Source organism: Sycon ciliatum, chromosome 9, assembly GCF_964019385.1.
Source record: "Sycon ciliatum chromosome 9, ocSycCili1.1, whole genome shotgun sequence".
Lineage (NCBI taxonomy): Eukaryota > Metazoa > Porifera > Calcarea > Leucosolenida > Sycettidae > Sycon > Sycon ciliatum.
In genome coordinates, this window is record NC_088651.1 from 4,734,303 (window position 1) to 4,806,391 (window position 72,089).

Sequence of the window (72,089 nt, forward strand, 5' to 3'; positions counted from 1 at the left end):
TGCATCCATGTTTTCCTCGTGCCAGGCCACGAGTTCCCAATTAACTGTGGGGCGCAGCACGGCTGGAAAAAATCCTTCCGCTTCCAAGCAGGACTTGAACCTGGTACCCTCTGTTTCGCAATCATGGTCTTAGACCATCCCACTATGCCTGCCTGCGTACAGTCAACATGCGTACACTCAAATTCGCCTGTGCGTATACGATACCGTAGCAGCTGGTTGGCGCTGTTAACCCGTGATTTTTGCGATCTAGGATCTAGTCTTGAAACAGTTGTGCATGCGAGGTCCGTTTTGCCCATTTCATAGCGAAATATGTCACTTCTCTGCGGTTGACGTAACAGTATAAGAATTAGCAGAGAAGTAGTGTTCTCTGTCCACCCGGGAACGGGTACGAGGGAGCACGGTGTGGGATAAAAGGAGGTGACGAGTGCAGGGTCGGCCTCTTTTGTCTTTGTGCGGAAAGTTGAGTGAGTCTTTGTGCTGTGGTGGCCCCCACTGGCAGTGTTCACGTGTTCAATAGTGGTGTACACGTATGAGTGAGTGTGCGGATGTGTGCGCAACGAGTGAGTGCAGGGTGGACAGAGAACCTCTTTTGTTCCCACGAAGGACGAGGCTAGCAATCCTCATTTTGTCAGCATAGAGGTAGACACGAGCCAAACCTGCTCGACTTAGTGGAGAATGGCAGCGGATGCCGAGTCCACGATTTCCGTCGGTGCCAATTTCCGCCAGGCCTCTTTCGATTGCATTACACGGGTGTTTGCAGTGCATGAACTCTGGCCAGTCGTCCCCGTACGCAAAATGCGTACGCATTTGTATTTACCGTACATTTCCTCGTGTTTGGGGCGAATCTGAGCGGTACGACGCTGTCGAATTGGGCCTGAATTTGCCCTGAACCAGCCGCTATTGAAGTAAAATTAGGTGTTTTGAAGGCCACACGGGAACACTGCGGCCATGTCTTCTTTCCTGCGTCGTTTGTTTGAAAATCGGCGTGTTTTTGAGCTCGTAGTTTCGTCTTCGTTGTGGAATGGCCGTGCGTACATTCTCCTTGGAATTACCAAAGTCACACCCCCGTTTATTACATTACTAAGAGTTTTGCCGACAGCCACGATAGTTTTTATCCCTGCTTCCATACGTCCTTTCATTGAACAGCCAAACGAAACTTTGTGGCGCGCCTTAGTTTTTTGTGGCGCGGGGGTCTCAAGTAACTTAGTTTGTCACTTCGAGTTGTACACAACAATCACATCAACACCTCAAAGGACCAAAAAACCAAGTGAGCAAGTATTTCAACCTTGCGATTCTGCCAGGCCTACTCTGAAGATGGAGACTTCTACTCGGTAGCACATACTCGTATCAATAAGCTGGGAGGGAGAGCGTGGCGAGTAAAATGTTGGGATGAAAAGAGCCACATTCTCTCTCGGAAAAGATCGTCGTTCCTGCACTGGCTACACACTTGCTCTACCCAGCTCTGCAGAAGGCTAGAGTTTGCATGCACGTGCGAGATTCGCATCCGCCGCGCACATAGGCAGAGTCGAAATTTTTGTACTCTCGGATTTGCCGCCATCTTGACGAGTGGCCACTGCGAAACACCCGTGATTACGCTCAAGATCGGCGAAGAAGTGAAGATCATTTCGGACATAGAGTCCGGCTTGTATGGCAGTGTGGCAAAGGGAAAGCATATTCCGACCGGTTGCCCATTAAGTCTGGTCTTGCAGTCTTTATTTGTTTATTTATTTACGGAATCTCCAGAGGTAAATGGATACCTATCATGGAAGTCTCCCCAAACCAATAAAATAATGAAAATAAAATTATGTTTGGAGCGCAAAAAAACTCAAAATCTGAGATTTTCTACCTTAAATGAGAGGAAGAACAATAGATTGAGAACCAGGGGTGCTAACAGAACACTGGAAAGGCACTAAAACAAAATAACTGCAGTAGCGGATTTCAGTCCGTGACGCGTTGTTTTCTAGAATAATCTTTATTAAAGGATCTCCCAAAGGCGATGGCCTGTCGAGGGCATCTCCTGATGCAAATCATGCAATAGAAATAAACAGTGAGGAAAACCACACGTGTTAAAGTATAATGCTTATGCTACATAATGAGCAATAAAAACAGGGCTGGGTTGTTCAAAATAAAACAATTAATTTAAATGTCCAGGGATATACCACTACAGTCAAGTTTATAACAATTCACGTGAAAGCGATATTGCTGCTGAAGTTTACAAAGTGAATCTTGGGATGTCAGCCTTGGTGGAAGGCAGTTCCACAGCCTTCCGATTTTATACATAAAGACGAGAGAGCAAGAGATGCGGCCATGAGAATTGAAAATTAGTTTGTTTGGTCGGCGGGTGCTAGAAGAGATATTGATGTCAAAGCGGGATAGATAATCTCGGTGCCAATGGATATACTTGAACGAAACAGTGATGGAAATGTAAGTGTGTAAAAAGTGAAGGGATGCCAAATTACACAGCCTATTTAAATTATTCTTTGATTCATAGCTATCAAAATCACTCTTCGCAGACCGCAGCAGGCATCTGCAGATATTTGCTTGTAAAATGTCAAGCGATTCTAGCTGGCTAGCGGTAAGTCTGAAGCACCAGACAGGGATAGCATACTCTACGGTGGGTCGTACATATGACTGGTAGAGTAGGGCAATATGTGCATGCGATAGATGACGGCCCATAAAGCATAACACATTTACACGTCGGCGAAACTTTTTGAAACATTTCGACCACAGGAGTGAAATGGTCTTGGAATTTAAGACTAGTGCTGATCTCTACGCCTAGATGGATTACAGTACGTTTAACATTGAGTGAGACGTTGTCCATTTGGAGACACGAAGAGGGTGGAAGAGCATAGTTGGAGAATATGGTGGTCTTTTCCGCTGGAAACACCGCATGAATGCCTCTAGCCCAGCGCTGGCAACTTGTTAAATCCATCTAGAAGTTGGCCAGATTCTCACCAACAGGTAAACCGATGTCATGGGTATTGAGCAGTGTAACATCATCAGCAAATAAATAAGGGGCGCTGTGGGTCAATGTGTCGGGAAGGGTATTGATGTAGGTTAAAAACAGCAGGGGTGCAAGATGTGAGCCTTGAGGAACACTACAATTCAAAAGATATTAGGGGGAGATCGTCTCCTTAATCTTGACAGCTATCGTTCTCTGATTGAGGTAGCATTCAAACCATTTCAGTGAGTGCGTTCGATTATGCACGCGAACCGATTCGCGAATCGATTCATGAATCGATTCGCGCTATTCACATTACCCCATATGAATAGAGTGAATCGATTCCGAAGAGATTCTAGGGCTCATGACATGAAAATCGAACGACTTGAATGCATGCGAATGGATTCATGAATCGATTCAAGTGTGTAATCGAACGCACTCACTGAGTTTCGAGTGATAAAAGTACTAATCCTCTCAATCAGTGTTGGATGATGGACCTTATCGAAGGTTTTCCTGAACTCCAGAAGTGCACAATCATATCTGTTGTGTGTTGTCAGAGAAACCAGCCATCTGGTGAGACAGCAGGATAAGTTGGTCCGTTCCTGATCGCTGTGGAACATAGGCAAATTGGGACGGTGATGCCAATTTGTTTCTGTAACACACATCTGCTAGTCGTACTGTCTTTCCTTTTACATGTCTGTTCACGTCAATCACAGCGTTTTCCTTTTCATATGGAGCTAGTGGATAATGTTTGCTGCGTTTAAAGGTGCTCAAATTAAGGTGGCTGGGGCGGCACAACCTTTTGGGGAAATGTTTGACTGCATTTTTGAGTTTATCGGCAAGGCAGAGATGAAATTTGAACATGTGTTCTGGTGAATATCTGGAAAATAGCCTTCTCTAGTTTCCTATAGTTTTAGTTTTACTTTTGGACAACATTTGAAAACGTTTTATGAAAGGTTTCACGGACCTTTCATAAACCTTTTTCAAATTTTGTCCAAAAGTAAAACTAAAACTATAGGAAGCTAGAGAAGGCTCTTCTCTAGCGATTCACCAGAAAACATTTTCAAATTTCATCTCCACCTTGCCGATAAACACAAAAATGCAGTCAAAATGTAATCATAATGACCCCGAAAACGTTGTACCGCCCTAGCCACCTTAAGCTGGAAATTTCAAGTAAAGCATGTTTTGTCATCGCAAAGCAATTTTGATCCATTTCGTTCTCACGGAATTATAACTCTCTCAAATAGAGCGGTGAATTTCCATGCTAGTGCTAATCGCCCCTATTCTCGCACCACAGTGCTGACAACTGAAATCCGACCCCTGATCGCAAAGATCCAACACGGGATGGTAAAACTGCGGACCAGAGACCACTAGAATTTGGACGCACCGCTAATGGTTGGATTTCAGTTGTCAGCACTGTAGGTTTGGCTTTTTGCAGACCTACACTGCGTTTGCCTTGTTCGCTTTCGTACACGATTATGTGGTGTTGTCACTGCTACAATGCCCCGGTAGTAGTTTGCCAGAAAAACAAAGATCAGCCTGCCAAGACCAAATCTATTAGGTGGAGTGGACCTTTGGTCTTCAAGTCCCAGGCAGATGACACATGGCTAGTTACTTCATCTTTAGCTGAATCGCCTGTCTGGTAGTTGATAACCTGAGGTGGGAAAAACCAGAAGAAATATCGGACGAATTCCGATATCTGTCTGGAATAGTCCTTGTATGTTTGAACTACAGACGAAAAACTCACGCTTTCGAGTGGAACTCAGCTAGCCGCCGAGCTTTTCACATCTGTAGGAGCGCCACCACACTCATGGATCAGGGCGCAGACGGCGGCTCCTCAAGTGGTGAAAGCAGAGGAAAAGGAGAAGTAAAATCCAGGATATTACATGCCATATAGTCTGATTTTGCCAATTTCAATGCTTTTTCATCAGATTATGCCAGATGTCCGAGAATTATCTGTAAAAGACTAGTTGTCGATGTGCATTCATGCTTTAGGTTGCAGTGAAGCGGGCAAATCCGTTAAAGTCGGCGGCGTTTGCTGAGATCAACAGAGAGCTGCAAGCGTTAAGCATACTAAGGCACCCTGGCATTCCACAGCTATTCGAAGCGTACCAAACTAATTTCGGCTATTTCCTGGTGATGGAGTTAATCGAAGGCGGTAAGATAACACTTGGTCAATGCTGTGTTCGGCATGTCAGTAACTACTATGAGTCATTATGTCATAAAATCGCTCAGAGCAATGTCAGTGAATCACAAAATCACCAAAGCCACTTAACGTTGTAAAATGTTTTCATGTGCGTCCTGGAATGTTCCAGAAACCTTATACAGCACGGCGAATAGCGTATGGCCCGGCAGCGAACCACTGGCCTCCAAGATTTTAATGCAGTTAGCCGATGTCCTGCACTATTTACACTCTTCTGGAGGAGTACACAGGTAAGAAAAAACGTGTGCTGACGTTTTCTTCTCTTGTTGAAACCTGCGCTAATGCACTAAATTCAGACCTAGGAGTCACATTAAAAAACTAACGAAATTATTAAAATGTAATACAACATACCATTGGAGAAGTATACAGGAAAATGCATGTATAATAATAATAAAGATTTTCAAACCCAAACCGAACAGAAACTTCAAATCATAAATGTTTTTAGAACGAGGTTTGTCTCGTGGTCCAGGAAACGACCAATCAGCGACATTCCCGCCAAGGGCCTTATCAGAGTTTAAAGCCCGCTCAATCGTTCTTTTACTACTCTTGATGACGCGTCGAGGGCCTTGGACTAGTTAAGCCCGCTGAATATACTCGAAACTGATGCGTACAACTCCCTGTATGCATTATAGTACGGTGCAGATAATGAACTCTGCACAAAATGTACGGTGTACTACTAAAATCTACGCATTTCAGAAGTGTGTACGGTTTTTGCCTCCCGTATTCTTTTATCTGTACGAATTTCCTTTGTCAACAGCTTGCGGAAACCTATAAAAACCGAAGATCAAAGTCATCAGAGGTATCGACAAGGGGCTCTCAAAGCCCTTAAATAGCTCCACAAGCTATGAATAAGAATGAAGCTCGCAATAAGAGCCCAGCTTTTCATTTGCTTCTATTCTACTTTTAGTAGTATTCTTTCATGCCACACCAAGTCTCTCTGTACACAAACCACAAAACTACCCAATACAATGGTACACAAGCATAATGGAAGTGGGATAATGCATGTAACCTCGTTCTAAAATAGTTAGTGCATGGCAGGGAGGGTCTTATGGCTTGTTTGTGCCCTTCAGGATAGCCCTCGGGCCTACGGCCCTCAGGCTAACCTGTCGGGCACTAACAAGCCATAAGGCCCTCCCTGCCATGCACTAACCTATAATTAATAACATTCAGGTACGCTCGGTCCTGGTTTAAATCAGGCTTTGGAAAAATAGTATTCGTTGCTATCAGGTTCGGCCTCATTTCCTCTGCACTGCTCTGATGAGTCCACAAAGGTGGAAACAGTTCTATGTGCAGATTGAGTAATTGCAAACTATTATCAGCGAACTCAATCAATGAACTCAATTCAAAGTAGGAAAGCAAAAACTAAACTAAAACAAAACTAACCACTGAGCCACAGAAGTCGTGTGGAATGTTGCTTTGCGCCCTTGAATCATAGTTTGACCGTATTGTCCAATAGTCTTGCCTGTATCGTCATCGACATGCATGGGCATCCGCCAAAGTCCTTCACATCTGAGACTTTTAGCTCCGCGCAGGGGATCAGCGCGCAAGCTTGCGATCTCTCAACTTCCGGCTCTTCCATGATCTACAAATTATATGTAGTCACAAGCGATCTACATGCTTGTTTGCTGTGTTCGTTTATCAATCCTGCGAGTTCGTTTGTTCATTTTCAAATTTTTCGAACAAATATTCGAACTTTCTTTCGTTCGTTTCACCCCTAGTAAAGTTTATTGGAAAGGGAAAACTATTCCCCTACTTCAATAGATAGAGTACGACTAGATTTCAGGGATGATCCAGAGGGGAGCCGTCTATCGAGGGGTTTTCCACTTCCACGATATTGAATGCGTAGCATAACTAGCGTAGCTGTAAGGGGGGGGGGGGGAGGGACTAAATGGATCAAGTGTATTGCATATCTAAGGGGAGGGGGTTACATCGATAACGTGAGCCATACACATAGAAGAAGACCATGAAAGAACAGTGCAGAATGGCTTATCGAGAACAAAAAAATTATACCGATGGAGGATATGACATCTGTAGGTGCCGTCCCTAAAATCTCACCCCACGGATTTTCTCTTTCGAAAACTTGACCCTGCTCTCTCCGGAAAAAACTGTTCAAGTCTTGGCGAACGAGCAGCAAGACTGTGCATAAATGTTAAGCCTCGTGTGGTTCATCTTTTGCTTCATGCCTCAGGGACCTGCATGCTCGCAACATCATGATCACGCCAAAAGAAGAGGTAAAGCTTATAGGTGAGTTCACGCAGCATGAACGTGAAGCAACTTGGAAGAATGAGTATTTATGCGAAGTGTATCGGGGGAATGCATGCATGGCAATAGTGCGGGTGCAAATACTAGGAGAAATGAATAATGTATAACATCCCTATGCTTTTAAAACACCAGCTAGAGATATTTTTTAGGATACCCGTAAGGAGACCATAGGTCTGCGGGGACTGCCCTAGAGAATTATGAATAAATACTATACTATACTACTGGTATGACTACGATACTCATCACGAGCTAAAATTCCATTTACTTGCAGGATGTCCTCTTTGCAGAGACAGCAGAACCAAATGACACACATCCTCCATGAAACAGATCTATTTGTTTGCAGTCGAGTGTCGTGACTACTCACCAATCTTTCGAACGGTAATGTTGATGTTAGGGGCACGACCCGTTAGCATATTTCCCTCAGCCCACCAACTAAATTATCGCTTCCGCTAAAGTGAGCGTTTTTCTCTGTTGCAGATTTTGGGCATTGCCTGAAAATCGATGATGTGCGTGTGAAAAGGATGGGTGGGTATAGCAGCAAGAAAGCTCCAGAGAGGATGTTTGAGGATCGTCCGATGGGAGCCTCCGGGGAGGTATTTAGTCTGTACGTTACGAGGCCCAATACCCGAGCCCGATACAAATCTCTCTCTCTGTCTCTCTCTCTCTCTTCCCACTTTCGTCCATTCATAAACCTATGTCTCTTCTGTGTCATATTATAGTGGAGTGGGACTTACATTGCTTTCAAAGACTTATCCGATTGCGCAGGTGCCGGTTTTGCGTCTTGGGAGAACGTTAGAAGTTTTTTTACTACTTGTATGTTCACATTCCCAACTCGTAAATAATAACGAAAGACAATAGTACTGAGACTAGGACAAACGTGACAACTACTGAGCAGGGGCTGGACTGACACGCAGCTGGAATAGTGCGGCATTGATGGCTCTGCCGACCTGAGGTCTCGGCTTCACGGCCAAAAACACGCACAATGATGATAAGGCCATCTCCCCATAACAAGGCAGTGGTTTTTCTCGACTCTCTTTCTCTCCCTCTCTCTTGCTGGTCATCTCTATTGCTTTTCTCGATTGTCTGAACGTTTCCACGTCGTGCTAAATGATGTGTAATATTGCAGAGGGAGGTTGATGTACAAATACATGTGTGATGGCACCGAACCATTCCCAGACGAGGAGAATGTTGTCAAGCTGATCAAAGTGATGCAGGCTCCACCACGGCAGACATACCCATTCCGACGCCTGTCTCCAGGTAAGTGTGTGTGAATAAGAGAAGTATTATCGGATACTGAGCCATTAATTATGATTATTATTATTATTTTAATAACGAAGGTACGTGTTGGGTCGTAAGTATCTACGCCAACACATATCCAGTCAAAACAAGGCACTTGTTATAATTATTTGAATAATTTGACAAGAGCCTTATTTTGACTGGATGTGTGCTTGCGTGGATACTTACGACCCAACACGTATCTTCGTTATTAAAATATTATCCGCCTCCGACCTCTTGTAAAAATTATTATTATTATTATTTTTTTATAATAGCTATAAAGAGAACAAATTCTGCTGCCACACTACAACAAAGTCATGCCGGGTTTCGGAAGGTTTACCAAAATCGATTTTCTTGTCACAATCATCAATGGAAAGCCGTGACTGAAGAATAACCATGCCAAATCAATAATTTATATACATTCAATAATGTGTTACGAGAACAAAACAAAGTGCTAAAAATAGAATGAGGGAAGGTGAGACAATAGAAGTAAAGTGAGAGCTAAGTGCAACAGGGGTGAGGAACTACTTCAAGTAATTGCAACGCTAGAACTGTGTAGTGAGACAAACAATCATGCTGTGCACCTACGAAAACAATCTTAACGCAACTACATGTTTCTTCTGCTTACAAAGATCAGGCTTATGCAAACGAATACAAACAGCCTCAAGTAATTTCAACTGATTAGCGTACCGTGCACGACAAAGAACAGAAAAACTAAAATCATCATACACCTGCAGACACTTAGGGTGAGACAACAGATGAAGAAAAACGGCAGACTTCTTACGATCACAATCACCATCCGATTCCTCGTCTCCACCAACCGCAACCTCGTCCCCCGTCTCATCTTCCAACTCGTCCTCAGTGTCGTCCTCCGTGTCATTCTCCTCATCACCACCGATCGGTCCCAGGCTCGTATTTGTACATCAACCTCCCTCTGCAATATAACACATCATTTAGCACGACGTGGAAACGTTCAGACAATCGAGAAAAGCAATAGAGATGACCAGCAAGAGAGAGGGAGAGAAAGAGAGTCGAGAAAAAAAGCTGCCTTGTTATGGGGAGATGGCCTTATCATCATTGTGCGTGTTTTTGGCCGTGAAGCCGAGACCTCAGGTCGGCAGAGCCATCAATGCCGCACTATCCCAGCTGCGTGTCAGTCCAGCCCCTGCTCAGTAGTTGTCACCTTCCGAAACCCGGCATGACTTTGTTGTAGTGTGGTGATGACAGCAGAATTTGTTCTCTTTATATTACTATTATAAAATTGTTGTCTCCGCGTCGATTATTTACATTATTAATATTATTACACGCATTCCCGCTTTGAAGTGTAGCAGCAGTATGTCACGTCCACAGCTTCGCTTATGCAGAAAAAATCATTGTGCCACAAAACCAGTACACAGGAGATCCGTCGACAATGTAACGAAACATAAAACTCAGTTACTCAATACTGGTTCCACTAAATTACATTAGAACGAGGTCTGTCTAGTTGTCCAGGAAACGACCAATCAGCGACATTCCCGCCAAGGGCCTTATCAGAGTTTAAAGACCGCTCAATCGTAATTTGGTTTATCGGGTGTTAGCGGCCGTCGTGAGTTCCCTTCGGGAACGGACACGATAATTTACTTTTTTTTACTTTAATCTTTATTATACTACTCTTGATGACGCGTTAAGGGCGTTGGATTAGTTTAAAGCCCGCTGAATAAACTCTAAACTGGTGCGTACAACTCACTGTATGCATTCTAGTACGGTAAAGATAATGAACTCTGCACAAAATGTACCATGTACTACTAAAAGCTACGCATCTGAGAAGTGTGTACGGGTTTTGCCTCCCGTATTCTTTCATCTATACGATTTTCCTTTGTCAACAGCTGGCGGAAACCTATAAAAACCGAAGATCAATGTCATTAGAGGTATCGACAAGGGGCTCTCAAAGCCCCTAAATAGCTCCACAAGCTATGAATAAGAATGAAGCTCGCAATATGAGCCCAGCATTTCATTTGCTTCTCTTCTACTTTTAGCAGTCCTCAGTGGTGCTGAGTTACCATAACTTACCAGAAGAAAATATTTTTTCATACCACACCAAGTCTCTCTGCACACAAACCACAAACCTACCCAATATAATGGTACAAAAGCATAATGGAAGTGAGATAATGCACGTAACCTCGTTCTAAAAATAATAGTTAGTGCATGACAGGGAGGGTCTTATGGCTTGCTTGTGCCTTTCAGGGTAGCCCTCGGGCCTACGGCCCTCAGGCAAACCTGTCGGGCACTAGCAAGCCATAAGGCCCTCCCTGCCATGCACTAACCTACAAAGAGAACAACGCTACAATGTTAGAATTGCCGCTAAATTATCGGAAGTGTAGAAAACGAGTCCCATACAAATGAAAACCATGAACAGACTGTCCCGAAGTCATTATGGGACTACATGTACTTGCTGACCGACACTGACGCTGACGGAACACGAACTTGAGTTGAATACGCACGAAGTCTTGTACATGTACATCATTATGCGCCGGTGTTGTGGAGTAAGCAGGTACGTCAGTCACCAATCCAGCTTCAGCTCCGCGTTGCCTTCAGCAGACTGTTGCCCGCGTTTGCTTTGCCTCCACATGGATAGACGACCGGCGCAGAGTCCCGCAGCTCCGTGGCCGTGAAGGCTTGATATTCGCCGTTAGTGCCGTCAGGTCTCAGTCCACCTCTCACAGCAAGCCGCTCTATGAAAATCTTTCTCTCTCCATTGGAGTGCTCCTCCGGTTGCGCGACGACACTCAACCAAACGATTAATAGATGTAAAATATCACAAAGAACGGAAAAGCATGCTGTCCGCAGATTGAGTATATAAAAAGAGGCACGCAAGAGTCAGAAAGTGCGATATTAGGGCTAGGGAGGGCCCAAATAAGATAAAAATTTCGCATATTATTCTTTTCGCATATTGGCCACTGGCTTCAAAGTATGCTTCGAAATCACGCAAAAGCGGAATAATAATCACCAGAACTGATATAAAGCGTTTCGGAGACAGCAGTTTTACATATAGCTACAAAGACAACTAATTGCACATTTAGCATTTCATATACATGTACATGTACATGTATGTCCACATGTATGTGTAAACTCTTGTACGATTATCGCAAGGCACATAAGGAAAGGAAAGCGATGATTCGTTCAGAACTGTTTTCTTATTACAATCATCAGTGAATCTAGGTAACAATGGAATGGGGACTACTTGAAACTAATCTTATATGGACAAATAAAAGTGAAAGAAGGTGAAAAAGAGCGAAAAAAAGGTGATAATACTACATCTATTCAGTGGGGGCAAGCTCAGCAGGTAAGAACAATGCATATTCTTCCGTCTGTGCAGGTTTTTTTGTTTGTTTTGCTTATTCTGAGCTTGCCCACTATAAGATTAGTTTCAATTAGTCCCCATTCCATTGTTACGTAGGTTCACTGATGATTGTAACAAGAAAACAGTTCTGAACGAATCCTCGCTTTCCCTTCCTTGTGTGCCTTGCGATAATCGTACAACATTTTACAAATACATGTACATGTGTATAATGTCGACATAATTATTATGAAATGCTTACTGTGCAATTGGTTGTCTTTGCAGCTATATTAGAACGGATAACAGTGATAATTATGCGAATTCTTTACTCCTTGTAGCAAAATATGCTAGATTTGCTAGCCGATTGGAGGCACGATAATTATCACGAACTAACTTTTAATTATACTTTCTCAGGTCCACACCTGGATTATATGTAAGAACTAAAAGAACTTTCTCCAGTACACACCTGGAGGTTGAACAGATCTTCTGCTCGGCTTTGTTGTTATAAATTAATGAAATCAGTAAACCGCAGCAGCTTTTATAAGGCAACGGATCCCGTACGCAAACGTACTGGGATACGTTAAATATACGGTATAGTAGGGCATGATCAAGCTGTGGCCCTGTCCTCCTTCAGGGACCAGCTCAGCCTGGACGATCAAAGGATCTTGGATCTGGCTGTGGAGAAGGGAGCCTCAAGTTGGCTCACGTGTCGGCCATTTCGCTGCTTTCAATTCACAATGCCAAAGTCGGGATTTTGCGATGCCTTGTGCCTACGATACTGCTGGACCCCTCCCCGACTTCCAACCCATTGCGTCTGCGGCAAGCAGTTTGACACGACGAATGCTCTGTTGTGTCCGGTGAAATGTTCCCTCTTCGGTCGACCAACATCGAACACCATGCTAGGCTGGATGTGGCAGCGCGGGGGTTGTATGGGAGTAGGTTTGAGAGGACAATGTTTGATGTTCGGGTGTTCAACCTTTTTGTCCCCTCAAATCGAAACCTTACGCTCTCGTCTGTCTACAGAAAGCATGAGCAGGAGAAGCGGAGGAATTATGAGCCGCGATTTCTGGCGGTAGAGCACTCCTCCTTTGTGCCCATTGTCTTCTCCACCACTGGTGGACAGGGAAAAGCTTCATCTGCGCTGTTTGCCAGGATTGCCAGCAAACTGAGCGACAGGCACAATGAGCCTTTTTCCGCCACCATGGCTTTCGTCCGGACCAAACTGTCCTTCAGCCTAGTGAGAGCCATGGTTGCTAGTCTGCGCGGCTACCGGCGCTCTTCAGTGCCACTTCCTGTTCACTCGGCTGTTCTGGCGGCTGCTGAGTGTCCATTGTAAGCGTATGACACAACTGTACTGTTGATGTACATGGAGTTGCTTACCTCTCTTTCTTTCTTATCTTTTCTTTGCCTCCTTCTCTCTCTTTGGTTACCACGGCGACCCCGTGTGCTGTACTGCTTTCTATTTTTTCTCTTTTACGTTTACTGTATACCAGGCGTGGACCATCCCCTGTACTGCTGTACATAGGTGCCACCATTTTTCTTTGTTTCAATAAAAAAACGTTTGAGATAAAAATCCACACAAAATATAAAAATAGAAGCAACGACGCAAACGTAAACGTAAAAAAATAGTAGGGAGTAGTAATTCTACGGCCGGTACTATAACAGTATAAGATTCAAATAACTTCGAGAATACTATAGTAAGTCATTTCGGATTGCTAAGGGCCTGGTCAGACTGCTGCAAATTTTGATTGCCTGACAAAAAAAGAACAGCGTCCAGAATTAGAATCGCGATCACACTACACATGCGGGAAGAATGAAAATTCCAAAAAATTCAAACTTCATTTCGAGCGTCAAGTGGTAATCTCCACGAACGACGTAAAATTCCTTCAACTTCGGGAAAGCGAACACCTTCAGTGCAATCCTTGCAACCGACCATTTCTCGCGTATGTGTCACTGTCTTTGGCTTTCGACAAGCGGACTGGTGCTAGGATGCCTAGAATAGCGTACACACAGATCCCTCTTTCGTGACGATCATGCACTATGGGATATGGTATCACATCACCACCACACGATGCACGTTCGGAGCGTGTTCAAATTACCTAGTACCTATATTATACATAATAGACCTTCTGGCGCTTAGTACTAGGTGTACAGATCCACGAAATCCCGTAGAATCCCGTAGACCCGGTTGGGCGTCCATTTGGTGCTATGCATGCGCATTTGACCAACTTTATAATAAGGTGGTTGGTGACTTGGGGCAGTACCACTTTTCTGGAACTTTTTTCACTGCTTTTGAGTTTATCGGCTAGGTGGAGGTGAAATTATAAAATGTTTTTCGGTAAATCCCTGGAAAAATATTCATCACTAGTTTCCTACAGTTTTATTTTTACTTTTGGTCAAAGTTTGAAAGCGTTTTATGAAAGATCCTTTGGAAAAAGAACACGGACCTTTCAGAAAACGCTTTCGAATTGCGTCTAAAAGTAAAAATATAACTACAGGAGGCTAGAGAAGGCTCTTCTCCAGAGATTCACTGAAAAACATTTTCAAATTTCGTCTCCACCTCGCCAATAACCTCAAAAATGCCGTCAAAATATAGAACTAATGACTAGCTAGATCTTTGTCAGGATCAGGTTTCGTACATGTATGTAATGCCTTCAGGGCCCAAATGTTAGTGGACATAGTGGAAAACAGTAGTAGTGCACCCTGTAAAAGGCCTTAGGCATGTGGGGATTGCCCTATTCGAAATTTAAATAATACTACCAAATTGAAAATAAAATAGCACACAATAGGGTCTACGGTATTTCGTAGATCTGTACAACTGGCATAAGGCTTATATTATAGTACACATTATACTATGAAATACGACAGGGTTGTCGTTCTGGCTATACGGTGGATGGCTCACGTCAGTTCATTACGCTCTGCTCATATTTCAAACACACATGCAGTTATCTTATCGAGCTACTGGTCGGATTTCATCGGCCATCATTGCATCAACCACTACATGTACATTTACTCTTCAGCGTGGTACCGAGCAACATTTCTCACTATAGTCTGCAATCAGATTTTCATTCTCATCAACAACACGGAAAAATTCATCATTGCGGGTCAACGACAGTCATCTGTATTTCAATTTGCACCGATGCATCCATGTTACAATATTCTGGACATTGGTGGGGCTTTCGATACGACATCTAGTAGGAAGTAGGACTAGAGGATTATTATTGTTTAGCTGTGGGAGTCCCAGCAGCCATGGAAATATTACAGGAAACCCTGCGCAAAGCTGCATGCACGTACAGTGAGCACAAATGGCAAAAGATTGTCCCTTACGTCAATGGGGAGGAAGAGCTTTTCAATCAACAGCCACCAGAGATTGAGCGCAATGCGTATGCAATAATGTATGTGAAGTAGGTAATAGGGAAGGAGTTGTATCCTGGCCGCAAGTACGAGCATTTGTGTTTAATCTAGAAGAAATTCTGATTGAGAGTACTGGGGCAGCTATTGGGTAAAATATACGAAAGATAATAATCTAAGCTTTTGAATTATCTATCTGCTCAAGCGATTACGGATGATACCTTGGAAGAGCTACGTAGTTTCACGTGTTGAACATTATAGTCTAAATCCGCTACTGCAGTTATTTTGTTTTAGCGCCTTTCCAGTGTTCTATTAACACCCCTCGTTCTCAATCAATTATTGATGTTCTTCCTCTCCTTTGACTTCAAAAAATCTCAGATTTCGAGTTTTTTTGCACTCCATACATAATTTTAATTATGTTATTGGTTTAGTGAGACTCCCAAGATAGGTGCCTATTTACCTCTGGGGAATCCGTAAATAAAGCAAAACGGAAACTAAACTGAAGAGCTAAATGAGCCGACGCAACCGCTCGGAAGTGGGAAACACTTGATCAGGCGAAGCATCCACGACGTGTATGTACTATTAGAGGTCAGATACCGTAGGTACAACTGACATACAAACTTGAAACTTGAAGGTACGCTGGCTCTGAAAGATGCGGGAAGGACTAAGCTACAATGTGTGTGTTGGGATTTGAATAGACTAGATTGCGATTGCTCCATCCGTTCGAGTTTCTTCTTTTAGCTCTGAAAGGTTAGTGGACATTGGATAAGACCACCCATGTTTTGGCAGGTTTATATTCTGCTTGATGAAGACTGGTTTCCGACATGGCATCAACTGCCGGGCAGTCAGATTATTCGTTTTGCACGCTCATGTAGGTGCTAGGCTGCTAGCACCGTTACTCCTTGTTTGCCTAATGTTTGTATACTGACTTTTCCTATAAAATCATGAATTGCAGGCACACTCTGTGAAGAATATCATTCCTGGATACCATACCTGTTCCTGTACGAAGAACACCCCTTGAGAGGTGAGTGAATGGCTTGCCCTTACATCGCAGTAACTACCATATGCAACCAGACAGGCACAGTGGGTTGGTCAAAGACCATGATTGAGATACGAGAGGTACCTGGTTCAAGTCCTGCCTGGGAGCGGTTTTTCCAGCCGTGCTGCTACTCACAGTCAACTGGGAACTTGTGGCCAGGCACAAGGGGTACATGGATGCAGCTAATGGGGTCGTTCTCGGCACTTGTGCCAGTGGTTGTAAGACTTACCCACTCACCCCCACCGTTAGGTGCTGCATCTGCCGCTAGGATTTACCGGGTGTTAGCGGGCGTCGCGAGTTCCCTTCGGGAACGGACATGATAATTTACTTTTTACCACATGCAAGGAGGCTTTTGCCTGCTTTTAGCTTTGAATCATTTCTGTTTTCCTGACCGCTATACTGTTAATAATGATAATGTAGAAAAAGGCATTTAGTAGCTTTCACCCATTGAAAATTCTGCGTACCACCACTACCCTTAGGCATTGTGGACGACCACACACACTTTCCACAACAGCAAAACGTTCACCAGAAGTACTGATTCTACTGAACGTGTTATTCCGTCTGACCTCGTTAGAGAAGGTTGAATTGTTACTGTAAAACCGGAAAGTCTAACGGGTCACAAAGCCTAACGTTTTAACGACTAATTCTTATTCGCTATTTGAAGAAACGTTGTCCAGAACCCAGTATGTGAAAATGCGCATACATCGATGAATATTCTTGGTGGCCAGGTAGCCATCGTTAAATTGTCTGCACGTTATCATGCCAACATTACAAAAACGTTAATCATTTTGGTCGCTAGACTTTTCGGTTTTATAGTATATGACTAGAAAAGAAAGAAGCACCTATTGCACTCTTCTCTGATCAATTAAACAAGACATGGAGTGCTAATGTGCTCGCTTGATACCCTAACGCATTTCCAGCACTTTTTCGAACATTAAACGCCGAAAAACCAGTTGGAGGCTGAGCGGGATAAAGCGGGTGCGCTAGTTTCGATCGTGGAGTGAATACAGGGGCGTTGGGATTTAGTCGTCGTTGCTGCAGCGTTGTGTATGTTGGTTTGTTAGCATGACAGTTCAGGATTGATCATCACTGCCTCGCCGCGAAGTAGCAGACGACTTGTTACCTTGGGCATCAGCAAAGCGCCACTTTCGCACCGCGTACTGGATTATAGAAGTAGTGTAGACATGCTTCCATAGTGAATGATAGTTTTAGTTGTGCAGTCTGATTAGTGTGTTTTGTTTCGAACGCGAGTGTCTGTGTAACGGCGAAGAAGCCCTGTGCCTTTGGTTGTGGCTTTGGTGTGTGAGAAATCCAACTAGTACTAGTTATGGTAACACTTGAAAGTACCGCCATTCCGGCAACAGGCTCTCAGCTGCACCAAATAGATAATTTTGCCAATATTTCGCCCATTGGGCATCATCAGGGCATTGAGGAAGGGGAGGCAAAAAACACGAAAAGACGAATAATGCAGGTAGATGAATGTTCTAGAACTAACACGTCCTGGTGACACAATTGGCAAGGTCAGCAACCAAAACAATCACTACTTGTAAGGTGACCTAAACAGAACTAAAGAAGAGAAAACTCACACATGATTACCTCATTGTATTTCTACATGCGTCTGTCTAGCTGCATACGTGCCACAACGTGAGGATCAATCGCCGTTGAATATTTTAGTTCGCCAAATATGCGCTCTTGGTCGGATTTCACCAACGGTGTACTTCAAGTAACTGACTCTAGACACTGGAAAATGGGCATTATATGCACAGCCTATGAATTTTAGGCAAGGAGATATGAGATAGAATTTACACGAAAGAGATTGTGAATTTTCGAAACGGTCAGTTAGCCTTGTTGAAAGAAGTTCAACCAGTGCAATATCATACTTATCTGTTTCATCCTCTCCTCCGCAGATCGAAAGTGATCTACCACACGCGATGGAGCACCAAGAGAATCCTAATATATTACTTTTGGAGTGGGAATACTTTCGTGGAGAAGTGTTTTATCCCATTCAAAGGACCATTGGAGATGAGTTTCACATACACGAACTTCTCGGCTACGGAGAGACTTCCAAAGTCTATCGCGGACTTCACGTCAGTACCTCCACGCAGGTAAGAAAACCAGCGGTAAAAGTATCCGCATTTAGTTGAGAAGGAGCGTGAAGATTTTGTGCTTGATTTGTACATGTATGCTCAGAAAGTGAGTAACCAGCCCCATTGTGCGCGTTTGCTTGGTGCTCGTCTTTAAAATTGTTACGATGCATGTTATCTCCGACGCCACGCGCAATTTCACGTCAAATTTGGCGTAAAACTCCAAATTTCGACGTGAACTGCCGGTCATTAGCGTTGTTTTTCGAAGCGCCAGCCAAATAAGGGAAAGAGTTGGTGGACAAGCCGTTGATTATTCATTGTAATATTAAAAAAAGTATTCTTTCTAGACCAAAGAGTGTTATATTTGATAAAAAGAATTAATAACGATAGAAATATTTACGATACTTCTCCAGACGTTTCATTGTTCTGAACAACATCGTCAGTGGAGTCTTCGTCAGTCTTTATCCACTGACGATGTTGTTCAGAACAACGAAACGTCTGGAGAAGTATCGTTAATATTTCGATCGTTTTTAAAAATTTTATCAAATAAGGGAGCTGAACTTTAGCATCACCTCGGAAATAACGATCATCTTAACCTCTCTTACGAAGAAGACCCAAGACAATTCCTCATCATTCAGAGAGATTCCTTTTTGAAACACTGCATTTACAATTCTCACCACCCCAAAGCTCACCTTTAATATTATTATGCGATTTTCTCAACACTGCGAAGATGTATAATATCTTAAATAATCTACGTGAAGATAAAGGTTTAATAATAGCTACGAAAAGTATGAATGCCGCAGACATCACCACGCAACATGACAATTTGTTCAGGTTTTAGATTGTGTGTTTCCAGAATCGATTTTCAAGCTGACACTGTTTAAGAAAAGAAATATTCAATGAAATGCAACGACAAACATGGCGTTTTCGCAGCGAGGATCATCATAATAATATTTCCGGGGGCTCAAATCATAATTCAAAGCCAACCGGGGCATGCAGTAGCGTAGGAAGTTTACTACGAGCAGGTCCCGTCACCTGCAATTACATGTCCCACAAACATGTAGGTTTGCAATGGGCAAACCAAAGTTATCATGCCACAGAAGCACTCGCGGCCAGCGCCTCGCAGGCAGTCCGCAACGCCGGCTGTCATCGTACATCGTCCCCAAGCGTGGGAAAATGGCACATGCGCAAGCGTGAGACTCGCAGCCTTGCTGGCAAAGAACAGCAGCGAGACCTTTCTATGCAAACAAATTTGTTTGAGCACCTTGGCTTGCAATATCAGCAGTGTTGTGCGAATTTTCTTGCAAACAAATTTGTTTGAGCACCTTGGCTTGCAATATCAGCAGTGTTGTGCGACTAGTGTCTACAGCTAGCATATCATGAGTCGTTTTCAAACAGCAGCACGAGGAGATCCGCGAGCTAATCCGCTCCTCCATCCGAGAAGCCATTTCCGGGGACGACTCTGGCGAGCCGGATGCTGAGATCGCCTGCGCACAAGACCTGAACCCGGCAGGTACTAGGTAGGCTTGACTCTGATTTGCCTGTACATGCACCTCCACCACATGCCCACACCCGTCCCCTGTGTGTTGCACATGTGGCCGAGAGAGTGGTGTAGAAAGTGCTGCGAGGAAAGTTCGTAGATTTAGCACTCCTCCTCAGGCTCCTGCGCCCCTCAGCAGTGCCCGCTGAACCCTCAGCCAAACGTTTCAGGCTCGAGAACGACTCGGATGGGTCAGTAGTGCTGGCCCCAGCATAGCAGAAAAAGCGAGAGTCGAGTCTATCGTGGCCTGGGCCGAAGCGTGGGCAGTGTTGTCCATCATTGTAGGCATGCAACGCACACACTGCCTGAACAAACTGTTGGTATACCAGCATCACGTCCTAAGGGCGTTAAGCATTCTACCCTCAGCAAGAATCTTCGATCAGCTTTTTGACTACCCTCATGTTGTGGATGCTCACCTGGGGCAAGAGGGCATGTCTTGATGTCATGCCAAATAAATCGGGTGGGCATCGCTCGATCATGCATCTTTCAGCCCCGGAAGCTGGTCCGACCGGTGCGCATGCGCTAGTCATGTCTCTTGCATTGTCATTGCTGTTTTGACTCTTGAGCATGCAACTTGCGGAACATTTGTTCCCACACAATTTCCTTCCCACCCGCTACCTCAACTCACGTTTCTGGCGCACACATGACGTATTTCTCGCTCAACATGTTTCGGTTGCATATATGGCATCGGGCGTGTTCTTTATCTCTTGCCAATATATGCTTGCCATGCCTACATGATGCCAAATCGCCATTGGGGTTATACACCCGGTTTTTTCCCTCACTACTACGTCCGTCGGCGCGAGGGTTTTTTCCCGGCTGGCTTGGTCCAGGAAAATTAATCTGACGGTCCCAAGTGGTTCTGCATCATGGCCTATTTCTGTTATCCGCATGCACATCTTTCCCATTTGAGACACACTCTGTTCTCATTGCTTGCTTTCATGCCTCACTCGTGCTTCGGTTCACATCTGGCTGCGGCCAACTACCCTTCAATTTGTGTGTTGTCGCTATTGCTGTCTATAATCTGTGTGTACCAGTATATATGTGGCGCGGGAATGTATTCTTACAATCCATGAGAATATATGCTCTCAACTGTCATGCATACCTTTATATTTAGCATTAGGTGGCTCTACTCAGAGTCATTGGCGGCTCCATGCGGAGTCATTTGCCGACTCCATGCGGAGTCATTTGCCGGCTCCATGCGGAGTCATTTGCCGGCTCCATGTGGAGTCATTTGCCGGCTCCATACGGAGTCATTTGCCAGCTCAGCTCTAGCAGTCCGAGCAGAGCTATCATACTAGTTGCTCGAATCGGCGCTCCCATGGAATGGCATTGCCCTATTCAGACACATCAGTTGGTCCAAGTCCCCCAGTCTTCAGCTCTTCACTGACACGCCTGGCGTCAGTTCCGGCGGGCTTTACAACACAGCGCGGTTCTATGGCACATGGTCAGCAGACCAGTCGGATGGCCTATTTCGCAGCATTATCTGGCGGGAACTCTACCCAATTGCCATTGCACTCTCTTTATGGGGAGAACAATGGGCGCATCATGCTGGCCAATGCCAACAAGCAGACTACTTCAATAGAGCACATCATCTCCGTCAGACGCTACTGATAAAGGCCGGCGACCTAATTAGGGATTCAGTAGCCCCAAGTTCTGCCCGCACATACCCGCCAAGGACTGGGGCGTATCTGAAGCTGTGTACACAACTGGGATGCCAGCCGAGTAGGCCGTCGTTAAATGACTTGCTTGCATTCATCATCCACTGCGTATCCGGTCACAGATCTAGCGCAACCATCCCGAGTATATGTATCCGCCGTGAGGTATTACCTCCTCTGCCATGGCGGGCCGTCACACACAACTCGGCACGATAGAGTTACAGCAGCCTTGAAGGGAGCGGAGCATCAGCAATGGCAGCACCGCCAGCAAGCAGCACCGACACAATGTCAACGCCAGGCTATCACACAATCAGACCGGCAGCAGCTCTTGACCAGGATCCAGCGCTCCCACTACTGCGAATCGGACAGGTGCATGCTGTGGGCCGCCTTCATGACAGCCTTTGCGAGATTGCTCAGTGAGCGAGGATACTGCCGCCTCTCCCCGCTCCGCTTCGAATGGCTGCACTCTGACCCTGGTTCAAGTCTCATTCACTGGGACTCAGATCAGCATACGACCCGGGATAACGAAGACCTCCCAATGTGGCACTGGGGGCCAAGTCATCTTGCAGCCATGGTCCGGCAGCTAGCTCTGCCCTGTCCAAGCAATGCGCAAGTACCACGCTATCCGCCACGCAACGCCAACAATGTCACCGCTGTTCATATTCCGAAGTGGGCAATATCTCACAGCCAAAGATGTGAACTACTGGATGACGAGAGCCCTAGGTCCGGGTGTTAGCAGTCACTCCCTCAGAATAGGCGGGGCTACTGCAATGGCCGGAAGGAATGCCTCAGCTTGGCAGCTCCAGAAGGCCGGCCGCTGGGCTAGTGACACGTACAAAACGTACCTCCGCGTGCCGGCTGGCCTGCCTCTTGGCCAGCAATGGGCCGGCTACGCTGCCATGTGTGCATGCGCGCGCTGCTGGGCACTGGTTTTGTATCAATCCTGCCCAAAATACTCTAAGCACTCTGCACCCCCTTATGTAGGAATATGACCTCTCAGTAGCTTGCCCGATTAAGGATCTCTGCTCCAGCCTGGACCACATACTCAAACTCTTTAACGCATTGTGTTGCGCACTGTCGCTGCTAAGCTTATCTGCATGTATGTAGCGCAGCGTTTACTCAACCGCGGAAAGAAAGCAAGAAAGGAAATATGGCTAAGAGCAGTGTGTATAAGCGGGGTTGCCACTAACCACTGACTCTTCTTGGGGAAGCAAGCAAAGCCCCTCAGCTGAATGCATTTTGGAACAATTCTCTGCATGAGCTTTCAAGCACTGGCGGCACGCGCTGCCCAGCAGCAAGACCACATGGTCCCAGCAGGACCAGCTGGTCCCAGCAGGACCAGCTGGTCCCAGCATAGACACATTGTGTCCAGCAGCCGGGCCAATTGGCCCCAGCATACAGCAGGACCGTCCGGTCCCAGCAGTTATGTGACTACCTGCGCACAGCCGTGCCCCACATGGGCACAGCAGCATTAATTAGGACCACATGGTCCCAGGCGGACCAGCTGGTCCCAGCATAGACACATTGTGTCCAGCAGCCGGGCCAATTGGCCCCAGCATACAGCAGGACCGTCCGGTCCCAGCAGTCTTTTGACTACCTGAGCTGCGCACAGCCGTGCCCCACAAGGGCACAGCAGCATTAGTTAGGATCATTGGCCTTAATCTCTTGCACTGCCTGCCATCTACCAGCATTGTAACAGAATTTTCTACAATCCCGCTTTGCGGGGCCGCCTGGTATAAATGCATTGTTGCAAACAATTCGCAGATTACAAATTCTGTTACAAAAACACTTGATATGATCCAGCCGCAGCAGCTCGGCAACCCCAACTTCCACTTGCTTGATGTGCGTGTGGGTGATAAATGTAGGTTTGCAATGGGCAAACCAAAGTTATCATGCCACAGAAGCACTCGCGGCCAGCGCCTCGCAGGCAGTCCGCAACGCCGGCTGTCATCGCACATCGTCCCCAAGCGTGGGAAAATGGCACATGCGCAAGCGTGAGACTCGCAGCCTTGCTGGCAAAGAACAGCAGCGAGACCTTTCTATGCAAACAAATTTGTTTGAGCACCTTGGCTTGCAATATCAGCAGTGTTGTGCGAATTTTCTCCCGCCCACCACAACCCACTTCTAAGTTCTAGCGCCTCCAGAAAGGGGGGGGAAGCAAGCAAAGCCCCTCAGCCGAATGCATTTTTGAACAATTCTCTGCATGAGCTTTCAAGCACTGGCGGCACGCGCTGCCCAGCAGCAGGACCACATGGTCCCAGCAGGACCAGCTGGTCCCAGCATAGACACATTGTGTCCAGCAGCCGGGCCAATTGGCCCCAGCATACAGAAGGACCGTCCGGTCCCAGCAGTCATTTGACTACCTGCGCACAGCCGTGCCCCACATGGGCACAGCAGCATTAATTAGGACCACATGGTCCCAGCAGGACCAGCTGGTCCCAGCATAGACACATTGTGTCCAGCAGCCGGGCCAATTGGCCCCAGCATACAGCAGGACCGTCCGGTCCCAGCAGTCTTTTGACTACCTGAGCTGCGCACAGCCGTGCCCCACAAGGGCACAGCAGCATTAGTTAGGATCATTGGCCTTAATCTCTTGCACTGCCTGCCATCTACCAGCATTGTAACAGAATTTTCTACAATCCCGCTTTGCGGGGCCGCCTGGTATAAATGCATTGTTGCAAACAATTCGCAGATTACAAATTCTGTTACAAAAACACTTGATATGATCCAGCCGCAGCAGCTCGGCAACCCCAACTTCCACTTGCTTGATGTGCGTGTGGGTGATAAAGTGAAATGCATGCTGCTAGATTAGTTATGCTCCAATTTGCATGAATGTCATACTGCGCAGCGGTTTTTTTTTCTTTTTTCTGAAAGTGCACATGCCTACATCGAATGGAAGAGAAAAACAACATCAAGAGAACATAGGGGACTACAAAGGGCTGGTGATGTTGGTTCCATTATGGGAGCCAAGGACCATGTGTTAGCCCTTGCCGATGGTTTTTTCCCCCTGCTCGGTAATCTGTTGCTGTGTCGTACAGGTTGCAATCAAGAAGAGTTTCGAAGATCGGAGGTCATTGGCGGCGCTGGACAGGGAGGCATATGCACTGCGTTATTTTCGCCACCCGGTGATTCCTTTCTATTTTGCATCCATAGTCACAGCATGGGGGTGGTGTGTTATCCGGGAGCTGGTAGAGGGCGGTAAGCAGGTTTTGAAATCCAATATAACGTTATCAGTTTTATGTGCAATTGCAGTGTCTTTCTATTTCTGAAGTCTCGTCACTATTGCCGATACCTCCCAAGGTCTTCCTCACACCAACATCACACGAAGAGTACATGATCACCCACCCATAATTATGCGTGATGTGCACATTGTAAGCGATGCTCACAGGCGACGCTTCCCTAATATAGTGCGATGAAATGGCAACAAAATGCATCTGAGCGTTCCAGCGGTCGCTCTTTCGTAGTCGTACAATACCGTGTTGGGTCTTTGCGATGTGATTGCAACGCTCAAGGGTTCGGGTTTCAGGTCCCAGACCTGTACATGCAGGCACAACTACAAACGCTTGACCTGGGAGCTCTCAGGTGGCCTCTCATCCTGAAGCCAATTCCCCTTTTTCTCTTTCATCGCAACAAACAAACAAACAACGCGAAACCCGCCCGTTAAGCAACCTTCATTTCACAATACAATTCCACTAAAAACTATGCCCAGGACAATAATGATGAACCACTGGCAGCTAAAATATGTGTTAGGCCTAACCAGATGTACGGTAAAACCTGTAACTAAAGACCACTATGACTAGCGACCAGCCTGGTACTACAGTAAAACCTGTAACTAAAGACCACTATGACTAGCGACCAGCCTGGTACTACAGACCACTTCACCCGGCACGGACGGGCTCACATCCATTATTATGATTGTGCGGTGCAAACCTCTAATTAAGGACCACCTGCCACTAAAGACCAATTTTTTTGGGCCCCAAAGGGGTGGTCTTCAGTTACCGGTTTTACTGTATTCCAGGAGAATGTAACTTTGCTGGCTAGCTGCTTGGACTAGACCGCCAAATAAGTGTGGGAACGAAGGCCGACAAGATGCTCGTGACAACGCGGTCGGTGAATGAAGCACAGCGTGAACGTGCTCGACAGAAGCAATTCTTCATTCCATCATGTCTCAAAATGTTTCGAAACCTCAAAGGCATAAATTTAACTGACTGCGGCACATATTAGGATCTTTTTTACTGGTATCCTGCTGCCTACGTTGACACAAGGACGAATGCGTAATAGCGGGTGGGGCAACACATCTCCTGTGTCTGTGTGCACGGTAGAGTAAGTTATCTGTTCTCGTTGTGATACTTCATCATTATTATCACTGTACTTAAAACAATAGGAGGACACAAAAAGTGTTTTTACTCCGAGTTTCACGCACTTAGGCCTCGGTCACACTACGGCAAGTTTGAAGCTGGACGCAGGGTCAAGTCGCAGCAGTTGACGCAGACGCGGGGTCACACAGTGTTTTGTTTTTCTTGCAGCTGGCGCATTTGTCTACGTCACAAAATCACCAGTGAAACTCAATGATGACACGGATTCGCACGGAAACGCCACGGAAACCGGCCTTTTGCTTATTGTACAAAAAATTGTCGGACAAAGTTTTAAATTTTTTTATTGATTTTTGATTACAAGAAGACGAAAGGTCCACGCGTGCACGATCGTTGTTGTTTCTTTCCGAATTTGAAGCCATTTTCAGTTGTGTCATGGATCAGGCAAGAAAAGTCCGCATCGCAGCTGTGTTTCTCCTGACTTCGTCATACTAGTTGTCCTTTTTGGCGCTCTTGACGACAACACAACACTCACAAGTCAACAGCCTCCAGTTGGCCGATGACCCACTCAGACAACTGGTCCCCTCTTGACTTTATTTTCTTCTCAGAAAACGCCTCGCTCTTCCGCCAGGTTCGGAGCAGAGCAGCATCGGCCTCGTAGGTCCACGGACTCATCTCGGAAAAAAAGAGGAAACAAAACAAACCTTGAAGAGACGAATGTCGAATCATCGTATGACTGCTCAACTCGAGCAACTGTCTTGAAACTAATTTTACTTGAAAGACACTGTTTTTCGCCAAGCGTCACTCCCATCAGCGGCAACGCAGCCGATTTCCCCACGTCAGACGCAGCAGCGTCTGACGCTCAAACTTGCCGCTTTTGCGTCAGTTGCCATGGAAAAGCTCATGATTCTGACGCTGACGCAGCATTTTTGCCGTAGTGTGACCGAGGCCTAAGCGATCATCAGAAAACAGTAAATGAGAAATCTGGATCAGTATTGGTTTATATACCCACAAAGCAAGTGTATATAGCTGCAGCATGGCGCAAATCTAAAAGTTGAGAATGGCGGCAGTGCCAAGCGTAAATGACTGCATCATGGGGCAAATCTAAAAGTGTGAATGACAGCAGTGGTGAAAGGTGACAACCACTGTACTTATTCTGTTCTCTGCTTCTAGTTACTCTGGATTTGTCACCAGGCTTTGGCGATCCAACTGAATACCAGGCAGCCAGAATCTTTGGTCAGTTGGCGGATGGTCTTAGCTACATACATGCATTGGGCACCGTACATGGGTAGGTGGCCTAGTTCTACTTTCTTTACGTAGTTCCACTCAATCTGCTCTCAGAGATGTTACTCCCATGCTTCTCCGTCTTGACCGTTACTTTTCTTCTTTAATTATTTTACTCAGCATGGTTGGCTAACACCAACATCTCCCGTACTGGCTGATATTCTTTTCATGTTATGAGGTGTTGTCTATAATATTAATAATAATATTAATGTGGTTGGTCCCCTGGGGGAGGGAAAAAGACCCAAGTGCCATTAGTATGTGTGGCACGTGTTGTGAGCTGCCTTTGGAGTGAAAACCTTGTCGGCGCCTTCTAGGTTCAGCCCGGTCCCATAGCTCAGTGGTTAGAGCATTGCTCATGAAAAGCAAGGTCCCGGGTTCGAGTCCTGGTGGGTCTGGCGATGTTTTCTCTTTTCAGGCAGTTCACTTCCCCTACTGTTCATTGGAATTTGAAAATCTCCCAATCCTTTCATAAATTTATCACTCTCTTTCACTTCTGGTAGGGTCCAGAAACTGACCGTGGTTGGTCCCCTGGGGGAGGGAGAAAGACCCAAGTGCCATCAGTATGTGTGGCACGTGTTGTGAGCTGCCGTTGGAGTGAAAACCTTGCCGGCGCCTTCTAGGTTCAGCCCGGTCCCATGGCTTGCTCATGACAAGCAAAGTCCCGGGTTCGAGTCCTGGTGGGTCTGGCGATGTTTTCTCTTTTCAGGCAGTTCACTTCCCCTACTGTTCCTTTGAATTTGAAGTTCTCCCCATCCTTTCATAAATTTATCACTCTCTTTCACTTCTGGTAGGGTCCAGAAACTGACCGTGGTTGGTCCCCTGGGGGAGGGAGAAAGACCCAAGTGCCATCAGTATGTGTGGCACGTGTTGTGAGCTGCCTTTGGAGTGAAAACCTTGTCGGTGCCTTCTAGGTTCAGCCCGGTCCCATAGCTCAGTGGTTAGACCATTGCTCATGACAAGCAAGGTCCCGGGTTCGAGTCCTGGTGGGTCTGGCGATGTTTTCTCCTTTCAGGCAGTTCACTTCCCCTACTGTTCCTTTGAATTTGAAGTTCTCCCAATCCTTTCATAAATATTAATAATGTTAATAATTATTATAGACAACAATCATTATTATTAAAATAATAATGATTACCTCCTGTGTGGACTCATCAGCGCAGCACAGACAAATAAGGCAGAATGAGAGAGAAATGAAAAATGAATTTTCAAAAAGACGGACCGCTCATTGTTTCCTCAAAGAGTCTGCACTACTTGGGTCTGGCGGTGATTGTTTCGTATCACGGTTCGTTTGGCATCCACTGGCTCCGCTGCATGCTACACTTCTATTAGGCGCCGTCCACAAATATCGATATTCTTTAGAGAAGATATTTGTTCGCTTGGGGGGTTAGGAGGGTTTTTGTCCCTGTTCGTCTCGTCCCTTTGAAAAATATCGATCTCTAACTTTGAGCGAGCACTGTACAAACATGCAGTTGATGATCTACCCAGAGTGGAAGTCAACCCCAACAATACAGCCATGGCAAGGTTGAGAGAGTCAGAATGTGGCAAAGTAAACCTTGGTGTATGTTGAATTTGGAGTTCCTGTTGGTCCCGTTTCGCGAGGAGATTACACTTCATTAAAAAATATCGACTCCCTGCATACATGTGTTTCTGTTCGTTTTGAGGGGAGAGGGAGGGAACCAGAGCCCCGGGGGAGGGAGGGGGCCCAGGGCCCGGGGAGATATGAACAAATAATTATCGTTTTGAAAAAATATCGATATTTCCGGACAGCCCCTTACTGGGCCGCTATTCATACACTGTAGCTGGTTACATGTTGTCCTTCGTCAGGTCAAGTCGGTAGGAAGCGTCCTAGCTCTTGTGCCCGAAGCTGCAAACTCCTTCTCCGCTTCTCATTAAATATTTCCTCTACACAAAAACATCCGTTTTGGAACAGGGCTTTCTTTCAGGATGACCAGGTTATGAAGACCATGCCGCCGAAATGATTTGGAGCTTAATAACAACATTTAAAAGGGGTCAGCGAGATGCGTTATATAAAATCACTTCTCATGCCAGGTGCATGAATCTGATTTCAGATTGGAGCGGTTTCTACGTCCGTACATTGATGAGCATATTATATTGGTGCAAGGAATCTTGTCAAGATTTGTCAAATATATGCGGCCCAGTTTTCAGGCCTGCATATAGGTGTAATAGCGCAAATGAAAATTCCATAATAAAATGCGATGATATCTCATGGTTGTACCTTTTGTTAATCATTGTGTTTCCTCCTCCAGAGATATATGTGCAAAGAATGTCATGGTGACTCCAGAAGGCAACGTTAAACTGATTGGTAAGCAGAATCAACGCCCGTTCCACTGCTTGTACTTTATCGTGCATGTACTGTACTGCTCAATGTACTCCAGTCGCGTTAGTCAGTTTTCCTGCTTGCACGATTTCGCAGCCCAGTGTTCGTGGATATAATTATCGCTGCGCACCACCCAGCCCGTGGTACTTGAGTGACTTGACTGGCTTTCCTCGAGTATCATTAAATACGAGGGACCACGTACCAAGAAATCCAGAACAATCATTTACCAGGAAATAAAACCACCCTAAGTGATCAGATCATGTTTAATGAGAAACAAATTACGACCAGCTATTTGTACAGTAGTAGAATATCATCGGTACCTTCAGTCCTCCAAGTTCGGTGACGGGGTGATTTTCATTGTCGAGTTATAGTTCATGAGTTTGTCGCAGTGTCTTACCTGTCTTGGCGTCAGCCTATAACGTTCGTCACTCTTTGTGGCCGTGGGGCATACTCCTTCGAGTCGTTCCTTAATGTATCACTTTATGACTGTATTATTCCGTTACCTTGGTAGTCTGTATTGCTATGTATGTCATAATGCGTACCATTTTTTCCCCAGGTTCTTATACTTCTTAGTTCTTTGTCTTCTTTATAAGATTTTTTTAGAGATTAAAATCTGTTAAATTTGAAACTGCCAAATATTTACTAGTATGATAAAACAAAGGCCAAAGGCTTAAAGCAGCCATTGGGCAAAATCAACGGGTCAAGAATATGCGAGATATGCGGAGGTGTAAATTAAGGATCAATCGTAAAAAAACTGGAGCCGTTGTGACCAGTGAAAGCGATAGTTCACTAAACGAACTTGTTGCATCTCTTGTGTGGGTTATTATCCCTGTTTTATAGATTACGGAAATTGCCGTCCGGGTCTTACAGTGGACGACTATAGAAGTTTTAGCTCCCGCAAAGCCCCGGAACTCATGTTCGAACCTAGACGCCCAAGGGGGCGGAAGGCGGATATGTTTGACTTGTAAGCACAAATCTCTCTCTGTCTCGCTCGCTGTCTCTCTCTCTCTATTTCCCTCCCTCTCCCTCTCTCTGTGTCTCGCTCGCTGTTTGCCTCTCTCTCTCTCTCTCTCTCTCTCTCTCTCTCTCTCTCTCTCTCTCTCTCTCTCTCCCTCTCTATCTATCTATCTCTCTCTCTCTCTTTCTTTCTTTCGCACTCTCGCATGCCTGGTTTGAGGTGTTGCAAGTGGATTGGTTAGTTATGTTGCCTGATGATTGCTAACTCAAGAAACTCGACGTAGCAACAGGTTTCCTTGGTGGCAGGAACCACAGCAGCTCCAAGGGGTATCGAGGGTCGAGTGATCCACAGCCGGCGATAGACGGCATTCCGAGTACAGGAAACTGTGGACTGCGCCGATAGCTCAGGAATGGCTTGATAACTACAAAGAGCGCAGCGTTAGTGGTCATCACTATACTCTTTAATGTTTAACATTTGCCCCATACAGGGGCTGCAAAGAAACGGGTATGGTTGTTCAAGCTGCGCGTGAGGAGTAATGTCCGCCTGCACTGCGCTTGCTCCCGAGGCAAGCCAAATCGTGTAGGCAGCAAGTGCAGCGTGGTGAGTTAGCTGTATGATGCATACGATGTGCATGTAGATGTACACAATCATTTGTAGGTTCCCCTCAGAGAGCTTTGCCATGAGCTGCAAAGCATCCATTTTAAAGAAATCTGCTGATACTTAGATTTTGAGGTTTTTTATTTTATGGTTCGATTCCTATCATTCATTCTTGTCAGTCTTCACGCTCCTTGAGTTCTACCGCTGCGCAATGTTGTTCAGGGACTCTTTGGGCGCGTTCGAATTGTCACTCTTTGACGTTTCGAGGAGTTTCGTTTTTCTGAAATGGTGGCCTGATTGGCCTCTTCAGGAAAACGAAGCCCCTCGAAACTCCACAACCTTATTCGATGGGAGAGGTGAGTTAGCTCCGAAGAGTTTGGAATGGCCAGACCACATAGTACGTGGAGATGGTCGATCTGATCGGACGTCATCATCACCATGACAATTCCACTGAAAACCTCCAAAATGATAGAAACCGTTCTAATGGGACACTCCAACTATCCTGTTAAAAAAACTGTGTTGGAACCGTTGATGAAGTCAATTCCAACGCGCCCTTAGTAAGGTGTAAAGAATCAAGTCAGAGTACAGTGAAACCTGTCAAGGCGACCACTCGGATAAGGTGACCACCTGTCCCGGAGGACCACTGTTACCAGGACCAAGGGATGCCATTTCCAGTCTAATGACCCTGGATAAGGAGACCACCTGGCCATGGAGACAACATTTTGAATGTTCCCTGAGTTGTCGTCTTAGACAGGTTTCACTGTAATTAATACTACACGCACCATCAAGTAGTTTGCAGACGTTGTTGGCGTGCGCTGTACAACACAGTCTGGTTATGTTCGTCATGCATCCCCTTGCAGTACTCTCTTTGTTTCTCTCCTTATTAATCAGTTCGCCGTGGTTGGCTACCACCCGACTTCTCATATATATTGGCAGTCTTCTGACGAGCCAGGAGATGTTGAATTAATAATAATAATAATGTTAATTATACACGATATGTGTTCCGATGCATGCACTGAGAAACACCTTCTGTAAGGAAACCTCCACTTCCACTTCTGTATAGTTCCCGAGATGGGTGCGGGAAAAATGTATGTTGAAATTGAACGGTAAAACCTGGTGTAAGCGACCTCTGTTTTTAGCGACCACCGGCTCTTAACGACCTTTCTTCCATGCACGGACAGTTCCACACGTACACAGACACTGTGTGACATACCTGGTTCTAAAGACCACCTGGCTTATACGAACTCTTTTCCTTGCACGGCGGAGTTGTCGTTTAATTAAGGTTGCAGCCTAATTTCATAATTATGGCTTTCAATTGACCGTAACTTTGGTTTATCTGAATGGATTTGAGTGAAATTTTCACCACACCCTCCGTACACTATCCTGGCCCTCGGGACATGATTTAAAAGTTCTTGCGCCTTACTGACAGGCTTTCCAGGCCGAAAAAACTCCAAATTCCGCCATAGTGCCACGGTGTGCGAGCCACCCAGGAGCCAAACAAATGCATTTACAATTTTTCACATTTTCTTGCCCATTCTGCTCGTGCGCGGGATCCAAACCTAAAAAAAACGTCCAGAAGAAGCCATGGGTGGTGGGATAGGGCCCCTCAACGTGGCCCTGGAATCTGTTACAACGGCAGGAGTGGGCGTTCTCTCACAGACTCCCACAGACCCAAGTCAATTTTTGATTTTTGTTGGGTGTAGCGCGTGCTACGAGGTCGTACCTTTGATACAACATCCAGTGATGGGACCTCCACCGCAAGCCATTTCCAAAGCACTTCACGCTAAATCCAGGATACTCTCAAAAAATCGGACAAAGACTACCACTCACGATGCACTACTGCCTAGTACTGAATCCTACCTGACTTCTTGACACGATTCAAACTTGCCAATCAACGTCAACTACAAGAATCAAACCACATATCTGCAACGCCACGAGGGTGCTGGCAAAATTCCCGCCGTGCAACCCAATACATGGCTAAAAACGTGATATTTGGACACGGTTTGCTCAGATTCAATTACATGTACAGTGCTGCCACAAAATGACTGCGTGCAACAAAAAAATCTTTCATTGCAAGGTCACATTTTCGGCCCTAACTCTAGAACGGCTGGTCAGATCGGGTCAAAATGTTCAGAGATTTTGCAGCTATCCATGCTCTTTACAGATGTAGCACTCGATATGAATTTACAAATTCTATTTTTCAGGGAAATGGGATCAGTTTACACATATTAACGTTCTTTGTCCAGTCCCCGAGATTATGTACTATTAGGACTGCAGATGCTCTCGCCTTAACAACAGTACGAATAATCCCCGCCTAATAATTATCGTCCTTGCCAATGTAATGCGCGCTCTTTCTCGTACAGAGGGCGGCTGATGTACCGGTATTTCAAGAATGGCGAAGAGCCATACAATCTTCCGCCGTTAATTCCGGCGAACCCCCAAAACCTGCAGACACGAATGGAGTCGCCTGAGGATAATATCAGTCTCCTAGGCCTTTCAGACTGTAAGTTTTCGCTCCTTCTTTTTTTTATGAACTGCACTTTAAATTTGAAACTCGGGTGTTGAGCCAATAATATACGTAGAAAGGAAAGGACATTATGGATACGAGTTAAGAGTAACTCTCCATCAGGACAGCTTCCAAAGCACGTAGACGATCATTGATCGGTGCAAGGAGATCCATAACGGCTGATGAAACAGCTTGCAGGATTGAGTTTTCATCAATCTCTAATCGCGAGAAGAACAGCTCAGATTTTCTAAATCATTTCGTGTCGAGCAGAAATAAAATAGGCTTTTGTAGCAAGTAACATTACTTAGTCTTTACGATACCGGTACTGTAACCAGATACTATAATATACAATCAGGAAGTGCAACAACTAGGCACAAAACTGACAGAATACTGAGAAATTCGAGGTCCTGATACCTAGCTTCAACATATTTCTGGCGATTCCTGAGGCTGCGTTTACACGGAGACGAAACGAAACGAAACAAAAACTGAACGAAAACTGGCTGGCCTCAAATCATTTTCAAACCGTTTACACGAGAACGGCTGATCGTTTTAAACCGTTTAGACGAAAACGAAAAACGGGCAAACAGGCTGGAGTTAGCACTTGCTGGCTTGCCGCAATGGCGGGAAGTGACACGTTTGTTGGAGTCGGTACATGATGGTGGTCGCAAGGGTTGGGTATTTCCCGTGAAACATAGCCCCGCGCGAAATGGTTTCCATGACCGCGCTCCGTTTCCAATCGTTTTCACTGTTTACACGAGAATGAAAACGTTTTGAAAACGTTTTGAAGTGCGTTTCCATTTCGTTCCGTTTAGGTATCGTTTTCGGGCGTTGTCGTGTCAACAATCGTAGTAAACGCAACGATTTCGTTCAGTTTAGGTCGTACTTCGTTGTCGTGTAAACGAAAATCGTTTTCAATCGTTGTCGTGTAAACGCAGCCTGAGAAAAAGTGGAATGAGTTCTTATTCCGAGCGGAATGAAAATGCACGGAGGGGCTTCGTCGCTGCTGCGTAGACTCTACTAGTACCTTTCCAACAAAGCTTCAAACGCGATTATCGATATAGTATGTTGTCAGACATCGTCCAGGGTAGAGGCTGGTACTGTATAACCTCAGCATAGTTACTTGTTGGTGGTATTTTGACCCTTCGCTCCCTGAGAAAGTGTTCGCCCGGGATCGTTGATGAACTGGAAATATACCCTCGCACCTCAGCTCTTCATCGTCGTGGGCCTCTAGAACCACAGGGAGACAAGCCGGAACTATTTTTCGAGCCAAAGACCCAAGACCCAAAGAGGCACCGAGCCTGCCACCTCACTTCTTCTTACAACGGTGCCTCGTCTCTGTCAAATAAACACAAGAGCTAGAGACGTTTCTGTGACTGATACGAGGTCGAATAGCATGATGAAGTAGCGGCCAAACGACGCCTGCAGGCACCCTAATTACGGGCGCTCGTTGATCTACGCCGTGTTTGGCCGCTCCTTCATCATGACTGTCGTCGAGACATGCAGAAACTTACGGAAGAAAATAGGAACTACCAGGACTGGCATGCAGTATTCTTCGTGAGGCTGCAAACAACAGTTAACCCTTTGTGTACGGACCGTACAACTTTCGATACCCATACTAAAAAAACAAAAACATTCCGAGGAAACCCTGCTTGTAGTCTGTCTCATTTTGCCCTCAGATGTTTTGATGCATAGTGATTTTGATGCTCATCATTCGCTCCCTTGTCACTGGACAGTTCTGTCCGTTTGGTCTTAAAGGGGAAGTTAAGGCAAAAATTAAAATTTCACCAGTTGTAGTCTTCGGGGTGCTGAGTCGAATGGTCTTGGTCCGAGGAAGCTGAGACGCTCCCTTCCTACTTGAATCCCAATCGAACTCGCGCACTTCCACTGAAACTGGGTGACTGCGCCCTACTAGATGGGGATTTGTATGCAAAATGTCACTAAAAGCGCCATTTCGTTCTTATAAAAGCACGGATGACCGCGATTGGCCCATATGTTGTAGTCTTTTGGACGCTGAGTCGACTGGTTTTGGTCCGAAAAGGCTGCGATGCAGCGTTCCTCCTTTATTCCCAATCGAACATGGTTGAACAAGCAATCACGTGCTCCTGGGTGCCCAAATCACCTGGTCACCACGCCAGCAGGCGACAACTTTCACACCAAGGTTCAACTCGAGTTCAACTCGAGTGACAGGACTGCACCCAAAAAAGGTCAAACAGGCTAGTAAGTTGTACCCTGCAGGCACCGTGACCAGGTGACTGGCGTTATAAGAACGAAATGGCGCTTTTCGTGGCATTTTGCATACAAATCCCCATCTAGTAGGGCGCAGTCACCCAGTTTCGGTGGAAGTGCGCGAGTTCGATTGGGATTCAAGTAGGAAGGGAGCGTCTCAGCTTCCTCGGACCACGACCATTCCACTCAGCACCCCGAAAACTACAACTGGTAACATTTTAATTTTTGCCTTAACTTCCCCTTTAACGAATTCAAATAAAGAAAACAACAACAGCAACAACATTCGACCGTCGTTTCGTTTCCAGAGTGGCGCAAAACCTTTGCCAGATTCCCGAATGCATGCCGGTGCGTTTGTTTGATACGCTCATTCCGACTCCGCGATGGGTACTAACGTCAATCCATGCCCATTCGGGAATGACCGAACAAATGCAACCCTAGAGGTACACATACTATTTAACCTATCTTTTGATGCATCTCTGTCAAATGCTATCTTGGCTGACCTTCGTAACCGTCTACACACCTTAGCCTGCAGGACATCAAACATAGCTAGCTGTGCAGTAGTTAGGGTGAGGCTCCAGACTTGGGTGCCATATTCTATTGTGGGGCGTACATATGTAAATTCCTTGGCCGCAGGGCAGCTGGATGAATACAAAACCAAATGCAGCAATATCCATCCCATAACCTCACTTACAGCATGGTTAGTATGCAGCTTCAGCATTGGCAGGAGCAGATTTAAAAAAGTACAATGCTGTCTTCCCCCAGTCAATATACATGTATGTGGGGTGGTGCCTTTGCTGTTTGCGTTATGCAGAGCTCACTGAATTGTCAGTTTTAGAAATATGGTGGGTACATTCGAGCCTGGCTTAAATCTGGCTTTGGAAAAACTATTTTTCGTTACTATCAGGTTCGGCCTCAATTTCTCTGTGCTGCGGTGATGAGTCCACAAAGGACGAAACAGTTCTGTTCGCAGACTGAGTGTATGTTATACATGTGTATGCATCTGACATATCTTTCTCACTTGTACACGTGGTAACCATGGTTACGCTGATCGAAGCTCCTGACAGCAAAGCCCAGTTACGATGCACGAAGCATACCTAGAATAGTAGCCGAGGTGGGGGAATTGACATTATGACACAGTGATGTTGAGCGGTGGTCACATAGTCATAAAAGCAGCATAGTGAACAGGAGAATGAAGATGAAACTGAGTGCCTACTTCCGCCCTATAAAGATAGATACAACGGAAACAGAGTATAGACTTTTTGTTAGACTTTTTGTTGCACCGGATTTTCGTTTGGAAAATAGTATGAATTGTTCATGTACATCTATTTCCGATACGATCAGTTAGTATGTCTTTTTTCCCATCCCAGATGTAAGTGATATTATCTGTCAGTGCCTGGCTTACGACCCCGATGCCCGAATTGATTCTTCCGACTTCCGGAGGCACCATTTCATAAATCTCGCCGTGCATCTCGGCCACCATTTTTCACCGAACACCCAAGGTTTCGCGGACCTTTTCTCTACTCATTTTTATGAAAACATGCGAACCAAAAAAGCAAACATTGATGATACGAGAGAATATTTAAGGTTGTGGGAACGGAGAGAAACGGAAATACAACATCCGAGCTACGAGGGCAATCTGTTAAATGAACTTATCAGCAAGTAAGTTGTATGTTTCTAATTGTCCGCTAACTCCAACGCACCCACTTACACATCATAACCCTCATGATGGGGCAGGCCCTACTTGAACTACAATTTGGTGGATTTTAAATTTTAATTTGAAATCGCAGTGTTTTTGGAAGTAGAGAAGTGAAGTGCCGTAGACGTTATTATTAGTAGTATTTTCCTGGTAGTGAACGGCAATTTTTTTTTCAGAATGTTCCCGTTTGTGTCTTTCCCTCAAACCAGTTTTATATTATATGACTTGGGGCTCCCCGCATGCTAGTTTGGACGTGAAGTGTGAGGGTTATAGTGAGGGCTGCGTCCTACCGGCCTGTGTGCATTCACGGGAAGTGTGAGTTACGAAGTCTGAAGAAAATGTTGAACGGCCTCTGCTGGGATGACGACTACCACATAGCTCAGTGGTTAGAGCATCGCTCGCTACAAACGAGGGTCCCTGGTTCGAGTCCTGGTAGTGACAGTCAATTTTTTCTTCAGACTTTTCTCGTTTGTGTCTTTCCCTCAAGACAGTCAATAATAATAATAATTATTATTATTCACTGGTTTGAGGGAAAAACAGTAGTTATTTGGGAACTTGTGGCCTGGCACGAGGGTAACATGGATGCAGCTAATGAGATTTCGGTCTTTGACCACTTGGTGGTGGGTCTGAGATACTCACCTCCCACCGTTTAGGCGCCGCATCTGCGCCTTTGATCCTAGAGGGTGGTGGCGTTCCCACGACGGATGCGGAACACTGGGCTTCCAGCCGAGTCTCACGCGAGCCGTGAAATGTATTATTATAAAAATTGCTCGTGCTAGACAGGGTCTAAATTACCACTTGCATTGTGCGTATGTATTTTGAGTTTTGAATTAGTTTTGATTTGCCAGAAATCTTTCTGATGAGATACCAGGAAAACGTTCAAGGAACATGCTTTTATAAATGGAAATAGGCTTTATTATCCCCGCGTGCTAGAGTGTATGTGAAGTGTGTGGGTACAGTGAGGGCTGCGTCCCACCCGCCTGTGTGGATTCACAGGAAGTGTGAGTTACGAAGTCTGAAGAGAATGTTGAACAGTCTCTGCTGGGATGACGACTACACCATAGCTCAGTGGTTAGAGCATCGCTAGCTACAAGCGAGGGTCCCTGGTTCGAGTCCTGGTGGTGACGGTCAATTTTTTCTTCAGACTTTTCCCGTTTGTCTCTTTCCCTCAAACTAGTGAAGGCTTTATTATTATTTTTTTTAAAGAGGTCGGAGGCGGGTAATACTTTAAAAACGACGGTAAGTTTGGGGTAGCAAGTATCCACGCAAATACAAATCCAGTCACAATAAGGCACTTGTCAAAAGTATCCCAACATATCCGTGTATAATCCTTGATGAGAAGGGACCGAAAACGTTGGGTTACTTTGCACAAGTGCCTTATTGTGACCGGATTATTATGATTATTTTGCTAATGGTGTTTGTACTGAGTGCGCAGCTTACTCTATTTATTGCTTTAATTATTATTATGGTGACTAAAGGAGGACAAAATGTTACGGGTAACGGGTAACTGTACACCAACGTAACTAGATCTTATACAATCAGCGAGTGCGGCAAAATGGCACAAAACTGACAAGGAGTACTGAGACATTCGGCGACCTGATATACCTCGTAACATTTTGTCCTCCCTTTTTCACCAACATTTAATTGCCTCACCATCCGATTTACCTTTTTTTACTTCAGTGTTAGTATTAACACAATAAATATAGTAAGCTGCGCACTCAGTGCCAACACCATTAGCATAACTTGTTTTCATGCATAATAACTTGTTCCTTGAACGTTTTCGTGGCCATCTCTTCAGAAGGATTACTGGCAAACGAGAGAGCTTGGAAGCTCAGGGCCCTACGCTATGCTTTTTTGCCTTGATGACCTAGACTAAAAAAGCATAGGGATGTTATAAATTCTTTAAAAAATTCCTTTTTTTTAAGACATAACCTGGGATTCGAACCCGCACTATCGCGCCCTGCATGCATCCCCGGTCTTTAAAAAAATCCTTTTTTTAAGACATAACCTGGGATTCGAACCCGCACTATCGCGCCCTACATGCATTCCCCCATACACTTCGCATTCATACCCATTCTGCCAAGTTGCTTCACGTTCATGATCTTGCATTTGAAAGCCCTATTTGAATATGCATTGTGGCCAGCCGTCTTTGATGGTACGGTACGGTAGGGATAGGTACGGGAGAGGTACGATCGAGGGTAATACGACACTGTCTCCCGTACTGTACCATCAAATACAGTTGGCCACATACAGCTGCCCGCAATATTCAAATAGGGCTTTCAAACGCAAGATCATAACGTGAAGCAACTTGGAAGAATGGGTATGAATGCGAAGTGTATGGAGGAATGCATGCAGGGCGATAGTGCGGGTTCGAATCCCAGGATACAGTATGCCTGAAAAAATAGGAGAATTGAAAAATTTATAACATCCCTATGATTTTTTGCCGTCAGATACGGGATAGCGCCAGGCGTGACACAAACAAACAAACACACAAACAAACACCAAACGAGAGAGCTTGGAAGCTCAGGGCCCTACGCTATGCTTTGTTACTTAGCTCATCGTGCATGTTGTGGGAACTGATGGAAATGTTTCCTGGGAAGGCGCTGACTGTGCCGAGCACGCGCGTTCTGGAGTCGACGGGATCACTCTGCCGACGTTTCCTGTGACCAGCGCTGACTCGCCCGTTCACGCCTGTTTTGGAGACGACGGGATCTCTCTTCCAAAGTTTTTGCTGACGCATCCTATCACCTATTCGACAACTAACATCCATTCTAATTTCATGGAGAGACGAGGACGACAACGGTCGTGACTGAAAAGACACTGCCTTGGCGACCGCGTCGCGGAACCCTCGCCCCAGCAAATTCAGAAATACGCCAGGGGCAACTCTGGTGGACCCAGAGCCACCCCCTTTGCAAGACTAGTAAGAGGAACGACTGAAAACTCAGATAAAATGGAGCTACAAAAAGTGCAACCGTCCCCTTCAAGCACAGTTGCAACACACAGGGAGTCGTATACATGTACATAATATTGTGGCCAGCTGTTTGTAGCCAGCTGTGTTTGATGGTACGGTACGGTACGGGACAGATAAGGGAGCCAGCAAATGGCCAGCTGTGCGATACGGTACGGGACAGATACGGGATAGCGCCAGGCGTGACACAAACAAACAAACAAACAAACAAACAAACAAACAAACACCAAATTAAAGCTGTGTGGACCCTGGCTAGCGCCAGACGTTACTGAAGTAACGTCTTCTGCATAGCTACGGGAATTAAAGCTGTGTGGACCCTGGCTAGCGCCAGACGTTACTGAAGTAACGTCTTCTGCATAGCTACGGGAATTAAAACTCAATATAAATACGCACAATGCAAGTAGTAACTTAGACCGGATTTAGCGCGAGCAATGAGAGCTAAAAGAATTTTTTTATTTTTATTACTATGAAATAACCCAAAGGCAATATGCCTATCGAGGGGTTCATTTGATTGAAAGAACATTACTACTGCTAGTATGTACAAAGAAAAGCAGGAATTATAACAATAAACGATATCAGTAGGCAATAAACGAGATAAATTCACAACCAGAAAGTAACCATGCAGTCAAAAAAGAAGTGAGAACTTCTGATCCAAATTCACAAACAATTATTATTTCAATGTAAACAAATTTACAAATAATTATTTTTCTGCCTGCACAAGATCATTTTGGTGGTAAAGATGTAGATAGGCTCCAATACACGCAAAAACCTTTGACTACGTGAAATAACAAAGATCAACACAGAAGGGGAATCTTTGCGAAAACGAATTGTACAATATCGGACGAGCACCGGAGATGTGTTAGAGCTGCACATAGGAGTCAGGTCGTTTTTAAATATCTTAGAAGTACATAAGTACCTTCGCCTAGTTAATAGGCAGTCTAAGTAATTAGTTACACATTTTTTCCTTTTTTCAAAAGGCGGTGAGAATCGCACGTCACGTGTAAATTTTAGAGGTTTTAAGAGTTACACGTGCGACATGACGTGACAGTTTAGGGGGCAGGATTCGGGTTGAGTTGACACAAATATCAAATCTTCCTACAAGCTCAATAAAACTACGGAAACTCACACAAATTTGATCGGGAAGGACCAAGCGAAACTTCCAGAAACCCAAGTTACAAACTTGCGTGTGGGACAGTCAACTCACGTAAAACACTTCAAATTTTAAGTGATTTTTTTAATTTTGTACGTGAAAGTTCATGGACGTAAGAATTTGATGTGAAACTTAACCTCTCTATTTCACTTCCTGTGTAGTATCCGAGTTCATATGAATACAGTCCTCTTTTACGGGCAAATTAACACAATGGTTTAAAATGCAATAAATCATACACTGGGGAAGAAATCAGAATAATGCATGAGTAAAATAAAGAATTCAAATCCAAACCAAAACAAACTTCAATTTTTTTCCGAGTTCAAATTCATAGACCATATTATTCTGAAGATCGCGATTGGTAATGCGGAGTTTGGATTTTCACCATGATGTGCTAAATGTGGCTGTTCATTTGCTTGTGTTTTGTGTCCTAGGCAAAATGAGTCACCCGCGCTTACGGCGTACAGAATCACATGTTACATCAATACTTATTATTATTATTATATTAGAAACTCAGGTTTACTTTCCCTGATATAGATCATTCACATGACGTGCAAACTTACTTTTATCGTACCGTTTCCAAGGAATTTTACTTGGATACGATAAACTTGGACACACTCGTGCAAATGATTTTTTATCATGGCCGAGGCCCTTTTCCTCGCGATTATCTTTGCACGCCAGGAAAAGTGTTCTTGAAAGTGCGTACTGCAAATGCAGTTCTTGAGCAACGGAAATTTCAAAATTGGACATTTCCCGGCATTTTCAGGAGGTCACTATGAATACATTGACGGTTGCAAAGTTTGCCCAGCACCGTGTGAACTGGATCACGGTTTGCCAGTGTTATCTTGGTCACTCACGTGCAAGTGTTCACACGTCGTGTGAATGGCCGATTACGCTGGTAGTTTACGATCAGAAATTTGGTGGCCTACCGTCCCTACGTCCCCAGTTGTCTTATGAGATCACGAACTATATTCACGGATGTTATTGGCTAACAGGAATACCTCGCATTCCACTCCTTTGTTGTTGATGTTGATATTTTGTTTTTCTTGGATACCCAGGCGACTACCGTCATGGCAACCTTGTGGCCATAGTACTACATGTAAAATCAATACCCCTCGCTTATTCATTACTTTATTCATGCAATGTTTCGAAATGAATCATTCTCATAGAAATACTTATAATATAACGAAACGACTATTTTGTATTGGACTCGGGTGGTGAGGCAAAGGAGATAAACAGTACGACAGTCCGACAAGGACTAAGAGAGAGTTTGTTTGTGTGTGTGTGTTTGTATGTGTGTGTGTGTGTGTGTGTGTGTGTGTGTGTGTGTGTGTGTGTGTGTGTGTGTGTGTGTGTGTGTGTGTGTGTGTGTGTGTGTGTGTGTGTGTGTGTGTGTGTGTGTGTATGTGGGTGTGTGTAGGTGTGGTTGTGGATGCGGGCATGGATGGATGCATGGTAGTTGGATGCATCCATGGTAGTTGGATGGATGCATGGTTGGTTGGATGGATGGATGGATGGATGGATGGATGACAGACAGACGGCCAGCCGGACAGACAGACATACAGACAGACAGACAGAGAGACCGACATACAGACAGACAGACAGACAGATAAACAGATAGACAGATAGACAGACAGACAGACAGACAGATAGGCAGACAAGCAGATAGACAGACAGATAGATGCATGGTTGGATGGATGGATGGACGAGTAGATGGGTGGATGGGTGGATGGATGGATGGATGACAGACAGGCAGGCAGACAGACAGACAGACAGACAGAGAAACAGACAGACCGACATACAGATAGACAGACAGACAGATAAACAGTTAGACAGAAAGACAGACAGACATAGACAGACAGGCAGAGAGACAGATAGACAAGCCGATAGACAGACAGATAGACATATAGAAAGATAGACAGAATGATAGGCAGATAGATAGATAGACAGATAGATTGATAAGCAGATAGGCAGAAAGACAGATAGATGGCTAGATGGATAGACAGACAGACAGACAAACAGACAGACAAACGGACAGAAAGACAGACAGACAAACAGACAGACCGACAGACCGACAGATAGGCAGATAGACAGATAGACAGAGAGAAAGTTAGAAAAGATAGAAAAGATAGAAAAGATAGAAAAGATAGCCAAGATAGATGGATAGATGGAAAGATGCATCATTGAGTATTTCACTCCTCGATTTCGATCTTGTAGAGCACTCTTAGTAGGACGCACTTGCGCTGGTTAGCTTTATGCTTTGACCGCTGCTTCTAGCAGTTTTTAAAAGCACTCTCACCGCTAGTACATCGAGCTGTCCTAATGTCTGTGGTTCTCGTAGCGATGGGTGACAGTTAAATCCTATTTTAAGCTCGGAGTTGCACTGATGAGGCCTCATTGGCCGAAACAGTCTGGCTGTCTGCATCATTGAGTAGATAGATAGATAGATAGATAGATAAATAGATAGATAGATGTCTAAAGTCCCTAGGCTGCTTACAGTGCGCAATATCCCATGGACAGAGCCAGTAATACAAATATTACACAGCAATGAATCAAAACAAGTCTGAGTGCCCGCTGGACGGCCGATGCCAAGCGCAGGAGGTAGTTTATGAGGCGCATGTGGGGAAAGAAAACGAACAGAAGGTGTACATTTGGATCAACTGAGCCACCATTTAAGAAGCGACACTATAACCACAAGTCCGACATGAACATCGAGTCAAGGAGGAACAACACGGAGCTGTCAAAGCATGTATGGCGGCTAAAAGAGACGAAGGCACCGGTCACCGTCAACTGGACGATTGCTGAGCAAGCTTAAGGGTACAGCAACGTCAGCAAACGGTGCAACCTATGCGTGACGGAGAAATTCCGCATCATCATCGCCGACAGGAGCACACGCCTGAATAAGAGGAGCGAGTTAATCTCCAAATGCCGTCATGCCAACAGGTTTCAACTCAGCAGGGTAACGTGATGAAAGACAAATACATGAGCCACGCCAGGCTGGGGGTGGCTGTTGTGCCCGTCGGGGCCGGGGAGGTGGCGGTCGGGGCTGGGTTCTGCGTTGCGCGGGAATTGTGAGCACTCCCCAGGGCTCATGGCTCACGCGCTTTGGCGGGTCTTGGCTTCTGTCGCCGGTTTTCCGATGCCTTGGCGGGTGTGGTAGTCACCCCCTTGCCTGGCGTGAGTGATCCACATCACCATTTTTACCACCCTAGGTCGCGCTGTTCCTCTACCCAGGCTATGCTCTATACTCTCAACATCTTTTTCCTCTTATAATCACGCTGATTTTGTCATCCCTTTTCCTCGCGCTATTGAAATGTACTTCTATCCGTATACTAGTGATTGTTAGTCTTGGTCATGCATGCTGTCTGATGAAGTGTTTTGACACGACACTCGGATTAACAGCGGAAAGAGACTTGTTTGATTCATTGCTGTGTAATATGTGTAGATAGTTAGATAGATAGATGGATGGATGGATATATGGATGGATATATGGATGAATGGATGGATGGATGGATGGATGGATGGATGGATGGATGGATAGATAGATAGATAGATAGATAGATAGATAGATAGATAGATAGATAGATACAAAGATCAAATGGATGGATAGATAGATATATCGATAGATAGATAGAAATATAGATGGATGGATGGATGGATGGATGGATGGGTAGATGGATGGATGGATGGATGGATGTATGAATGGATGGATGGATGGATGGATGGATAGATAGGTAGATAAAGAGATAGATAGGTAGATAGATATTCATTGCATTCCCAACTCATCACAACCACGCGCTCTTCAGCCGAACCATACAGACACCAGCAAGGACACTTCCGTTGAGAGATAATATTGCTCCACGCCTCTAGACAGCTGTTTCGCTCCCTGTCGGAACTCATCAGTAGAGGATAATAATGATGATAATGGAGGAATGATCATTCTTATACACCAGAAATGGCGCAAATGCGCGCTTTCCACATAATATCAATGGCATATGCAAGCTGCTAAAATGGTAAAGTGTGAGAACAGCGATAAATAATCATAGTACGCGCTCATTGGTGGAGAAACACACCACACAAGCGACGAAAACCTGACGCGGAATACTGATGCCAATGGAAAGTACATGTATGTTGTTTATTATTATGATGTTGTCCATGTATGCAGACGAGGCGACACTCACCGCCGAGATCCCCCAACGGGACAGGCTCGGTTGCCGTTCAGGATTCACACCGACCTGTCCGCCCGTCAAAAGGATCGACAGCGGGAGGCCCCACTGATGCCGATGTCGATGCACACCAGGAAACTTGTAGTCGTGAGTGTGATACTAACAGGTCTAGTATATATATAACTATGATTATTTATCGCTGTTCTCACACTTTACCATTTTAGCAGCTTGCATATGCCATTGATATTATGTGGAAAGCGCGCATTTGCGCCATTTCTGGTGTATAAGAATGATCATTCCTCCATTATCATCATTATTATCCTCTACTGATGAGCTCCGACAGGGAGCGAAACAGCTGTCTAGAGGCGTGGAGCAATATTATCTCTCAACGGAAGTGTCCTTGCTGGTGTCTGTATGGTTCGGCTGAAGAGCGCGTGGTTGTGATGAGTTGGGAATGCAATGAATTGAAAATATGGCCGAAAGCTCTGTTGCAATATTTAGTTCTGAGGTAGATAGATAGATTGGTTTTATTTCTATTGCTATCAGGTTCGGCCTCATTTCCTCTGTGCTGCGCTGACGAGTCCACAAAGGACGAAACAGTTCTGTCCGCAGCTTGAGTAGATAGATAGATAGATGGATGGATGGATGGATGGATGGATGGATGGATGGATGGATGGATGGATGGATGGATGGATGGATGGATGGATGGATGGATGGATGGATGAATGGATGGATGGATGGATGGATGGATGGATGGATGGATGGATGGATGGATGGATGGATAGATAGATAGATAGATAGATAGATACAAAGGTCAAATGGATGGATAGATAGATAGATAGATACTAGATAGATAGATTGATTGATAGATAGATACAAAGGTCAAATGGATGGATAGATAGATAGATAGATAGATACACACCAAGTCGAATCACCCGCCGAATATACTCCGGAATCTACCTGCAATGATCAATAGGCGGGTGTCCGACATCTCGTGCGACGAGGAGGCATTCACCAACGCGGCGCCCACATACAGAGCTGCGCTATCTGCCAGCGAAATTTCCAGAGGCCATGGTGTTCGAAGGCGGTAAGCCTACCAAGAAGAAGAACAAGCGGAGGAGAAACATAACATGGTACAACCCACCATACAGCAAATCTGTATCCACCAATATCGGCCAGAGGTTTTTCAAAGTAGTCAGCAAACATTTCCCTGCCGCGTCGCCACTACACAAGATCTTCAACAGAAACACATTGAAGTTGAGCTACTCCTGCATGCCCAACATGTCCTACCTGATGAAAGGACATAACCAAAAGGTACTAACGCCTGGTGAAGAGAGATCTGCGGCAGGGTGCAACTGCCGAGCCAAGCCATCATGCCCTTTGGGCGGCGGATGCTTGGAGGGGGAAGTGGTGTACCAGGCCTCCGTCACAACCCCAAGCACCGGCGAGGAAAGGCAATACATCGGCCTGTGCAAGACGCCCTTCAAGGTGCGCTATGGCAACCATCTAACCAGCATGCGGCATGAAAAGTACCGTACCAAGACCGAGCTATCCAAGCACACATGGGCGCTGGCTGACCAAGGTGAGGAATACAGTATCAAATGGGCAGTCATAGATCGGGCCAAGTCCTACAGCAACATATCCAAAAGGTGCTGCTTGTGTTTAGCAGAAACGTTGCGCATCATCACCTTCAAGACGCCTCACACTCTGCTCAACAAGAGGTCGGAGTTGGTATCAAAGTGCAGACACCAAAACAAGTTCTACCTCTCCACCTACTCTGCCGTGACATAGCCACCGCGTGCTACCACTATCACCGCCACATCCTCTGAATACCCGCGGCTGATGAATGTGGACACCACAGTGTGCTTCCACCGCCACACATCACACCCCCTGACCAGTGCCCCCATGGCTTACCCTTGTCCTGCCTGGTGGTTTCTCCGCCTCCGTATGCTCCATGCATAGTTCGCGCCTACTGCGCATGCCCATCCAGTGATGTAATTATCATCACTCGCTATTCCCTTGCATGCCCTGCATTGATAACTCACACCTCCTCTACATGCCCATGCGTATCCCCCAAAATAAGAACAAGCTATCCCGCGACAAAAGCATTAGTTGTCTGATGATTGCCTTAGCATTTAGCTACTTCAGTACGTGCATGAAACGCAGCGTTACAACGTATGTTTCTATAATTGGTGAAACCATTCTTTTTGACCTTTGTGGTTACGCTCCGCCCCTGTGGTGATGAGCGCTGTTGAAACCTGGGTATACCCACTTATGTAGATAGATAGATGGATAGATGGATGGATGGATGAATGGATGGATGGATGGATGGATGGATAGATAGGTAGATAAAGAGATAGATAGCTAGATAGACAGATAGATAGATAGATAGATAGATAGATAGATAGATAGATAGATAGATAGATAGATAGATAGATTAACTCCGTGTTTCAGGCACTAAGCGATCATCACAAAACAGGAATGAGTAAAATATGGATCAGTATTGGTTTATATACTGAAGTACTGAAAACGAAAAGTGTATAATGGCTGCATTATGGCGCAAATCTAAAAGTTGTGCATGGCGGCAATACAAAGCTAAAATGACTGCATCATGGTGCAAATCTAAAAGTGCGAATGACAGCATTGGTGAAAGGTGACAACTACTGGAGCTGGTTGTCTCTTACTTGTATAATTAGGTGATGGCTGTGGATGGTTTGAAGTTCCGACGGTAGTACTTACTCTCGTGGCGATACTTTGACACAAACTCACTCCTCTTGCTGAGAGAGAGGTGCTTGTGTACTTGCGTGATTGGCAATTTTTCCGCCAGGCCCAGGTTGCACCTTTTGCTTTTTTGCCATAGGCCGCTGCTCTGCGATGCACTGCCCATTGAATGCTGCATGCCTTCCCTTCATCCTTCGTGGCCCAGACGTATTCCGATAGGCGGGTGTCCTTCTGGTGTTGTCTGTGGCGAAATGATGATCGGTGGTTATAGTAGCGTTGTTTGAATGTTTGAAGAAGGGCTGAGGCTTCCTGCAGCTTCATCTGTGAAAAGAATTCGGGTGGACACACCCATTCCCATAGCGCTGCATATCACATCCGAACCAGTTCCGTTATTTTACAACGTTTCGGCACTTGGCCATCATCAGGTAATAACAATGAATACCGTGGAAGCCACACAAGAGCAGTATATACGCAGAGTGTAGCGCCAAAAAAAATGCGAATTATGTCACCTAGTATGACAGAGAGAGAGAAAAAGGCGCAACTAGCACATCACGGAGGAGAAGCAGCAAAAGGTAGCGCGCATTGTGCTCTGTGAATGGCGTTGCACAGAGTGTAGCGCCAAAAAATAAAATGATGCGAGTTATGTCACCTCTATACAGAGGGGGGGGAGAGAGAGAAGGTGCAACTGTGCACATCACGGAGAAGAAGAGCGCGCCGTTGTGCTCTACGAAGTGAGGGTACATGCCAAATAATTATGGTGTTAATTCTAGCACAGGATCTAGGAGGGGAGCACGGAGCCCCATGAGTCAATGCACTATGAGGTTAAAACTTCCATGCCAAACTGTTACCACCAGGGACGCGACGAGGCATCAGGAATAGAATGGTTTTGAGTGACCCGCCTCATATTATAATTATTCAGTGATATTGAAGTAGCAGCAGGGGAAGCTGAGAAAATTCACAACAAATCCCATCCGGTGCTTATGTTCACATGGGGCTTGGCATCACGAATCTCAATCGCCTCGCGCAGTTTTCGACGGGCTCGATCAGGCTCTCTTCCTATTACTTCAACTGCAGAGAATGCACTTTGCCCATAGTTAAGCTTACATCCAGGGTGAGTGGTGCGAAAATGTTGGCCCCATGGCTTGTCGAGTTCCTGGCGTCTTGCCTCACCATTATGTTCTTCCAGGCGAGTTTCCAGAAAGCGGCCAGTCTCACCAACATATTGTTCCGGACATTCTTTGCACTTCAGCTGATATACAACATTCTTCTGCATACATACATCCTGTCCCCCGGATATACACGAGATACATGGCCCCTTTGGGTGACCTCTCTTTTTCGGTTGTAGCGGATTTGCAGCCTTGACACATAGAGGAGGAACGAGGGCGGAGCGACACAATGTGCGCCTCAGGCTACCAGTGTGCTCATATACGACTCTAACCGGAATTTTATACTTTCTGATTGCTTTATTCACTGCTTGATGTACTTTATCTGACTTATATGGAAGCTTTAGAAATGCGCAGCATGGGTTGGCATGGCGACGACGCTTTGGCCTTATGGAGGCAGTGCGTGCCTCTTCAATGATTTTCTCTGGGTAATTGTTCAATCTTAATTGCTCATGAACCATCGCTTCACTTTCTGCACGCATTCTGGTTGTTTGAATGTTGTTGCTGTTAATCCAGTGTACTCCTTCTTCTCCATACCTGCGGTGAATCTTGCCTTACACACGATGCTTCCCGTTAGACACGCTCCGTCCAGTGGACACGAGTCTTTCGCCCGACAGTTACAAGTCTTGGTGTCGTTCTCGCCTCCGTTGGCTTGTTTCTTGGGTCATAGAATCGTGTTATTGTGTTGTTTGATGATGGTGGATATATTCTGCATGCAACTGTACCCAACTTTTACCGAGTTCCGATTTAAGATTTTGTTGAGGCTTGAGCCTTTGGGGAAGTGTTTGGCCACTAGCTCGAGGAAGCGATGTCCGACGCCGGTGGCGATGTACTTTCTAAATGGTGGATTGAACCATATGATGTTCCGGTAGCGATTCCTTTTCATATATTTTTTTTTTCGTGTTGTGATATTCCTCGATGCGATCTTGTTTCCGTGTCGCTGAAAGAAGTCGACCATTTCTCGCGTATGTGTCACTTTGGCTTCCGACTAGCGGACTGTTGCTAGGATGCCTAGAATAGCGTACACACAGATCCCTCTTTCGTGACGATCATGCACTATGGGATATGGTATCACATCACCACCACACGATGCACGTTCGGAGAAAAATGGGGAAATGGGGAGAGGAGAGTGGAAGATGAAGCATGGGAAGAAGGGAAACAAGTACCTAAATATCGAGGTATAAAAGCAGGAAAGAAATCGACGAAGGAAGAAATCACCTCTGCAGATAATAGCGGGACATTTAGATGAAAAAAAACCAGCAAGGATTAATTTCAAGGAAAAAAAATTCTCAAACGGAAAAGTTCGGAATTCCAGTCAGAGAATATCTATGCTGAGAGTAATGAGCCTTTAGAGCAATGCGAAAATTGACAGAGGACTGAACGCAGCGGATGTGTTCTGGAAGTTTGTTCCATTCCACAGATAAACTGAAGAGAGGGGATTTAAGGAAATGGGCGCCAGAACGAGGTAAAACTATAGAGGACGGGTGACGACAACTAAGGGATACATTGAATTTGAAACGAATTAGCAAAGACGGAAACTGGTAAAAGACATGATGAAAATACAGCAAGGACAGAATCTGACGACGCCACTTCAGGGATGACCAGTCACAAGTACGATTAAGAATCTGCTTCGGGGTTTCCCACTCAGGAGGGTGCCGGGTCTTACAAAGCAGATATGAACGAGCAGCAACGGCTTGCAGTCGGTCTAACGTAAGCGAATCTGAATGGGATACGGCGAATGACCAGACAGGGACTGCGTATTCTAACAGTGGTCGTACGTAACACTTGTAGAGCAAACTCACGGTTGAAGCAGAAAGGAAATGGGCCATATGGCGCAACAGAAAAACACGACTGCGAAACTTATGGGTGATAGATTTTATATGGTCAGAAAAATTTAGTGAAGGAGTGATAGTCACGCCGAGATGACAGTGGCTATCACCTTTCTGAATAGGCACACCGTTCATTGTCAAGGGGGATGACGGGCCGGGGGCTAATGCATATTTTTGAAAGGGTAGGTGGACGCATTTACTGGTGTTAAACGTCATGGCAGTAGCTGATGACCATTGACAACACTTATCAATGTCAGTCTGGAGCAATGCATGATGGATAGGAAGTGAGGTGTTTGCTGGAGAAACAAGAATTAAATTAGAGTCATCAGCAAAAAGGGATAGGGTACTAGAAGCAGGGGCATCAGGAAAGGAGTTGATGCACAGGTTAAAAAGAAGCGGGCCGAGATGGGAACCTTGGGGTACGCCAGCGGTGATGGGCAAAGGGTCAGAAAGAGTTTGGCCAATGCGAACGCAAATACTACGATCACTGATGAAGTCCTTCACCCAAGAACAGGCAGAAAGAGAACACCAACCTGAAACAGATTGAATAACTAAATGATGACTAACTCTGTCAAAGGCCTTAGAAAAATCAAGGAACAGCTGGTCACAAGAAGACTTAGAGTCAAATGCACGCGAAACAATTGAGGTAAGCTGTACCAATTGGTCAACTGTTGACCTCTTTCGACAAAAGCCAAACTGGCTGGAACTGATAATTTTATGGCTCTCAACAAACGAGTAAAACTGACGGCTAATCATAGACTCATACAATTTGGCAACTGCATTTAACAGCGATATAGGACGGTAATTGACGGGGTGAGAAGGATTACCTTTTCCCTTGAACACAGGTACAACAACGGCAGATTTCCACTCCCTGGGCTGAGTACTGGACAGCAAGCAGCGGTTGAAAAGGGCGGAAAGAGACTGTGACGTGAACTCAGCTGTTTCACGGAGGATGCGATTGTTCAGCAGTCCAGCGGTTTTACGTTGAATGGGAAGTCTGGATAGCGTGTCAAATACGGACTGTACAGAGAATGGTTGTATGGAGAACTTCACAGTGGACGTGGGTGTTAAAATACCAGCTGAGTGCAGGTCAGGTGTTAGCAGTGGCGCCTGGCTGTAGCTCGCAAACACTTTGGCTAGGAGATTCGTCTTTTCCGTATTACTCGTGGCTGGGTAGGCTTGGTTGTCATGGTAGAGGTCAGGGATAACCGGAGACGGGCGATTCACATTACAAAGGATCTTTGCTTTGCGCCACCATGTACGGGTTCCATGATGCTGAGCCATGTCTCTCGCCATCCTCTCGTGATAATGGCGTTTCGCCTTCCGGAGCAAGGAAGTAAGACAGTTACGTGAGAGTCTATACGCTATCCAACTATCTGTAGATCCGAGACGTTTGGCCTTGGCGAAGAGGCGATCCCGAAGCCGCCTCTGACGATGGTGAACAGCAGAGTACCAAGGCTTGTTCGATGGAAATGTGCTTCTCCGGACAACGGGAACAAACAACGATACAGAGTCTTCCAGCGCTGTGCGCCACAATGACCAGGCCTCATCAACTGTTTGCGCATTTTGGACGGCATCTAGCAAGGGTAGTTGCCACACGTGGTTGTTAAATGCTTGCCAGTCCGTGTGGGCAAAGTCGAGCCAGGTGTTTTGTGCAGAAGATATTTGGGCTGTGGAGCCTGCTGGAAATTTCGTCTCCACCTCGCCAATAACCTCAAAAATGCAGTCAAAATGTAGAACTAATGACTAGCTAGATCTTTGTCAGGATCAGGTTTTCGTACATGTATGTAATGCCTTCAGGGCCCAAATGTTAGTGGACATAGTGGAAAACAGTAGTAGTGCACCCTGTAAAAGGCCTTAGGCATGTGGGGATTGCCCTATTCGAAATTTAAATAATACTACAAAATAGAAAATAAAATAGCACACAATAGGGTCTACGGTATTTCGTAGATCTGTACAACTGGCATAAGGCTTATATTATAGTACACATTATACTATGAAATACGACAGGGTTGTCGCTCTGGCTATACGGTGGATGGCCCACGTCAGTTCATTACGCTCTGCTCATATTTCAAACACACATGCAGTTATCTTATCGAGCTACTGGTAGGATTTCATCGGCCATCATTGCATCAACCACTACATGTACATTTACTCTTCAGCGTGGTACCGAGCAACATTTCTCACTATAGTCTGCAATCAGATTTTCATTCTCATCAACAACACGGAAAAATTCATCATTGCGGGTCAACGACAGTCATCTGTATTTCAATTTGCACCGATGCACCCATGTTACAATATTCTGGACATTGGTGGGGCTTTCGATACGACATCTAGTAGGAAGTAGCACTAGAGGATTATTATTGTTTGGCGGTGGGAGTCCCAGCAGCCATGGAAATATTACAGGAAACCCTGCGCAAAGCTGCATGCACGTACAGTGAGCACAAATGGCAAAAGATTGTCCCTTACGACAATGGGAAGGAAGAGCTTTCAATCATCAGCCACCAGAGATTGAGCGCAATGCGTATGCAATAATGTATGTGAGGTAGGTAAAAGGGAAGGAGTTGTATCCTGGCCGCAAGCACGAGCATTTGTGTTTAATCTAGAAGAAATTCTGATTGAGAGTACTGGGGCAGCTATTGGGTAAAATATACGAAAGATAATAATCTAAGCTTTTGAATTATCTATCTGCTCAAGCGATTACGGATGATACCTTGGAAGAGCTACGTAGTTTCACGTGTTGAACATTATAGTCTAAATCCGCTACTGCAGTTATTTTGTTTTAGCGCCTTTCCAGTGTTCTATTAACACCCCTCGTTCTCAATCAATTATTGATGTTCTTCCTCTCCTTTGACTTCAAAAAATCTCAGATTTCGAGTTTTTTGCACTCAATACATAATTTTAATTATGTTATATGTTTGGTGAGACTCCCAAGATAGGTGCCTATTTACCTCTGGGGAATCCGTAAAGAAAGCAAAACTGAAACTAAACTGAAGAGCTAAATGAGCCGACGCAACCGCTCGGAAGTGGGAAACACTTGATCAGGCGAAGCATCCACGACGTGTATGTACCATTAGAGGTCAGATACCGTAGGTACAACTGACACACAAACTTGAAAAGGTACGCTGGCTCTGAAAGATGCGGGAAGGACTAAGCTACAATGTGTGTGTTGGGATTTGAATAGACTAGACTGCGATTGCTCCATCCGTTCGAGTTTCTTCTTTTAGCTCTGAAAGGTTAGTGGACATTGGATAAGACCACCCATGTTTTGGCAGGTTTATATTCTGCTTGATGAAGACTGGTTTCCGACATGGCATCACCTGCCGGGCAGTCAGATTATTCGTTTTGCACGCTCATGTAGGTGCTAGGCTGCTAGCACCGTTACTCCTTGTTTGCCTAATGTTTGTAATCTGACTTTTCCTATAAAATCATGAATTGCAGGCACACTCTGTGAAGAATATCATTCCTGGATACCATACCTGTTCCTGTACGAAGAACACCCCTTGAGAGGTGAGTGAATGGCTTGCCCTTACATTGCAGTGACTACCACATGCAACCAGACTGGCACAGTGGGTTGGTCAAAGACCATGATTGAGATACGAGAGGTACCTGTTTCAAGTCCTGCCTGGGAGCGGTTTTTCCAGCTGTGCTGCTACTCACAGTCAACTGGGAACTTGTGGCCAGGCACATGGATGCAGCTAATGGGGTCGTTCTCGGCACTTGTGCCAGTGGTTGTAAGACTTATCCACTCACCCCCACCGTTAGGCGCTGCATCTGCCGCTAGGGTTTACCGGGTGTTCGCGGGCGTTGTGAGTTCCCTTCGGGAACGGACACGATAATTTACTTTTTTACTTTTTACCACATGCAAGGTGGCTTTTGCCTGCTTTTAGCTTTGAATCATTTCTGTTTTCCTGACCGCTATACTGTTAATAATGATAATGTTGAAAAAGGCATTTAGTAGCTTTCACCCATTGAAAATTCTGCGTACCACCACTACCCTTAGGCATTGTGGACGACCACACACACTTTCCACAACAGCAAAACGTTCACCAGGAGTACTGATTCTACTGAACGTGTTATTCCGTCTGACCTCGTCAGAGAAGGTTGAATTGTTACTGTAAAACCGGAAAGTCTAACGGGTCACAAAGCCTAACGTTTTAACGACTAATTCTTCGCTATTTGAAGAAACGTTGTCCAGAACCCAGTATGTGAAAATGCGCATACATCGATGAATATTCTTGGTGGCCAGGTAGCCATCGTTAAATTGTCTGCACGTTATCATGCCAACATTACAAAAACGTTAATCATTTTGGTCGCTAGACTTTTCGGTTTTATAGTATATGACTAGAAAAGAAAGAAGCACCTATTGCACTCTTCTCTGATCAATAAAACAAGACATGGAGTGCTAATGTGCTCGCTTGATACCCTAACGCATTTCCAGCACTTTTTCGAACATTATACGCCGAAAAACCAGTTGGGGGCTGAGCGGGATAGAGCGGGTGCGCTAGTTTCGATCGTGGAGTGAATACAGGGGCGTTGGGATTTAGTCGTCGTTGCTGCAGCGTTGTGTATGTTGGTTTGTTAGCATGACAGTTCAGGATTGATCATGACTGCCTCGCCGCGAAGTAGCAGACGACTTGTTACCTTGGGCATCAGCAAAGCGCCACTTTCGCACCGCGTACTGGATTATAGAAGTAGTGTAGACATGCTTGCATAGTGAATGATAGTTTTAGTTCTGCAGTCTGATTAGTGTGTTTTGTTTCGAACGCGAGTGTCTGTGTAACGGCGAAGAAGCCCAGTGCCTTTGGTTGTGGCTTTGGTGTGTGAGAAATCCAACTAGTACTAGTTATGGTAACACTTGAAAGTACCGCCATTCCGGCAACAGGCTCTCAGCTGCACCAAATAGATAATTTTGCCAATATTTCGCCAATTGGGCATCATCAGGGCATTGAGGAAGGGGAGGCAAAAAACACGAAAAGACGAATAATGCAGGTAGATGAATGTTCTAGAACTAACACGTCCTGGTGACACAATTGGCAAGGTCAGCAACCAAAACAATCACTACTTGTAAGGTGACCTAAACAGAACTAAAGAAGAGAAAACTCACACATGATTACCTCATTGTATTTCTACATGGGTCTGTCTAGCTGCATACGTGCCACAACGTGAGGATCAATGGCCGTTGAATATTTTAGTTCGCCAAATATGCGCTCTTGGTCGGATTTCACCAACGGTGTACTTCAAGTAACTGACTCTAGACACTGGAAAATGGGCATTATATGCACAGCCTATGAATTTCAGGCTAGGAGATATGAGATAGAATTTACACGAAAGAGATTGTGAATTTTCGAAACGGTCAGTTAGCCTTGTTGAAAGAAGTTCAACCAGTGCAATATCATACTTATCTGTTTCATCCTCTCCTCCGCAGATCGAAAGTGATCTACCACACGCGATGGAGCACCAAGAGAATCCTAATATATTACTTTTGGAGTGGGAATACTTTCGTGGAGAAGTGTTTTATCCCATTCAAAGGACCATTGGAGATGAGTTTCACATACACGAACTTCTCGGCTACGGAGAGACTTCCAAAGTCTATCGCGGACTTCACGTCAGTACCTCCACGCAGGTAAGAAAACCAGCGGTAAAAGTATCCGCATTTAGTTGAGAAGGAGCGTGAAGATTTTGTGCTTGATTTGTACATGTATGCTCAGAAAGTGAGTAACCAGCCCCATTGTGCGCGTTTGCTTGGTGCTCGTCTTTAAAATTGTTACGATGCATGTTATCTCCGACGCCACGCGCAATTTCACGTCAAATTTGGCGTAAAACTCCAAATTTCGACGTGAACTGCCGGTCATTAGCGTTGTTTTTCGAAGCGCCAGCCAAATAAGGGAAAGAGTTGGTGGACAAGCCGTTGATTATTCATTGTAATATTTAAAAAGTATTCTTTCAAGACCAAAGAGTGGTATATTTGATAAAAAGAATTAATAACGATAGTAATATTTACGATACTTCTCCAGACGTTTCATTGTTCTGAACAACATCGTCAGTGGAGTCTTCGTCAGTCTTTATCCACTGACGATGTTGTTCAGAACAACGAAACGTCTGGAGAAGTATCGTTAATATTTCTATCGTTTTTAAAATTTTTATCAAATAAGGGAGCTGAACTTTAGCATCACCTCGGAAATAACGTGCCACTTAACCTCTCTTACGAGGGCGCTTACGAAGAAGACCCAAGACAATTCCTCATCATTCAGAGAGATTCCTTTTTGAAACACTGCATTTACAATTCTCACCACCCCAAAGCTCACCTTTAATATTATTATGCGATTTTCTCAACACTGCGAAGATGTATATCTTAAATAATCTACGTGAAGATAAAGGTTTAATAATAGCTACGAAAAGTATGAATGCCGCAGACATCACCACGCAACATGACAATTTGTTCAGGTTTTAGATTGTGTGTTTCCAGAATCGATTTTCAAGCTGACACTGTTTAAGAAAAGAAATATTCAATGAAATGCAACGACAAACATGGCGTTTTCGCAGCGAGGATCATCATAATAATATTTCCGGGGGCTCAAATCATAATTCAAAGCCAACCGGGGCATGCAGTAGCGTAGGAAGTTTACTACGAGCAGGTCCCGTCACCTGCAATTACATGTCCCACAAACATGTAGGTTTGCAATGGGCAAACCAAAGTTATCATGCCACAGAAGCACTCGCGGCCAGCGCCTCGCAGGCAGTCCGCAACGCCGGCTGTCATCGTACATCGTCCCCAAGCGTGGGAAAATGGCACATGCGCAAGCGTGAGACTCGCAGCCTTGCTGGCAAAGAACAGCAGCGAGACCTTTCTATGCAAACAAATTTGTTTGAGCACCTTGGCTTGCAATATCAGCAGTGTTGTGCGAATTTTCTCCCGCCCACCACAACCCACTTCTAAGTTCTAGCGCCTCCAGAAAGGGGGGAAGCAAGCAAAGCCCCTCAGCCGAATGCATTTTGGAACAATTCTCTGCATTAGCTTTCAAGCACTGGCGGCACGCGCTGCCCAGCAGCAGGACCACATGGTCCCAGCAGGACCAGCTGGTCCCAGCAGGACCAGCTGGTCCCAGCATAGACACATTGTGTCCAGCAGCCGGGCCAATTGGCCCCAGCATACAGAAGGACCGTCCGGTCCCAGCAGTCATTTGACTACCTGCGCACAGCCGTGCCCCACATGGGCACAGCAGCATTAATTAGGACCACATGGTCCCAGCAGGACCAGCTGGTCCCAGCATAGACACATTGTGTCCAGCAGCCGGGCCAATTGGCCCCAGCATACAGCAGGACCGTCCGGTCCCAGCAGTCTTTTGACTACCTGAGCTGCGCACAGCCGTGCCCCACAAGGGCACAGCAGCATTAGTTAGGATCATTGGCCTTAATCTCTTGCACTGCCTGCCATCTACCAGCAATGTCACAGAATTTTCTACAATCCCGCTTTGCGGGGCCGCCTGGTATAAATGCATTGTTGCAAACAATTCGCAGATTACAAATTCTGTTACAAAAACACTTGATATGATCCAGCCGCAGCAGCTCGGCGACCCCAACTTCCACTTGCTTGATGTGCGTGTGGGTGATAAAGTGAAAGGCATGCTGCTAGATTAGTTATGCTCCAATTTGCATGAATGTCATACTGCGCAGCTTTTTTTTTTTCTTTTTTCTGAAAGTGCACATGCCTACATCGAATGGAAGAGAAAAACAACATCAAGAGAACATAGGGGACTACAAAGGGCTGGTGATGTTGGTTCCATTATGAGAGCCAAGGACCATGTGTTAGCCCTTGCCGATGGTTTTTTCCCCCTGCTCGGTAATCTGTTGCTGTGTCGTACAGGTTGCAATCAAGCGGAGTTTCGAAGATCGGAGGTCATTGGTGGCGCTGGACAGGGAGGCATATGCACTGCGTACATTTTGCCACCCGGTGATTCCTTTCTATTTTGCATCCATAGTCACAGCATGGGGGTGGTGTGTTATCCGGGAGCTGGTAGAGGGCGGTAAGCAGGTTTTGAAATCCAATATAACGTTATCAGTTTTATGTGCAATTGCAGTGTCTTTCTATTTCTGAAGTCTCGTCACTATTGCCGATACCTCCCAAGGTCTTCCTCACACCAACATCACACGAAGAGTACATGATCACCCACCCATAATTATGCGTGATGTGCACATTGTAAGCGATGCTCACTGGCGACGCTTCCCTATATAGTGCGATGAAATGGCAACAAAATGCATCTGAGCATTCCAGCGGTCGCTCTTTCGTAGTCGTACAATACCGTGTTGGGTCTTTGCGATGTGATTGCAACGCTCAAGGGTTCGGGTTTCAGGTCCCAGACCTATACATGCAGGCACAACTACAAACGCTTGACCTGGGAGCTCTCAGGTGGCCTCTCATCCTGAAGCCAATTCCCCTTTTTCTCTTTCATCGCAACAAACAAACAAACAACGCGAAACCCGCCCGTTAAGCAACCTTCATTTCACAATACAATTCCACTAAAAACTATGCCCAGGACAATAATGATGAACCACTGGCAGCTAAAATATGTGTTAGGCCTAACCAGATGTACGGTAAAACCTGTAACTAAAGACCACTATGACTAGCGACCAGCCTGGTACTACAGTAAAACCTGTAACTAAAGACCACTATGACTAGCGACCAGCCTGGTACTACAGACCACTTCACCCGGCACGGACGGGCTCACATCCATTATTATGATTGTGCGGTGCAAACCTCTAATTAAGGACCACCTGCCACTAAAGACCAATTTTTTTTGGCCCCAAAGGGGTGGTCTTCAGTTACCGGTTTTACTGTATTCCAGGAAAATGTAACTTTGCTGGCTAGCTGCTTGGACTAGACCGCCAAATTAGTGTGGGAACGAAGGCCGACAAGATGCTCGTGACAACGCGGTCGGTGAATGAAGCACAGCGTGAACGTGCTCGACAGAAGCAATTCTTCATTCCATCATGTCTCAAAATGTTTCGAAACCCCAAAGGCATAAATTTAACTGACTGCGGCACATATTAGGATCTTTTTTACTGGTATCCTGCTGCCTACGTTGACACAAGGACGAATGCGTCATAGCGGGTGGGGCAACACATCTCCTGTGTCTGTGTGCACGGTAGAGTAAGTTATCTGTTCTCGTTGTGATACTTCATCATTATTATCACTGTACTTAAAACAATAGGAGGACACAAAAAGTGTTTTTACTCCGAGTTTCACGCACTTAGGCCTCGGTCACACTACGGCAAGTTTGAAGCTGGACGCAGGGTCAAGTCGCAGCAGTTGACGCAGACGCGGGGTCGCACAGTGTTTTGTTTTTCTTGCAGCTGGCGCATTTGTCTACGTCACAAAATCACCAGTGAAACTCAATGATGACACGGATTCGCACGGAAACGCCACGGAAACCGGCCTTTTGCTTATTGTACAAAAAATGTCGGACAAAGTTTTAAATTTTTTTATTGATTTTTGATTACAAGAACACGAAAGGTCCACGCGTGCACGATCGTTGTTGTTTCTTTCCGAATTTGAAGCCATTTTCAGTTGTGTCATGGATCAGGCAAGAAAAGTCCGCATCGCAGCTGTGTTTCTCCTGACTTCGTCATACTAGTTGTCCTTTTTGGCGCTCTTGACGACAACACAACACTCACAAGTCAACAGCCTCCAGTTGGCCAATGACCCACTCAGACAACTGGTCCTTTCTTGACTTTATTTTCTTCTCAGAAAACGCCTCGCTCTTCCGCCAGGTTCGGAGCAGAGCAGCATCGGCCTCGTAGGTCCACGGACTCATCTCGGGAAAAAAGAGGAAACAAAACAAACCTTGAAGAGACGAATGTCGAATCATCGTATGACTGCTCAACTCGAGCAACTGTCTTGAAACTAATTTTACTTGAAAGACACTGTTTTTCGCCAAGCGTCACTCCCATCAGCGGCAACGCAGCCGATTTCCCCACGTCAGACGCAGCAGCGTCTGACGCTCAAACTTGCCGCTTTTGCGTCAGTTGCCATGGAAAAGCTCATGATTCTGACGCTGATGCAGCATTTTTGCCGTAGTGTGACCGAGGCCTAAGCGATAATCAGAAAACAGTAAATGAGAAATCTGGATCAGTATTGGTTTATATACCCACAAAGCAAGTGTATATAGCTGCAGCATGGCTGTGACGGGAATGGTCTTAGAGACTGCTTCTCCCATTCCCGTTGGCCTTCCAATAACGTAATTACTTACACTCTTCCTGCATGCTCCGAATTACTTATTATTATTCAGGCATAATGTACAACTATTAGTCTACACACTTCATTTCTACACATCCTCATTCTACCTCCCACACCGTACTCTACACACAGCGGGGAGTCGAATACGACTCCGTGCATTTGATTATGAAAAGATGAAGCTGGCCACGACGAGGTTTTCCCCTCAGTTCTTGGTTAGTCCAGAAAAGAGTGAGATTGATTTGTCGAGTGAGCTGGGTCTCTTACATGGTGTCAGAACTGATCTAGAGCATTGTTCGTCAGGCTCTTGTATCCACGCCCGCGCCGTTTGTCGGCCACGCCGATAGCCCACTTGAATATTTCCGTTTGTCGGAAGGTTTTTTGTTGTTGTTGTTGCTGTCAGTCAGCATCGCCATAATCCCATGGACTTGGCGCGATTAGCATTTGCTCGTCAGGAGCAGCTTCGAGGATTTTGCCGGGACCGCCATCTGCCCATGGCAGGGACGCGAGCTGATTTGGTCCAACGCCTACTGGCACACCACGTCGATGTTGTGACGGATTTCGAGGACGTGGCGGAATACGAAACGGAGGCAGAGGACGCGGAGGCCGAGGGTCGGACAGATTATTTGAGTGGCAGCATAAAATTCGAAAGTCCACCCAACGCTGTTCGCGGATCCGTACACGGCAGCACCGGCCCTGCACGGCCCAGGCCCATATCGGCACCCTGGCCACGCGTCCCTCGTCGCCCCTCGAGCGACCCTGCGACAGCCATATCGAGCACTCCAGCGCTGGAAGCGTACGGACGAGGCCAAATGCAGCAGTCTCCCCGCTTCCAAGCACAGCAGTCGCTCCCGCATATGGCACCACTGCCCGATGTGTCAGTTGGCGCTCCTGGTTTGGCGAGTCCAGCTGGGTGTGAAGGCATTGATCCCACGGACCAAGTGTCTCTACTCACCCAACTGGTCACCCAGCTGACACAGGCACAGCTCTCAGCCATGGAGCATACCACCAGTAAGCCACCAAAGGTCCCCATCCCCAACCTGAAGCCATCTGAGGATATTGAGGTCTTCCTCACTGGCTTCGAAAGACTGATGGAGACGTACCAGGTGAACAGTTCCCACTGGGTGGCACTGCTGAGCCCCCGCCTCAGTGGTCCCGCGCTGCAGGCGTACGTCTCTCTGCCACTCACACAGGCTCGCGAATATCCGCTTCTAAAGGCGCAGATCTTACTCCGCTACGCTGTGACTACAGAGTCTAGCCGCCGTCGGTTCCGGGAGGTGGTGATGCGCCCCGCTGACTCCGCCATCGAGCTTGCCACCCGGATTCGAGACCACGGGTCACGTTGGTTTCGCTGTGCCCCGACCAGGGATGACGTTATCGAACTGGTCTTGCTGGAGCAGTTCCTGTCCGCAGTGCCGCAGTCGCTAAGAGTCTGGCTCAAGGAGCGAAAACCAGCGTCCTTGTCTGCAGCCGCATCACTGGCACAGGACTACTGTGACGCTCGTGGGCCGAGGGAGACCACATCCGCTTATGCCCGATGCCATACTTGCCACCAGGCTGGCCATCTGGCCAGGGACTGTCCCCAGCGGCGCCCGACTGCATCTTTGCCTAAGGCGACAGACTCTGGGAGTAAGGGCCCAGGATCCGGCTCTTTCCCCGGTTCCTCGGCACCACCGATGCAAATGGACCCTGCTGGCAAGGGCCCGGTTGCTGGTACGTTTCCAACCAGGCCACCTCTCCCACTCAAGCGCGCGCCCGGTTCAATGCTGCCGCGATGCTACGATTGCCACGAACGTGGGCACATTGCTTTGAAATGTCCAAAGCGCAACGAGTCGGTGGCATTGCTCGTTGACCCAACTGGTACGCCCCCGCAGGATCCTGCGACGCATCCTCCGACATCAGGTGATGTCGACCTATCCGAGGACGACTTGTTGGGGGAGGCCTACTATTGTGCAGAGATGACCGCCAACCAGGGTTCGTGCATCCCTACGTGCCTACTCACCGACCCGCCCTCGTCCAGCGATCCTTGTCCTGAATTTATTGTCTCTGGCGTCGTCAACGGCCAATTTGTACCCCGCATCGTGGTGGACACAGCTTGCGGCCGAACTATGATTCACGACAGCCTAGTCCACCCCGACCTACTCACTGGGGAGCGGATCACCATTCGCTGTGCTCATGGCGACGAGGTACACTATCCGTTAGCTAGAGTAACCATTGCTATTGGAGACAGCACATATTATGTGCAGGCTGCAGTGTCACCCCGTCTGCCTCGACAGGTGCTCCTTGGTCGGGATGTACCAGACATATCACTCCTTGTCACGGGGGCTTCTTCCCCATGCACAGAGGCGCTCGCAGCTGTGACTAGGGCCCAGACCAGGCAATCGCAGCCTACCAGCACTCCTGGTGCCCTTGGTACCATTTTCCCATTTACGGATGACCTATTTGACTCCGAAGCCCCGACTGCACTCACTAACCCCGCAGACGTACCTCATTCCTCTCCAGTCTCAGCCGAATATACCGTGACCCCGACCAATCCAGAGCTCGTGGGCGATGCTTCGACATTTGCAGCGGCACAACGACAGGACCCCACCCTGCGGGTGTGCTGGGACAAGGTCACGCAATCATCCTCCACAGGCAAGGAGGTCTTTTGTGTCCGAGACGGCCTCCTGTATCGTGAGTTCCGCCCGGGCGAAGATGCCACGGCGCAGGACACCTACCGCCGTGCTCAACTGGTACTTCCCGACAGCCGGCGGAGCATCATCCTCCAGCTCGCTCATGCGGTTCCTATGGCTGGACACATGGGACGCGACAAGACGGCGCAACGCATCCTACTGCACTTCTGGTGGCCGAATGTCATGGCTGATGTAGCTCGTTATTGCGAGTCCTGCAAAATGTGCCAAAAATGCGCCCGATCCTTGACCAGCGACCGGGCTGAGCTGATCCCGTTACCTGTCATTGGTGAGCCATTCCGCTGCATTGCACTCGACATTGTCGGTCCCCTTGAAAGGACTGCCTCCGGCAAGAAATACATCCTCACTGTGGTCGATCGGGCAACACGTTACCCCGAAGCCATCCCACTTCGTAGCATCGATGCACCTACCGTGGCCGACGCCCTTATCTCCATATTTAGTCGTGTGGGACTGCCGGACACGATTCTGAGCGACCAAGGTTCCAACTTCACCTCCGAGGTTATGCGCCAGGTGTCCACGCTGCTCCGGATCAAGCTAATCACCAGCACCCCATACCACCAGCAAACAAACGGCTTGGTGGAACGCTTCAATGGCACGCTCAAAACCATTCTCCGCAAGTTCGCCACGGAGGCTCCCCGACACTGGGATGAACTCATCCCATATCTGCTGTTCGCATACCGGGAGGTCCCGCAGTCCTCAACCGGGTTCTCACCATTCGAGCTACTGTACGGTCGCCATGTGCGGGGGCCTCTAGCACTCGTCCGGGACGCCTGGGCCAACCCGGCCGAGGAGGAGTTCACATCCACAGCCCAGTACGTGATTGACATGCGCGAGCGCTTGGACCAGGTCAGTTCAGCTGCGGCCACCAACCTCCTCCGGGCACAGGACAGACAAAAATCCCATTACGATCGTCACAGCTGCCATCGGAGCCTTCAGCCAGGCGACCAGGTCCTTCTCCTTCTGCCCTCCTCTCCGAAGAAGTTGGAGGCCATGTGGCAGGGGCCCTTTACAGTCACCCGCCAAGTGGACAGCGTCAATTATGAAATCGACCTGGGTCCCCACCGCCGTAAGCGACTTCGTACTTTTCACGTAAACTTGCTGCGCACGTTCCGTCAACCACAACTTGCCGCTTTCACAGCGTTTGGTTACCCCGACGACGAGGACCCGTCCACCGAGCAGCTGTTGGAGGACAGCTCCCCTCTGTCTCTGGGCCCGCCGGCCTCACCGTCGATCAACCCTAGCCTCTCTGCCGATCAGCGTGCTCAACTGTCGGCAGTGCTGGATGACTTCAAGGCCACGCTGGACCCATCTCCCGGCCGCACCAACATCTGCTCTCACCAGATCCATACAGGCTCTGCCAAACCCATCCGCAGCCGCCCATACCGGCTCGCCCAGGCCCATCACCGTCTCGTCCAGGCGTCCGTGGACGAGATGTTAGCCATGGGTGTCATCCGACCGTCCACCAGCCCCTGGTCCTCGCCAGCGGTGCTCGTGCCGAAGAAAGACGGAGACATCAGATTCTGCGTTGACTATCGGGGCCTCAACCATGTGTCCGAGTTTGACGCCTATCCCATGCCCCGGGTGGACGAGACTCTTGACCGAGTCGGCACAGCGCAATTTATCTCCACCTTGGATCTGTCACGTGGATATTGGCAGATTCCTCTCGACGCTGATGCGTGCGCTAAAACGGCGTTTACTACACCTTCCGGGCTCTATGAGTTCACCGTCATGCCGTTTGGCCTGCATGGGGCACCGGCGACATTTCAACGCTGCATGGATTCTCTCCTCCATGACCTGCCCTTTGTTGCTGCCTATTTGGATGATGTGGTCATCTTCAGTCGCTCTTGGGCGGAGCATCTTCGCCATTTGGCCATGGTATTACATCGCCTCCAGGCCGCTGGGTTGACAGTCAAGCCACAAAAGTGCTCCCTCGCCATGCAGGAGACCAAGTTCCTCGGCCATGTCATCGGTCTCGGTCATGTACTGCCCGACCCCGAGAAACTTCTTGCCATCCACTCCTGGCCGCAACCCACGACCAAGCGACAGGTGCGTTCCTTCCTCGGCTTATGTGGGTATTACCGGCGGTTCATTGCATATTTCTCCGCCATTGCTGCACCTCTTATTGCTGCTACAACCAAATCCGCCCCGGTGCGGGTGGTCTGGACGCCGGCCCTCGATCATGCCTTCCAGACGCTCAAGGACCAGCTAGTACGGGCTCCTGTGCTGTCCTGTCCCGACTTCAGCCGACCGTTCATCTTGCACACGGATGCCTCTGACTTGGGTCTTGGTGCCGTGTTGTCCCAGACGGTGGGGGAACAGGAACATCCCATCGCCTATGCCAGCCGGAAGCTCCTCCCCCGAGAGCGACGCTATGCTACCATCGAGAAGGAGGGTTTGGCCATCAAGTGGGCGCTGCAAAAGTTTGCGCCCTACCTTCTCGGTCGGCGTTTCACCCTCATCACGGACCATCGCCCTCTGCAATGGATCGCCCAACATAGCAGCGGGAATGCTCGTGTGGCCCGTTGGTCCATTGCTCTCCAGCCGTTTGCATTCGACGTTCTCTATCGCGCGGGTGCCAGTAATGGAAATGCTGATGCTTTATCCAGGCAGTGAGGCGGCTCAGCCTCTGTCGTCGCAAGCTGGCTGCTTGCGACTTGTGAAGGGGGAAGGTGTGACGGGAATGGTCTTAGAGACTGCTTCTCCCATTCCCGTTGGCCTTCCAATAACGTAATTACTTACACTCTTCCTGCATGCTCCGAATTACTTATTATTATTCAGGCATAATGTACAACTATTAGTCTACACACTTCATTTCTACACATCCTTATTCTACCTCCCACACCGTACTCTGCACACAGCGGGGAGTCGAATACGACTCCGTGCATTTGATTATGAAAAGATGAAGCTGGCCATGACGAGGTTTTCCCCTCAGTTCTTGGTTAGTCCAGAAAAGAGTGAGATTGATTTGTCGAGTGAGCTGGGTCTCTTACAATGGCGCAAATCTAAAAGTTGAGAATGGCGGCAGTGCCAAGCGTAAATGACTGCATCATGGGGCAAATCTAAAAGTGTGAATGACAGCAGTGGTGAAAGGTGACAACCACTGTACTTATTCTGTTCTCTGCTTCTAGTTACTCTGGATTTGTCACCAGGCTTTGGCGATCCAACTGAATTCCAGGCAGCCAGAATCTTTGGTCAGTTGGCGGATGGTCTTAGCTACTTACATGCATCGGGCACCGTACATGGGTAGGTGGCCTAGTTCTACTTTCTTTACGTAGTTCCACTCAATCTGCTCTCAGAGATGTTACTCCCATGCTTCTCCGTCTTGACCGTTACTTTTCTTCTTTAATTATTTTACTCAGCATGGTTGGCTAACACCAACATCTCCCGTACTGGCTGATATTCTTTTCATGTTATGAGGTGCTGTCTATAATATTAATAATAATATTAATGTGGTTGGTCCCCTGGGGGAGGGAGAAAGACCCAAGTGCCATCAGTATGTGTGGCACGTGTTGTGAGCTGCCTTTGGAGTGAAAACCTTGTCGGCGCCTTCTAGGTTCAGCCCGGTCCCATAGCTCAGTGGTTAGAGCATTGCTCATGAAAAGCAAGGTCCCGGGTTCGAGTCCTGGTGGGTCTGGCGATGTTTTCTCTTTTCAGGCAGTTCACTTCCCCTACTGTTCCTTTGAATTTGAAGTTCTCCCAATCCTTTCATAAATATTAATAATGTTAATAATTATTATAGATAATAATAATTATTATATATATTATTATTATATACCTCCTGTGTGGACTCATCAGCGCAGCACAGACAAATAAGGCAGAATGAGAGAGAAATGAAAAATGAATTTTCAAAAAGACGGACTGCTCATTGTTTCCTCAAAGAGTCTGCACTACTTGGGTCTGGCGGTGATTGTTTCGTATCACGGTTCGTTTGGCATCCACTGGCTCCGCTGCATGCTACACTTCTATTAGGCGCCGTCCACAAAATTTAATATCGATATTCTTTAGAGAAGATATTTGTTCGCTTGGGGGGTTAGGAGGGTTTTTTGTCCCTGTTCGTCTCGTCCCTTTGAAAAATATCGATCTCTAACTTTGAGCGAGCACTGTACAAACATGCAGTTGATGATCTACCCAGAGTGGAAGTCAACCCCAACAATACAGCCATGGCAAGGTTGAGAGAGTCAGAATGTGGCAAAGTAAACCTTGGTGTATGTTGAATTTGGAGTTCCTGTTGGTCCCGTTTCGCGAGGAGATTACACTTCATTAAAAAATATCGACTCCCTGCATACACGTGTTTCTGTTCGTTTTGAGGGGAGAGGGAGGGAACCAGAGCCCCGGGGGAGGTAGGGGGCCCAGGGCCCGGGGAGATATGAACAAATAATTATCGTTTTGAAAAAATATCGATATTTCCGGGCAGCCCCTTACTGGGCCGCTATTCATACACTGTAGCTGGTTACATGTTGTCCTTCGTCAGGTCAAGTCGGTAGGAAGCGTCCTAGCTCTTGTGCCCGAAGCTGCCAACTCCTTTTCCGCTTTTCATTAAATATTTCCTCTACACAAAAACATCCGTTTTGGAACAGGGCTTTCTTTCAGGATGACCAGGTTATGAAGACCATGCCGCCGAAATGATTTGGAGCTTAATAACAACATTTAAAAGGGGTCAGCGAGATGCGTTATATAAAATCACTTCTCATGCCAGGTGCATGAATCTGATTTCAGATTGGAGCGGTTTCTACGTCCGTACGTTGATGAGCATATTATATTGGTGAAAGGAATCTTGTCAAGATTTGTCAAATATATGCGGCCCAGTTTTCAGGCCTGCATATAGGTGTAATAGCGCAAATGAAAATTCCATAATAAAATGCGATGATATCTCATGGTTGTACCTTTTGTTAATCATTGTGTTTCCTCCTCCAGAGATATATGTGCAAAGAATGTCATGGTGACTCCAGAAGGCAACGTTAAACTGATTGGTAAGCAGAATCAACGCCCGTTCCACTGCTTGTACTTTATCGTGCATGTACTGTACTGCTCAATGTACTCCAGTCGCGTTAGTCAGTTTTCCTGCTTGCACGATTTCGCAGCCCAGTGTTCGTGGATATAATTATCGCTGCGCACCACCCAGCCCGTGGTACTTGAGTGACTTGACTGGCTTTCCTCGAGTATCATTAAATACGAGGGACCACGTACCAAGAAATCCAGAACAATCATTTACCAGGAAATAAAACCACCCTAAGTGATCAGATCATGTTTAATGAGAAACAAATTACGACCAGCTATTTGTACAGTAGTAGAATATCATCGGTACCTTCAGTCCTCCAAGTTCGGTGACGGGGTGATTTTCATTGTCGAGTTATAGTTCATGAGTTTGTCGCAGTGTCTTACCTGTCTTGGCGTCAGCCTATAACGTTCGTCACTCTTTGTGGCCGTGGGGCATACTCCTTCCAGTTTCGTTCCTTAATGTATGTTGTTGTTGTATACTTTATTCATAGTGGAAATAAAAAAAAAACACTTTATGACTGTATTATTCCGTTACCTTGGTAGTCTGTATTGCTATGTATGTCATAATGCGTCCCATTTTTTTCGCCAGGTTCTTAAACTTCTTAGTTCTTTGTCTTCTTTATAAGATTTTTTTAGAGATTAAAATCTGTTAAATTTGAAACTGCCAAATATTTACTAGTATGATAAAACAAAGGCCAAAGGCTTAAAGCAGCAATTGGGCAAAATCAACGGGTCAAGAATATGTGAGATATGCGGAGGTGTAAATTAAGGACTTCAATCGTAAAAAAACTGGAGCCGTTGTGACCAGTGAAAGCGATAGTTCACTAAACGAACTTGTTGCATCTCTTGTGTGGGTTATTATCCCTGTTTTGTAGATTACGGAAATTGCCGTCCGGGTATTACAGTGGACGACTATTTAAGTTTTAGCTCCCGCAAAGCCCCGGAACTCATGTTCGAACCTAGACGCCCAAGGGGGCGGAAGGCGGATATGTTTGACTTGTAAGCACAAATCTCTCTCTGTCTCGCCCGCTGTCTCTCTCTCTCTATTTCCCTCCCTCTCCCTCTCTCTGTGTCTCGCTCGCTGTTTGCCTCTCTCTCTCTCTCTCTCTCTCTCTCTCCCTCTCTATCTATCTATCTCTCTCTCTCTTTCTTTCTTTCTTTCGCACTCTCGCATGCCTGGTTTGAGGTGTTGCAAGTGGATTGGTTAGTTATGTTGCCTGATGATTGCTCACTCAAGAAACTCGACGTAGCAACAGGTTTCCTTGGTGGCAGGGACCACAGCAGCTCCAAAGGGTATCGAGGGTCGAGTGATCCACAGCCGGCGATTGACGGCATTCCGAGTACAGGAAACTGTGGACTGCGCCGATAGCTCAGGAATGGCTTGATAACAACAAAGAGCGCAGCGTTAGTGGTCATCACTATACTCTTTAATGTTTAACATTTTCCCCATACAGGGGCTGCAAAGAAACGGGTATGGTTGTTCAAGCTGCGCGTGAGGAGTAATGTCCGCCTGCACTGCGCTTGCTCCCGAGGCAAGCCAAATCGTGTAGGCAGCAAGTGCAGCGTGGTGAGTTAGCTGTATGATGCATACGATGTGCATGTAGATGTACACAATCATTTGTAGGTTCCCCTCAGAGAGCTTTGCCATGAGCTGCAAAGCATCCATTTTAAAGAAATCTGCTGATACTTAGATTTTGAGGTTTTTTATTTTATGGTTCGATTCCTATCATTCATTCTTGTCAGTCTTCACGCTCCTTGAGTTCTACCGCTGCGCAATGTTGTTCAGGGACTCTTTGGGCGCGTTCGAATTGTCACTCTTTGACGTTTCGAGGAGTTTCGTTTTTCTGAAATGGTGGCCTGATTGGCCTCTTCAGGAAAACGAAGCCCCTCGAAACTCCACAACCTTATTCGATGGGAGAGGTGGGTTAGCTCCGAAGAGTTTGGAATGGCCAGACCACATAGTACGTGGAGATGGTCGATCTGATCGGACGTCATCATCACCATGACAATTCCACTGAAAACCTCCAAAATGATAGAAACCGTTCTAATGGGACACTCCAACTATCCTGTTAAAAAAACTGTGTTGGAACCGTTGATGAAGTCAATTCCAACGCGCCCTTAGTAAGGTGTAAAGAATCAAGTCAGAGTACAGTGAAACCTGTCAAGGCGACCACTCGGATAAGGTGACCACCTGTCCCAGAGGACCACTGTTACCAGGACCAAGGGATGCCATTTCCAGTCTAATGACCCTGGATAAGGAGACCACCTGGCCATGGAGACAACATTTTGAATGTTCCCTGAGTTGTCGTCTTAGACAGGTTTCACTGTAATTAATACTACACGCACCATCAAGTAGTTTGCAGACGCTGTTGGCGTGCGCTGTACAACACAGTCTGGTTATGTTCGTCATGCATCCCCTTGCAGTACTCTCTTTGTTTCTCTCCTTATTAATCAGTTCGCCGTGGTTGACTACCACCCGACTTCTCATATATATTGGCAGTCTTCTGACGAGCCAGGAGATGTTGAATTAATAATAATAATAATGTTAATTATACACGATATGTGTTCCGATGCATGCACTGAGAAACACCT

At 46.3% G+C, this 72,089-nt stretch overlaps 1 protein-coding gene, 1 long non-coding RNA gene and 2 other non-coding genes across 4 annotated transcripts; all 4 read left to right on the top strand.

The window, feature by feature from the left end:
• The first annotated feature begins 16,063 nt into the window (after positions 1–16,063).
• LOC135825313 (putative sperm motility kinase W) lies at positions 16,064–42,885 on the top strand. Its single transcript, XM_065338052.1, has 10 exons — positions 16,064–16,098; positions 16,304–16,372; positions 18,295–18,492; positions 24,705–24,864; positions 27,153–27,267; positions 29,528–29,583; positions 30,439–30,562; positions 33,517–33,656; positions 37,253–37,544; positions 42,131–42,885. The coding sequence occupies exons 3-10, from the start codon at positions 18,319–18,321 to the stop codon at positions 42,231–42,233; spliced, it is 1,164 nt and encodes a 387-aa protein (XP_065194124.1). The 5' UTR covers positions 16,064–16,098; positions 16,304–16,372; positions 18,295–18,318; the 3' UTR covers positions 42,234–42,885.
• Trnas-uga (transfer RNA serine (anticodon UGA)) lies at positions 27,587–27,658 on the top strand. The gene has a single exon. It is a non-coding gene; the product is annotated as a tRNA-Ser (tRNA).
• Positions 42,886–54,761: 11,876 nt separating the features above from the next.
• LOC135824655 (uncharacterized) lies at positions 54,762–67,736 on the top strand. The gene is made up of 5 exons (XR_010554904.1): positions 54,762–54,811; positions 55,017–55,085; positions 57,004–57,201; positions 59,443–59,602; positions 67,628–67,736. It is a non-coding gene; the product is annotated as an uncharacterized LOC135824655 (long non-coding RNA).
• A 325-nt stretch (positions 67,737–68,061) lies between these two features.
• Trnas-uga (transfer RNA serine (anticodon UGA)) lies at positions 68,062–68,133 on the top strand. The gene has a single exon. It is a non-coding gene; the product is annotated as a tRNA-Ser (tRNA).
• The last annotated feature ends 3,956 nt before the right edge of the window (positions 68,134–72,089 follow it).

Bases quoted from the DNA above. Each gene is read 5' to 3' on its own strand.
- LOC135825313 (XM_065338052.1), top strand. From the start codon at position 18,319: ATGGAGCACCAAGAGAATCCTAATATATTACTTTTGGAGTGGGAATAC. The intron at 33,657-37,252 runs GTAAGTTTTCGC...TTCCCATCCCAG, and splicing joins TCTCCTAGGCCTTTCAGACT to ATGTAAGTGATATTATCTGT. The intron at 37,545-42,130 runs GTAAGTTGTATG...TTTGTGTCCTAG, and splicing joins TTAAATGAACTTATCAGCAA to GCAAAATGAGTCACCCGCGC.